The 71,476-nt window shown below is 33.6% G+C and overlaps 9 protein-coding genes and 2 long non-coding RNA genes across 11 annotated transcripts in view; 5 read left to right on the top strand and 6 right to left on the bottom strand.

Moving 5' to 3' along the window:
* Positions 1 to 12,793, bottom strand: part of LOC144547040 (F-box/FBD/LRR-repeat protein At1g13570-like) — a 13,583-nt gene extending 790 nt beyond the window's left edge. Inside the window, exons 1-2 of the mRNA XM_078295640.1 lie at positions 12,708 to 12,793; positions 1 to 356 (exon numbers count right to left, since the gene is read on the bottom strand). The exon at positions 1 to 356 is cut by the window's left edge and continues 790 nt beyond it. Of these exons, the coding sequence (XP_078151766.1) occupies positions 1 to 356; positions 12,708 to 12,783 (432 nt within the window). The 5' untranslated portion in view covers positions 12,784 to 12,793. The remainder of the gene's footprint in view (positions 357 to 12,707) is intronic.
* LOC144546570 (uncharacterized) lies at positions 8,215 to 9,262 on the bottom strand (the record flags this gene model as incomplete). Its single annotated transcript, XM_078295105.1, has 1 exon — positions 8,215 to 9,262. A coding segment is annotated over exon 1 (930 nt), but the record flags the coding sequence as incomplete, so codon positions are not given.
* LOC144546975 (vacuolar iron transporter homolog 5-like) lies at positions 11,398 to 12,138 on the top strand. The gene has a single exon (XM_078295571.1). It carries the CDS (start codon positions 11,416 to 11,418, stop codon positions 11,992 to 11,994), a length of 579 nt encoding a protein of 192 aa, XP_078151697.1. The 5' UTR covers positions 11,398 to 11,415; the 3' UTR covers positions 11,995 to 12,138.
* A 2,698-nt stretch (positions 12,794 to 15,491) lies between the features above and the next one.
* LOC144546625 (F-box/FBD/LRR-repeat protein At5g56420-like) lies at positions 15,492 to 16,282 on the top strand. Its single transcript, XM_078295167.1, has 2 exons — positions 15,492 to 16,193; positions 16,277 to 16,282. The coding sequence occupies exons 1-2, from the start codon at positions 15,492 to 15,494 to the stop codon at positions 16,280 to 16,282; spliced, it is 708 nt and encodes a 235-aa protein (XP_078151293.1).
* Positions 16,283 to 29,020: 12,738 nt separating this feature from the next.
* LOC144546624 (F-box/FBD/LRR-repeat protein At1g13570-like) lies at positions 29,021 to 30,777 on the top strand. The gene is made up of 3 exons (XM_078295166.1): positions 29,021 to 29,393; positions 29,480 to 29,865; positions 30,649 to 30,777. Exons 1-3 carry the CDS (start codon positions 29,021 to 29,023, stop codon positions 30,775 to 30,777), a joined length of 888 nt encoding a protein of 295 aa, XP_078151292.1.
* Positions 30,778 to 35,278: 4,501 nt separating this feature from the next.
* LOC144546702 (ATP-dependent caseinolytic (Clp) protease/crotonase family protein) lies at positions 35,279 to 41,892 on the bottom strand. Its single transcript, XM_078295236.1, has 15 exons — positions 41,773 to 41,892; positions 41,481 to 41,564; positions 41,313 to 41,381; positions 41,165 to 41,225; positions 40,988 to 41,061; positions 40,340 to 40,423; positions 39,247 to 39,331; positions 38,429 to 38,514; positions 38,147 to 38,268; positions 37,586 to 37,646; positions 37,239 to 37,337; positions 37,064 to 37,165; positions 36,252 to 36,290; positions 35,939 to 36,045; positions 35,279 to 35,450 (listed from the first exon to the last, which is right to left on the bottom strand). Exons 1-15 carry the CDS (start codon positions 41,800 to 41,802, stop codon positions 35,408 to 35,410), a joined length of 1,146 nt encoding a protein of 381 aa, XP_078151362.1. The 5' UTR covers positions 41,803 to 41,892; the 3' UTR covers positions 35,279 to 35,407.
* Positions 41,893 to 44,530: 2,638 nt separating this feature from the next.
* Positions 44,531 to 46,772, bottom strand: LOC144546701 (large ribosomal subunit protein eL20z-like). Its single transcript, XM_078295235.1, has 4 exons — positions 46,409 to 46,772; positions 45,810 to 45,888; positions 45,610 to 45,724; positions 44,531 to 44,806 (listed from the first exon to the last, which is right to left on the bottom strand). Exons 1-4 carry the CDS (start codon positions 46,644 to 46,646, stop codon positions 44,747 to 44,749), a joined length of 492 nt encoding a protein of 163 aa, XP_078151361.1. The 5' UTR covers positions 46,647 to 46,772; the 3' UTR covers positions 44,531 to 44,746.
* A 1,184-nt stretch (positions 46,773 to 47,956) lies between these two features.
* On the bottom strand, positions 47,957 to 50,461 carry LOC144547023 (kinase C substrate, heavy chain-like protein). Its single transcript, XM_078295627.1, has 5 exons — positions 50,301 to 50,461; positions 50,101 to 50,217; positions 49,021 to 49,116; positions 48,355 to 48,537; positions 47,957 to 48,259 (listed from the first exon to the last, which is right to left on the bottom strand). The coding sequence occupies exons 1-5, from the start codon at positions 50,404 to 50,406 to the stop codon at positions 48,147 to 48,149; spliced, it is 615 nt and encodes a 204-aa protein (XP_078151753.1). The 5' UTR covers positions 50,407 to 50,461; the 3' UTR covers positions 47,957 to 48,146.
* A 2,965-nt stretch (positions 50,462 to 53,426) lies between these two features.
* Positions 53,427 to 54,217, top strand: LOC144546943 (uncharacterized). Its single transcript, XR_013508919.1, has 2 exons — positions 53,427 to 53,635; positions 53,918 to 54,217. It is a non-coding gene; the product is annotated as an uncharacterized LOC144546943 (long non-coding RNA).
* Positions 54,218 to 61,540: 7,323 nt separating this feature from the next.
* On the bottom strand, positions 61,541 to 64,774 carry LOC144547038 (uncharacterized). The gene is made up of 7 exons (XM_078295639.1): positions 64,305 to 64,774; positions 63,326 to 63,380; positions 62,689 to 62,748; positions 62,428 to 62,569; positions 62,205 to 62,343; positions 61,941 to 62,122; positions 61,541 to 61,847 (listed from the first exon to the last, which is right to left on the bottom strand). The coding sequence occupies exons 4-7, from the start codon at positions 62,500 to 62,502 to the stop codon at positions 61,704 to 61,706; spliced, it is 540 nt and encodes a 179-aa protein (XP_078151765.1). The 5' UTR covers positions 62,503 to 62,569; positions 62,689 to 62,748; positions 63,326 to 63,380; positions 64,305 to 64,774; the 3' UTR covers positions 61,541 to 61,703.
* Positions 64,775 to 67,142: 2,368 nt separating this feature from the next.
* Positions 67,143 to 68,083, top strand: LOC144546555 (uncharacterized). Its single transcript, XR_013508830.1, has 2 exons — positions 67,143 to 67,570; positions 67,783 to 68,083. It is a non-coding gene; the product is annotated as an uncharacterized LOC144546555 (long non-coding RNA).
* Positions 68,084 to 71,476: the final 3,393 nt, after the last annotated feature.

Here is a 71,476-nt window from a genome sequence, read left to right as displayed (position 1 = left end):
CTCCACACCAGCGATGCAGATATCACGGAAAACCTGGTAGAAATCATCTTCATCTGGTTCGAGTATATCAACGGCTATGTCAAATTTCTTGACAGCAGTTTTGCGTGAATCAAGGACGGAGAATAATGCATCTATCCATTCAATTCTGTTTTCCACATAGGACCGACCGTTTATTGGATCAAAGTTGGGATCCCTGGGGTTGAAGGAGGCAGCAATGATTTTGAGGGAGGGGAGTGTGGGGAAGAGTGGGGACCACCGCTTGGAAACAGCGGTGGTGACAGCCGCATCACGGATTTGGAGTTTGGAGAGGATGGTGTGGAGGATTTCGTCAGGAAGGAGGCTGATATAGTCTTGTCCTTGCCGCTCTTCTTCTCGATCGTTTGTTAGAGTTGGTTTCATCGCTGCTTGATTTTGATCGGAAGCCATTCTCTCTCTCGCCTCTTAGATGGAGATCAGTTCCGTCTGCTGGTGTTGAATTCCCGCCGCGTGGGATAAGTAGGTTTCCCGCCAAAAGAAGAAGAGGATAAATTGGTCATAAATTGGGCCTTGGGCCATGAGCCATGGGTCTCAAATTAACAAGACACAGAGTGCCATTTTGGTTTGTTTGGTGTTATAATTTTTTCTATTGCCTTTTATTTATATAATGGATTTGTGAAAATACCTCTCCATAGCCTCTGGGCTGTTTTGTAATTAAACTGCATTTTTTTTTTATGTGAATTAAACTGCATTGCTATCACCAATTTATGTTTGAATTTATTATTAATTTTAGGAGCCTTGCTGCATTGGTCGACTTGTTCTTTTGAGTTCAATTTAATGACAAGAGTTCTTTATAGAACACTATACTTTTACAACATGTTATAAAAATCGGATGGACCGACTGGTTGACTGGAAAAAATGGTACAGTAAGTTTACGGACAGTTGAAAGTACAGTAAGTTTGACTGATTAAATAAACCAAAATATTCGAATATTATTCTTGTGTTGTTAAAAACATAATTATTATTACGGTTGATCATAAATATGATTTGCTAATTATAATAAACCGCAATATCATATGCAATTAAATTTATCTAAGAACGTGTTTATGTTGACAAAATCCACCCAATTATGTTGAGTTGCTTTATAGTGGGGTGCAATTACAAAATTAGCTCCCTTTCCTCAACTGTGCCTTGTTTGGTATCATCAATAAACCGTTCTATTTCTCTTCCTTTTAAGATAAAAACAATGATTTGGCGCCATATCTTTGGTGTGTGATTTGGGAACTTTGATATCTGTTATACAGCCATCATATATATGGGAAAGTAGTATTATTAGATGAATTTAGCACTACATTGACAAATAAGTGAATTTAATATTTTGATAATATGTTTCAATTCCAAAAAAAAAAAAAAAAATTAAAAAATATATAGACATACTTTTGACCTTCTGTATTAATTACTTCTCAAAGTTCGTGCAATTTGAACGACAATGATGATTATATCAAATTCTTTCATGTTTCATTTACATGATATCAATATGTAGATTACATTTTTTTTTCTTTTTTGTGAAATGTACGATTTCAAAACTATAAGATGTTTTTATTGATTGTCAACATTATCAAGTTAATTCACTACTGTCATCTCCAAACTTAATTTAAAATGATCATACAGCCTTGTAATTTGTAACTTTTAAACTAGATCTTAATTTTTACTTATCAAATTATTTTGTTATTTTTATTTATTATTGATCATCCAATTAAATTTATTGTATTGTTTTTTTTTTCTCGTTTCTTTTCTTTCTCTTTCGTTTTTTATACAATCAATAATTCCATCATTGTGAAAACCCCATCATAATCAATTAAAAGTTAGGAAAAATAGCAGAGATTAAAAAAATAAAAATAAAATCCGAGGACTAGTGTATGTAATTTAGCCTAAGATTTGAGTCAATGGTCAAATTTATATTACAAAATTTTGTTTACATTTAGTCCTTTTTTCCCTTTTCTTTTCTTTTTTCTTTCTTGTCTTGATGCAATCAATAATTTCGTCAACGCCGTCCTAATCAATTAAGTAAAATTAGTTGGAAAAATATCAGTGATAAAAAAAAAAATCAAGGAGCAGTATTTGAAGTGATGGTTAAATTCGTACGTAGTAGGAAAACTTTATTTACATTTAGTCATAATTATTTCTGCTCAAGCATCTATTATTAGTATTGGCCAACTTTTTTTTTTTTTTTTTCTTTAACATCCCGTTTGAAATTCCATCCATGGTTTTGATTTTATGATCGCCAGTTGATATTATACCAGATCAAGCTGTATAACAATAAAAGTGAGATACATAGAAATTTACTAAACATTACTTGACCTTGCAGAAATTGTCGTCAATTAGTTAGCACTTAACAATAATGTGTTTGATATCTTTAGATATTGGCAGTATTTGATATAACTGCAAGCTACTCTACACGTACCTTGACTAATTAGTAGTTTTCTTTCCTATTAATTTATGTCATGTTTTGATAGTGGAGTAAAGTTAATAAAAAATAATTTGTTAATTTACTCCATACTTTTTATATTTTACAGCTTATTTGATAGTATAAATTGCTTAAATTAATCTATCTTGAAGTAGCATGTTGAAAAATGAATTATTATCCATGAAATTAAAGTGGGTCCCATATGTGGAGTGTGGATAATTAGTTAATGCACCTAAAAAAATAGAGTAACTTATTTTTCAATTAATTGATTATCTGTTACTCATTATATTTTACTTCTCGATCGTTTTGACAGCTTAAATATGAAGTAAGGAGTTTACTCCATCTCTTACTTCTCGTTTGACGGCCTAATGTATTATGAATCTACCTTAAACTAACTGCACATTTGAATCTAGAATATGTACAATTATTTTCTGGTACGCATAAAAAATGTCAGAAATTAATATGTACATACCGTACTAAACATTAATAAAATTAGATGGTAATCAAGATATGTTACATAAGAAAAACTAGCTTTTGATCTGATAGCAAAGAACAACACTGTTTGTGTGTGAAGTTATAAATTTGAAATCATATAAAATTATTGCAAAACTTCTATTGAAAAGCTAAACTTCTATCTTTCTCTATTGAAAAACATCTGTTACATAACAAACTCCTCAATTTGACTTCAAATTCATACATACAACTTTTAATTTTTAACAATTAAATTATTGCAAAGTATCCAAGTTTCTAATAAGGGTATTGGGACGAAAACTAATTCTTTTAGTTAATTACCCAAAAATCAATCCGCGGTGTAATTTTTTATTTATTTGGAGAAAAACTGAAACTTTCGTTTTGCTATAAAACATAAGAGTTAGAAATCATATTAGTACAGCTAATTAGTTTCGTAAATTCAATATATTTATTTGCGGTGACACTAATTGTTTTCTAAAACGAGTAGAACTAGGGTGCTCTTAAGCTCACCAAAGTGTTTGGTGAGCTTGACTCTAAAACCCATCAAATCAATTTCAAATGACGAATCTGAACCATTGAAACCCGCCTACCTTATGTGTGATGCGTCTACATGTGAAATTTTTAAACATTTGAATTAATTTAATATAAAGTCAAGCGGTAAAAAAACGTTCAAAAAATGAATGCACTAAAATTAATTTATTAACCTTCTAATTTTGACCGATTGACTTTATACTAAACTAATTCAAATGTTTAAAAATTTCACATGTAGACGCATCACACGTAAGATAGGCGGGTTCTAACGGTTCGGATTCGTCATTTGAAATCGATTTGATGGGTTTTAGAGTCAAGCTCACCAAACACTTTGGTGAGCTTAAGAACACCCTAGTTCTACTCTTCTAAAACAATCTAGTAATTAATATAGTATAATTATTTGCGCCTCTACCCTCTGGTGACCTAATTAAAGCATAAAAGTAGCAAAATGTTGTCATCCCATTATCTGTGTAAAGACAATTAAGTAGTCATTTTTAAGAGAAAGCACATTACCAGTTTAATTAGCACTAAGTCACATAGACACACGCACTCCTTAATTTACAATAGTCAGTTGTTTCTTTTAATATCTCCACAATGAAAATCCAAATTAATCAGGAGTAACTGCCGGGGGGGGCATCAGATAAGAATAATAATGGGAAAAATCCAATTTAGTTCCTTAAATTTTTACCAAAAAAACCAGTTTGATTTTTGGAACTTTTATTTACAGTTTTACACAGTACTCCAACTAGCTAGGACGAACTTAATTTGATCATTTTGGGAAAAAAAGAGATATTTAATTATTAAAAAATCAGGCCTCATAATAGCCATCCAATTAATAACTCACCATCTAATTCACACACCTTGAAATGCACACTTATCTATTGTGTAGATGCACACCTATCTATTATAATGCTCATGCACACTTGTTTATAATCAAGAACACATTTATAAATTATCTTTTACTTGAATAATTTGTTTAAATATATCAAATTAAATATATCATAAGAATATATTTGATGTGCACTTCAATTGTGTAATACATAGTATATACATCCCTGGCAGCCACTGCCCGGGTTTTCAAAAAAAAGAAAAAAGAAAAAGTAATACATAGTATATACTATATATAACCAATTATGCATGCTGATTGCTGAATTAATTAATTGTGAGCACTTCTGAAGAGTTTTAGAAAGAGATGGAAAAATGAAATTGTTATTATATTTTTGCTCTATTACATTGGTTGTACATATATGGGCTATTGGTGAATATAGCCGTTATACAATTTCCTAATATGTTGGATTCTGGATATTGCCTAAATACAAGGATTTAATTAGCTAGGTACCTAATTTAGCTATAACAGCTGTAATTTGGATGCTAGCTTGGTTTGTTCCCTAAAATGGTCAATGATGATCTTCTGAGACCTATTCTCTCTATTTCTCAACACTCCCCCTCAAGTTAGGTTCGAATATATTTATAGAACCTAACTTGAGCAAAATTCTTTGAAAATTCCCTTTATCTAAAGCTTTAGTAAATATGTCAGCTAGCTGATCGTGACTCCTCACAAATGGAGTCTTAATTTCTCCAGCTTGAACTTTTTCTCGTATGAAGTGGCAATCCACCTCAATGTGTTTTGTTCGTTCATGAAAAACTGGATTCGAGGCAATGTGTCGTGCAGCTTGATTATCACAATACATTTGCATTGGTCCTTCACATGACATTTTCATGTCACATAGCAATTGCTTAAGCCATACTAGCTCACTTGCTGTTGATGCCATTGCTCTGTATTCTGCCTCTGCACTAGACCTTGCAGTTACATTCTGCTTCTTGCTTTTCCATGTCACGAGATTCCCGCCTACAAATGTGCAGTATCCTGTAGTTGATTTTCGATCAAAGTTTCCAGCCCAATCTGCATCAGAGTAAGCGAGAATATTATTAGTATTATTTTTCTTCATCCATAACCCTTGTCCAGGAGACCCCTTTAGATACTTAATAATTCGGTTTACTGCTTCAAAATGAGTGGTTCTTGGAGCATGCATAAATTGACTCACAGTACCAACAGCAAAAGCTATGTCTGGTCTAGTAACAGTTAAGTATATTAGCTTTCCAACTAATCTTTGGTACTGTCCTATATCCTTTAAAGGTTCACCACTTTCTAGTTCAAGTTTATTGTTAGCATCCATAGGGGTATTTGCAGGTTTTATACCAAGTTTACCTGTCTCCTTTAATAGGTCAAGGGTGTATTTTCTTTGAGAAAGAAACAAACCTTTGCTTGAGTGAGCAATTTCAATACCTAGAAAATACTTGAGTTTTCCCAAGTCTTTAATGTCAAATTTTTCTTTGAGATAATTTTTTACATTGTTGATTTCTTTCTCATTATTACCTGTGATAATTATATCATCTACATATACAAGAACAATAGTTGTTGTGTTATTTGAATGTTTAACAAACATTGAAGAATCTGCTGTGCTTTTATCAAAATGAAGAAATAAAAGAGAGTGACTGAGTTTCGCATACCATGCTCGAGGAGATTGCTTCAGTCCGTAAATTGATTTATTCAACTTACAAACAGTGTTGTGATCAATTCCATTTTTATATCCAGGTGGTAGGGTCATATACACTTCTTCTTCTAAATTACCTTGAAGAAATGCATTCTTCACATCCATTTGTGACAAATTCCATCCCGAATTTACAGCAACAGATAGTAATGTCCTAACAGTGTTCATTTTTGCAACAGGGGCAAAAGTTTATTGATAATCTATACCATAGGTTTGTGTAAAACCTTTTGCAACCAATCTGGCTTTATATCGTTCTATGGTTCCATCACTATTATATTTAATTTTATACACTCATTTACATCCTACTGGTTTTTTTCCATTTGGTAATGACATAATAGTCCAAGTATTATTTTTTTCAAGAGCTTGAAGCTCTTCTGCCATTGCTTTGGACCAGATTGGATTATTACTTGCTTCTTCAAAATTGTTTGGTTCAGTTTCTTTAGAGATGGAGGTCAAGAAAACCTTATGGTCAGCGGAAATGTTATTATATGAAACATAATCTTGAATTGGATAACTTACATTATATGTAACAAAATCACGTAACCTTGATGGTGGTTGTCTTGACCGAGTTGACCGTCTTCTAGAATTTGCATTTTCTTGATCTTCTCCCCCTAGATGCAAATTTTCTTGATTTTCATTTTCTTGACTTGCATTTTCTTGAAATTCATTTTCTTGATCTTCTCCCTCCAAATGCAAACCTTCTTGATTTTCTCCTTCCAAATGTAACCCCTCTTCATCCGAATGGTTATGTATTTTTGTACCTTCAAAAAATGTTAATTCTGGAAGAATATTTTCATTTCTAGATTGACTTGTAGAATTTTCTTCTTTTTTATAGAAGGGTTCTTTTTCAAAGAAGGACACATTTCTAGAAATGTAGAGTTTATTATTATTAGGATCATAACACTTATATCCTTTCTTTTGGGATGAATATCCAATAAACATAGTTTTTACGGAATTTTTATCTAACTTATCTTGTCTTTTGATATATACAAAACATGTACATCCAAATACACGAAGATGATCTAAATTCATTTTTCTTTTATTTAAAATTTCTAGTGGACTTTTATTATTTAAAACTGAACTAGGTAATCTATTAATAAGATATATAGCAGTGAGAATAGCATCTGACCAAAAAATCTTTGGAACATTTGATTGAAAAAGAAGAGACTTAGTAACTTCTAATATGTGACGATTTTTTCTTTCTGAAATCCCATTTTGTTCTGGTGTATTAATACATGTTGTTTGGTGTAAAATTCCTTTTTGTTTTAAAAAATCCGAAAAATTTCTATTAACATATTCCGTTCCATTATCAGACCTAAGTATTTTAATTTTTGTGTCATATTGATTTTCAACTAAATTTGTAAAATCTTGAAACATAGAAAAAACTTCATTTTTATATTTAAGGAGATAAATCCAAGTAGTACGTGAAAAATCATCTATAAATGTAACAAAATATTTAAAACCATTATAAGATTCTACAGGTGCAGGTCCCCAAACATCAGAGTGTATAAGTTCACATATTTTTGAGGTTCTACTATTGGATAATGGAAAAGGTAGTCTCGTTTGTTTTGACAATCGACAAATATCACAGTTGCTAGAATCTAAATTAGAGAAAGAAAATAACTTATTCAAAACTTTATCTGAAGGATGTCCAATCCTCCAGTGCCACAGTTTATTTTGTTCTACATTATTAGCAATAAACGCTTTATTTGGAATATTTAAAATATAAAGTCCATTTTCTATATGACCTTCACCAATCGTCATCCGAGTTGATTTGTCCTGAAATATCACAGCTTCAGATGAGAAAATGACATCACAATTTAGATCTTTAGTAATTTTGCTTACAGAAATTAGATTAGAGTTAAAGGTTGGTAAATGCAAAATATTTGGAATATTTTTTGAAAACAAATTAGTATTTCCTATATTTTCAATAGGTACTTTGGTACCATTTGCAACAATAACATTTTGAGTATTTTTGGTTGGTTGCCTATTTGTCAAAAGATTAATATTTCCGGTCATATGATCTGTTGCACCAGAATCGATAATCCAAGTATTATTTTTAAATGAATTTAAACAGAATTTTGATACAATACCTGTGAATATACCTTTCTGTCCAAGTGAGCTTTTAATCTGGGCCAGAACTTGATCCAGTTGTTGTTGAGATAAGAAGGAATTGGGCTGGCCTGCTTCAGATCCGCCAGCTACAGGACCCGAACCCACAAAGTCGGACCCGCTATCACAAGCCAGCGCCCTTCTCTCTGAATCGCGCGATCTGTCTCCCCTTCTTTCTCCTTTATCGCCGCCAGTGCGGTTTTGACCTCCTTTGTCGCCTTTCCACCATTTTGGCCGGAGATGCGGGTGGAGGAACCAGCAGTGATCTCGGTCATGACCCTCTTTCTTGCATTGCTCGCATTTAGCCTTGCCGTGTGCTCCCCGCATCTCCCCTCTAGGGTTTCGGGCCTGATTTTGATGGTTGGACAGAAACGCCTGGTTCTCAGGTATATCGCCGGCATGTGTGTCGGAGTTCATCGCGGACCTTCTCGATTCTTCTTGTTCTAACAGTGACACAATCTCCACAAGAGGGGGAAGGGAGGATCCGAGAAGAATTTGTTGACGGACCTGCTCAAAGCTTGGATCCAGGTTTGCAAGAAATTGAAAAATTAGGTCTTGCTCTTTTCTTTCTCGGATTTTGTCAGCATCTATTACCTCTGGTTGGTGGATGTCTAATTCATCCCATTGTTTTTGTATTTCTCCAAAGAACTGAGTGATTGGTTTCTGGTTTTGTTTGTTTTGGATGATATCTTGTTTGATTTGAAATATGTGGGCAAAGTTGTTTTGTTTACCAAACCTTTGTTTGATTTTTTCCCACATTTGTGCTGAGGTATCCAAGTACACAAATTGTTCACTAAGTTTGGGTTCTATGGAATTCAGAATTGAGGTCATGATATTACTGTCAATTTTCTCCCATGTCTCTGAATTTGCAGTTGGTTTCTTTTTATCACCTGTGACATACCCATATGTACCTCTGCCTTTGAGAGCTATCATGGCTGCTCTAGCCCATGGGAGGTAATTTTTGCCATTGAGAATAATACCTGTTAATTTTGTTGTGGTATTGTCTTCCATCGAGGCTGACCCGTTTTCTGCCATTGTTGCCTCTGGTTACTTCTATCAGTTTTGGGTTTTCTGAGTTGTGTTATTGGTTGTGGTTATGTACCAATTACTGGTACTGATTTCTCTGCTCTGATACCATGAAGAGTTTTAGAAAGAGATGGAAAAATGAAATTGTTATTATATTTTTGCTCTATTACATTGGTTGTACATATATGGGCTATTGGTGAATATAGCCGTTATACAATTTCCTAATATGTTGGATTCTGGATATTGCCTAAATACAAGGATTTAATTAGCTAGGTACCTAATTTAGCTATAACAGCTGTAATTTGGATGCTAGCTTGGTTTGTTCCCTAAAATGGTCAATGATGATCTTCTGAGACCTATTCTCTCTATTTCTCAACAACTTCCAACCATTAAATGGACCAAATTTTAAGAGTAAAAGCATCTGATACAATCGTTGAATTAAATAGGCAAACCATTTATATACGCTCTTTTTGTCTTCAAGCTAGATATAGAGTGAAGAGAACCTTTACTTAATTTGTTTAGTATGTGTATGATGTTACTAAATGATTTAAAAATATATATTTTTTCTTAATAAGTAATTAAAGGTACTTTCATAAGAAGTATGGTAGAGTGAGAAAAATGGTACGACAGTTACGGAATGATATTGTACGAGTGTTTTAACGTGCTGTGATTATTCATGTGCTGTGATTGTTTTTAGAAAATTTGACACGGCTCGTCATGCGAATCACATGTAATTAGAATCATTAGATCTTAAATGGTGAATCTTGAATAAACTAATCAAAATTATATATAAAATAATAATTAAATTGATCAAACGTAACAAGTGTGACCAGTCATGTTTGGACACGACATGTTTGGATATAGCGTGACCGTTAGTGTGCTGTGACCACCTCTCAATATTTTGATCACAGCACGACACAACACGTGAAAAATTGACTTGATTACTACACAACATGTGAAAATTTGATTTAATCACGGCACAACACGGTACGGAATCAAAGTCGCAGCGTCTTAATTAGTCACGGCATGACACCGCACATTTTTTCCACTCTAGGTATATACTACATAGAAGTGTAAAATATCGGTATATAGCTAATTAATTGTATCAATTTCTAATTGATAAATTACTGATCAGAAAAAAAAAAAAAAACACGTGCACGCGGAACTAGTTATGAAGAGAGATTTGGATGGTAGGACCGGTGCCGGTTTGTTTACTATTTGTAAGTTTAATCATAACATTCTTCGGTAAAAATTTTAAAGCGTAATAGAATTAATTTGTGCTAATTGCTTCAGCATTTGTATGAAGAATATTTTAAGTGTGTATGTACGGGACAATTCGATGCATCCCCAAACAAATTAAAGTAGGATTGACTAAAATGGTTAGGGACACAAAAACAAAACAATTAATATATATACTGATGAAACCCTGAAACTAGCTAGTGCTTAATTTTTTTATTTAATTTTTTACCTTTAGCGTAGTGCCTCTGCTACTTTCTACTCATCCCCCACCACCATTACACTTAGGTGTGAGTAAATTGCTCATAACTCGTGAGCCGCTCATAACTCGCTCATTAAATGCTCACTTAAACTCGCTCATTTATCAACTCGCTTAAACTCGCTCATTTAATAAATGAGCGAGCATGAGCATGCCCCAACTCGCTCATAACTCGCTCATTTAGAATTTGCCACATCTAATCCCTGCCACATTCAATCCTAAATAAATTTCTGCCACATCAGTCTTGCCTCATTAAATCCTGTGGAATATTCATAGTTTCATCATACATTCAAATTTCTCTCACATCTCTTGGACGACACATTAAAACTTGTTCTAAAATAAAAAATGGCACTAGGTAGAAATCAAGGTCTTCTTAAATTCAAACCTGATAGTATTATACCTGATGTGAGTATCACTGTTGAAGTATTGATGATACTGTTGATTTTTGTAATATGATTATATTTTTGTTGAATTTTTATTCTATTTTATTTAAATTAAAATTATGACAATTTATTAAATTTTAGTACTCATAACTCGTGAGTCGCTCATAACTCGCTCATTAAAAACTCGCTTAAACTCGCTCATTTATCAACTCGCTCATTTACTAAATGAGCGAGCATGAGCATACCCTAACTCACTCATGCTCGCTCATTAATCACCCCTAATTATACTTCCGTAACTTGTATAAAAAGGGCAAAGGCCCCTGGCGTGTGTTTCCCACACTCTCTCCTCATTCCCATATATTCTATCTTAACTTATAAACAGCACCTTTAACTTGCCATATCATGGAGCTAAGCCTAGAGAAAGATTTGGATTCGGACTCAAACATTTCCCAGCGAGCCCAGTGGCTCCGTGCTGCCATTCTAGGTGCAAACGACGGCCTCCTGACAACTTCTTCCTTGATGATGGGCGTTGGTGCCGTAAAATCCGAACCCAAGGCCATGGTTTTGTCGGGCTTCGCCGGCCTTATAGCGGGAGCCTGCGGTATGGCCATTGGAGAATTTATATCTGTGTCTAGCCAATATGATGCCGAGCTGGCCCAGTTGAAAAGGGACCAACGGACCGACAAAGCTGATCGGGCTGGACTACCTAGCCCGATCAAGGCGGCCATGGCATCTGCCCTGGCATTTACTATGGGTGCAATAGTGCCACTTCTAGCTGCAGGATTTATTGCCAATTATAAGATCAGGGTTGCGGCAGTAGTGGTGGCTGCAACTATGGCGCTACTGATTTTTGGATGTCTCGGTGCAGCACTGGGACGGGCCCCTGTGACCCGGGCTGCCGCTAGGGTAGTTATCGGAGGTTGGGCTGCCATGGGGCTAACCTTTGGTCTTATGAAGTTGTTTGGGTCTGCTGGACTCTGATTAAAGGCCTAGAAAATGTTCATGTTCTTTTTCTCTTTTTGTGTATTATTGGAATAAGGCATGGGGGCCATTGTGTAGTTCAGTTGCTCGCAGTAAATTGGTATCAAAAGTAGCAACTGGATATGAATATGATGCTAATTATCAGTATTTGAATGAAGTAATCAGCTGCATTTCTTCAATAATTAATAATTATATCTTTTTTCTCGTTAGGCTATATATAGCTATATATGATATGCTAATGTGTTTATTGACGAGAAGGTGTGATCACATTCAATTCATTTAATCTAGAAAATATATTATTTTGTAGAAATATATGAATATGGAAAAGAACATCCTGCTGAAAGTAGGGTCATATAACTCCTAAGACTCATTATATTTATAACTGCTTTGGATTCAGAAACCTACTATACTTCTAGCTTTGAACCAAAATTTAATAATTTGAAAATCAAAGATGTAGGTATCAAAAATTCAAACTAGCCTTGCTAAAAAAAGAAAAATTCAAAATAGCGCTAACTAAATTCAAATGAAACACGGATGGTATCTGCTGCTACTCATAACAGAATAGTAAGGTCGCGTTCTAAGAATCCAGACTACTGGATTTAAAACATAATGTTCAATAGCTTAATTATTTCTAATTCAAGGAATATTCAATGTTAAATATCCACAGAAAATTGATTCGCAGAGTCTATAAAAAACTTGCTATTTTTCTTGACCTTGTTGCTCTTTTTTTTGATCGCTTGCCAGAGTTGGTTTCTTCGCTGGTTGTTTTTGGTCAACTTCAGAAGTCATCTCTCTCTCTCTGTTTAGACTAATATATTGTTGGTTTCATAAAAACAGCAGCAACAATACAATTGATAATATAATAGAAAATATTAGAGATACATTAGAGATACGGAAACCAACAATATTACTAGTCTCAGTAATGACTACCACCAAGGTCACTAATAAAAGAAAATCAGAAAGCCTCTAGTCTCAGTAATTCATTAATAAGCTCCTCACATTCTCCTCTGCATAGCATAAGCAGATTTGCCATTAAAAGGAGTTCTCGAATTAAAATTTACCAGTTGTCCTAGGGATATTTTTTTAAAGAGGTAATTATGTTTTTAATTAGAGATTACAAAGGCATTTCTTTTTTACTGCCAATTTGTTCTCCATATTTTTCTTTTTCATCTAACCAAAGAATTTGTCAGATGTAAATTGGTGCTTGTGATGACTTATTGAAAAGATGCACAGAAATAGCAGTAACGAAATATGTGAAATATCCAATTGTAATACGAAAAAGTAGGAAAAAGAAAAAGAAAAAACAGGTATATGGTGTCAATAAAGCCAGTAAAGGAGATACTGGAGTCGAAGTTCTAACAGACTACAACACAGCAAGCTAAGGAAGCTGCTGATTAGGAGCCGTTACTTATTAAGCTTCAAGAGAGTTTGTTAGACTAGAATAGTGGTTAGAACTCTGATTAAGGGATTCTAAACCATAGTTAGCTGATGTAATAGGATAAGCGTTGTCTATAAATACTCAGCTGTATTGTACATTACATTTCAAGAAAATGAATAAAGATTCAATTCTTCAAATCATTCAAAGCAGAAGTTTAAAATAAGATTCTCTCTCATTCTATTTGCAATTAGCTGGAGCCACAATTTTTATTTTCTTAAATAATGTAGAACTTTTTCATATTTTGGAGAATCTCTATTGTGTTATAAAATTTATTAGATATGAGTTAAAAAGTACATTAGAAATATATAATAGGAGATGCATCAATGAAGTATAGTTAGCAGCCCCTGTGTGAATTTTTCAGCTTTACCCAATTCTCCTTTACCAGAAACAGCAAAATGGCAACCACTATATATAGGTCAGACAAAGTCAAACAATGTATATATATAGAGTTTTTTTTTGTGTTGGATTGCAGATAGGTTTTGGACATGCTTCCTTATGAAATGTGATCGAGTTTGCTATATGTGTTGAACTATAATGAACTTTGGAATATTTCCAAGATAATCTGAACTAAAATTGAAAACAATGCATTTTTGTTGATCTAAGCATAAATTTCACAACCTTTAGCATTCTCCGTATTTGAAATAAGTTTAAACCAATCACTGATTGTATAGCACCATAAGAAAAAAATAATAATTGAAATTTGCAAGCTATGTGCAACACTGGTACAAAATACTGGTACCAATGTATGGCTCAAAGTCAATCTGACTTCACTTGTATAAGAAGTTAAGATTTGTTAAATGAAACTTAAATTTTGAAATCACCCTTTTGTGTCAGATTACCGAGAATTTTTTTCCTTATCTCTGTTTGTTATTTATTTAGTATTCAGTATGCTGTTTAAAATGTGCATTTAATTAAGATTGAAAAAATAAATAAGGCGAAGTGTTTCTAACTATGTTGAATCAGATTGGACCATGTTATGTTAGACTTGGAAATGGATGTTGCAGTGTTGCAGTTCATGTAGGATTTAATTTTCAAGGCCAATCATTATCCCAAATATAGCCTTTGAAGCCATTAATTAATTGAAACCAACAATAATACAGACTAAATATAGATCAATATTCACAAAATATTTAACCAACAATTTTACCCTACAAAATTCTTTGCTAAAAACTTCCATTTTCTGTGTGATCGCCCATGCACTACATTTCTTCTCCACCCACAGGACCTCCTTCCAGCCTGCCCTTAAGCCCTACCTCCTTCCAGCAATCGTGATACTCATCCGCCCTTCGTGCATTTCAGATTTTGCTTTTCAATTTGGATCCAAGTAATTCTGATATAACTATTCTCAAAATCTCGAACTATTAAATCATCCACATCCACTTCTAAGTTTCTGCTTATTTTCTCTTTTAATATCAAGTTCATTAGCCTGGCTCCAGCATTTTGAAAACCAAATGGCATAACTTTGTAAGTTTATTTTTCTCGATTTTGTCTATTTACAATAATTCAATCAAATTGGATTTTTTGTAATTTTTTCCAATCTGTAACAGGTTTCAGTACGAAACCTATAACATTTTGCCTTGAGCAATTAATAAAACAAATAAGGATTGGATCCTTAGTTTTATTCAAAAAAAAAAAAACTTTGTTAAAATTTGTTCCAACATGTGTGATCAAACTGTTTTTTTCCTCATCCTGTGGGTCTGGGATATATCCTGCCTGAGTAATGAGAAGCGAGAAGCAGAGAAGGCATCCAGAAAACTAAGAAATTCACGACCTGATCTTGAATCTAACCAATTGGTCTATAATTGGGAGAATTTTTGTTACTACCTATTTGGCCCCCGGATCTTTTCCGCAAAGAAATAGAAATAAATAAATATGGCGCAAAGTTTCATATCTATTCATTTTAGTTTTCTGAAATTTCAATTGATATAAATAAAGGCAATATGAAAAATTAGAAGATTAAACAAACCAAAATCACAGTTGTATTTGATCCGTTCTTTCCTCAATGGCTTGAATTCACCACCAGGATCATTAAAGGACGGAATTCATCTGTGGGAGAGGGATGGCTTCTGTAGCAGATCAAAATCAACCAACAAAGAAACCAACTCTGGCAACCGATCAAGAAGAAGAGCACCAAGACCTAGACTTTATAAGTCATCTTCCTGACGAAATCCTCCATACCATCATATCCAAGCTCCAAATCCGTAATGCAGCTGTCACCACCGCTGTCTCCAAGCGGTGGGGCCCAATCTTCCCCACACTCCCCTCCCTCAACATCTTTGCCGGCTCCTTCGACCCCTTCGAACCAAGATACAACCAGTATGTGAGAAACAGAATCAAATGGGTTGATGCATTATTCTCTGTCCTCAATTCACGCAAATCTGCTGTTAAGAAATTTGACATAGCAGTTGCACTCAAACCAGATAACGATGATTTCTACGAGGTTATCCGTGATGTCTGCATCGCTGGTGTGGAGGAGCTGTCGATCAAGAACACCAGTTCCCATAGCTGCTACGAGACACCCTTGTCAGTGTTTAATTCCAACACAATTGTAAAGCTGAACATCTGCTACTGTACGCTTGAAGTGCCGTCGAAATTAACCGGCCTTCAGTCGCTCAAATCACTGGGGCTCACGAATGTTACAGTGGAAGATGACGACCTCCAAAGGATGATTTCATGGTGCAAGGCAATGGAAAATTTGTCCATTATCGATTGCTTCAAGGTCAAGAACATTGTCATTTGTGCACCGAGTTTGTCAGAGTTGGTGATCAGATTAGTTTGGCCGGTTGTAGTAGTGCTTAAAAGTGTGCCACGGCTGGTCTCTGTGTTAATTTCATTTAATTATAGTTCTGATGCGTGGATGGAATGTGATGGTTGTTTGCTAGAGAAGGGGGCTGCTGATGAGGAGAGCCATTTCAGTCTAAGCAACTCTGAGAAAACGTTTGAGGGGACCAATGAGGCTACAAATCTTGTGGATTTTCTAAACAATCTTTCCCGTGTTAAGGATCTTCGTCTGAACTTCAACGATGATTACCGGATGGTATCTTTTTAATTAACTTCAAGTAAATTATATATGTACATTTTTTAATTATCACAGACTAATTCAGAATGAAAAGTTATTCTTACCAAGGGCACTTCAGCCAAGAAATCATACAAATGCACTTGAAACTGGCAAACATGGACTACCGTTTCACACCAATCTAATTATATAAAGCCTGCCAGATAGGTCCCAGGGAACCCAACTCTGACGTATGGGTACATTATCATTATTCAGCCTGATAATGAAACACGTACATAGGGGTGTCAATGGTACCTTTTTAGCCGTTTATCCGACCCGTATCGTATTCGATAAAGCGGGTATGGGTAAGATTTTTTTTTTTGTTAGTTTATTGGGTACGGGTATGGGTAAAAAAAAAATTCCGTTAATCAAATGGGTAAGGATATGAGTAATGACTATTTCGTAACCGTTACCCTATAGGGTAACTATAAAATTTACATATATATATAATACAATTTCCAACCCACTTAAATATATATATTTGTGTTTTTGAATTTTATTCATTTATAAAAAATAATTTAGTTGGAACTGATTGCACATTCATTTTTATTTTTTTATTAAAAATACAATTACATATTGTGAAATGAATGAGTTTTTGATATTTAATTTGTAAAATATAATAAAACTAATTATTATATTAGTATTATCCGTTATCGCCCGCTACCGTTTCGTTACCCGATAATATTAACGGGTAAGGATAGGGTAGGATAAGGTAAAATTTTAATGGATATGGCTAAAGTATGGGTAAAGTCAATTTTAATGGATATGGGTATGAAAATAACTCCACCCGATCCGTACCGCACCCATTGACACCCCTACACGTACACATGCTAACAATTATATTCTAATGCAATCGGCTGATATCTCCAAAAGTAACAATGCCAAGTGCCAAATAGTTCTAATAAGTAAACTTTGGTTTTATGACTCTTTTCTAAGAGAATATCTGTAATGTTTTTATGCTAGATTTTGTCAAAAGATGGGATGGCCTTACCAACAAGTCTATCTCCAAACTGCTACTTGGTCGAGCTGAAGAAATTATGCCTTTGTTTACCCAAGAATTGCGATACTTTCAATATGGTCATATCCTGTCTTCTCAACAGCTCTCCATACTTGATGGAGATTATAATTTGTGTAAGTACAGTTTCAGAAGTATTACTATCTATGTACCAGTAATTGATTAGGTCATTTCTGAGAAAATTCACCGAGGGTTAACTTGGCATAGTATGGCATAAATAGTCATGATTTATCCAGAAATTGAATAAATAAGTAAAGAGAGAATATCAAATAATCCAGGTTGGATAATACCGGTATCAAGTGACAGACTATTGAAATCTGGTCTATGAAGGGTGAAACATGGAGTCATACATCGAAAAGAATGCAAAATCATCAACTGCTTGTTTGGCAGTCTATTATACTAAATATCCCACGATTTTTTGTGATACCGGCAACTCCTTACGAAGAAATTTTAATTGTTTTTTCTTTCATTCTGATTCTAGGTTGAAACATTTATGTACCAAAACATACCTAATGCTCTGGAGTTGAATTTTTGGGAGAAACAATTGCCAGCAGAATGTGTCAAACATCACCTGACAACTGCCACAATTTTTTTGGATTACTATTTACCGGAGAATTGTTTAGTCTTCCCAAAGTTCCTTTTACGAAATGCAGGAAATCTCAAGAATATGAACGTATACTATACGCCTATAGAAAACAAATTCCTTTTTATTGCAATGGATATTCGGGAAAAAATAGAAATGGAACTCTTTGTTATTGACACTGCATCTCCAGATGTTGAGATAACGGTCAAACCCATCATTTCAAGGCAAAAGTATGTACCAAGTTTTTAAATCTTGAATCCAGCACGTACTTATCTATTTTGGTAATATTACCACTAGAATCGCTCAAATGAAGACATCAGGACTTTTAATTGTTTATCGGACGGTTCGGAGCTTGATATTTACTAATTAGATGATGCATGTACAACAAATAATATGAAAATAATTAAAAAAAATTGTTTACATCTTTTATGGACGAATCATACTTTAATTGTCAATTTTAAATAATTTCATGATTATTTGTCCCTTTGAATTTAGTAAATATTTGTGAACCGTTCATTTTCACGTGAGCGATCGACGGTCGATCTAAAATGAAATGATTCCAAATTTATTTTGAAATGATCAAGGGAAACCATTGAACATAACCAACATAAAAGTTTTGAAGTTTTATTGTGTCCGAGCTTCGATCCAACATAAATCAGTTATAGCCCTTCGATTTTAAATATTCCGTCGTCTCGATGGACAGGTAAATAAAAATAAATTTTCGTTAGACTTTGATGCAAGAAAATAAATGTAATGCTCTTTAATTCTAACAGTTCCGATCGACAAACCGACGACATATTTCCGTTCGTCTTCATTTATTCACAAACAAGAGTTTATGTCTTATGAAACATAAACTCTAGTTTGTAAGTCAATGAAGACGAACGGAAATATGTCGTCGGTTTGTCGATCGGAACCGTTAGAATTAAAGAGCATTACATTTATTTTCTTGCATCAAAGTCTAACGAAAATTTATTTTTATTTACCTGTCCATCGAGACGACGGAATATTTAAAATCGAAGGGCTATAAATGATTTATGTTGGATCGAAGCTCGGACACAATAAAACTTCAAAACTTTTATGTTGGTTACATTCAACGTTTTCCCTTGATCATTTCAAAATAAATTTGGAATCATTTCATTTTAGATCGTCCATGGATCGCTCACGTGAAAATGAACGGTCCGCAAATATTTGCTAAATTTGAAGGGGCAAATAATGATGAAAGTCTATAAAATTAAAAATTATAAGTATAATACGGTCATAAAAACTGCATCAAATTTAAATATTTTTTTTTGAATTTTTTTTCATATTATTTTCTGTAAATACATTAACTAATTTGTAAATATGTAAATCTGATTCGTTTGATTGAAAATGTGTTGTCCTGATGTCTTCATTTAAGAGATTGTGGGCAGCGAGTCTCTATTCTCTGTGGTAGCATAATATTTTTGTTTAGATCCGAACATAGATGATGCACATGATCCTTTAATACTCGTGTGTAATTATGATCAAACGGCTCCGATCAAAACATAAATATTATATTACCTCAGTGACCATGAATTGGTGGTTAAATCTCCTAGCGCAATACGAAGCCCCTTCTCCTCTCAACTTCTCTGGACTCAGCGTTTTTTTTTCATCTGAACAAGCCTCCAATTATTTTTTCTCTTCCCGCTAATTTACGCCAAAACCCTAACTTTCTTTTTCTTCCCTCCCATTCTACACTACTCGCCCAAATTCCTTCATCCTGCTAATTACCAAAAATCTCCCCTCCTATCCTCTCTTTTGTGGTCTCTCAGACCCGCCTCTCTCTTGCCCAAATCCGATCTGAGTCGCCATGGAGTCGTCCAGCCCTCTGCTTCGTTCCAAGAGAAACCCCTTGCTACCTTGTTAGCTCAGTCGCTTTCACCTCTCTGACCTTGTGTAAGCGACTGGTGGCCGTTATAGGCGGTGGCGCCTCCTAGGACCCTGATTCTAGGTTTGAGATGGTCTTTATTGATTTTGTATTGCATATCTCAATAATTTTGACTTAGATTGGACATGTGAAATCGTTTAGACTTATTAATTGAATGCATGTGATCAATTTCAGGTTTCATTCAAAGTTTAGGGACACCTCTTGAATCAAACACTCCCGGTCACGGTTTAAGAGAGTCTTTTATCGATTCTTTGAAATTTAATTTGTTATTGTAGCTCAATCTTGTTTTAAGTATGCTGATCATACATGGGTATTCAATTTAATGTCAGGTCAAGTTTGGGCATGACTTTCTGTAACACAGCAAGTTTCAATTCAGTTTGGTGGGTTAATGTTTGCCTTCCATCATGATCGAATTTAGGTAATAAGCATTTCACATCCCTATTGTTGTTCTAAAGTCCATTATGAGCATTTTTGGAAAAGCATATTTCAACTTAACATATGAATCCACTGTACCCAATTAATTATATGCTTTCAATTCAAATTATTAGAAATTTTGTGATTTCTTAGGCAACAAAGAAGCACCTTTATTTTGTCAATTCAAATAAAATCTGACTGTACCTTTATTTTCAAGGTTTTTGTATTTGATTCCATCTTTCTTGTTTTCTAAATGTTTATATTTTTCTAAGAGACTGTATTTCTAATGATGCAGGCTTTTCTATAATCAAATGACAAGATGTAATTTTTTTTTATTTTGATGTAACGAGCAGCTACATAAAAATAATTACTTGTAGGTGTATATATGCATGAATGAAATCATGATGCACACTAGTACGAATTTACTTGTAGGTGTAAATTTTCTGCAATGGTTAAAATAGTTAATTGAATAAACTAAATATGGATTTCTAATAATCTTGATGCAATCTAGTATGAATTTATGTTCATGACTTGAAAATGTTTAATGTTCTCAGGTTGCTGGCAAGTTCAGAAACAGTGGCCAAACATGTGTATGTGCAAACAGAATTTTGGCACAAGAAGGTAATTTTACCAAGATCAATGGTAAATGGTAATAATTAAATAAGAATGATGTTATAATAGAAATGATCAATTAATATACTATGACACGTACTTTAGATTTTTAGGGAAGAAAACTAGATTGGAAACTTTTTGTAAACATCTATATATTAAAAGTCAATAACATGCTTCTTTAGTTGCTGGGTCATTGTATTTTAATTTGACTTGGTAAGCAAATTAAAATCTAATTTGACTTGGTACGCAACATAGGTTTAGGGTATAGGGTAATGCCAATTGAAGTGTAAGTGCTGGGTCACTGTATTTTAAGTAATTGCCATAAGTGCTGGGTTATATAAGTAATGCCAATTGAAGTAATTGCCATGTACATATAATTATCTTAGTCTTTATCCCCATGGCTGATACTGTAACAAAATTACTTTTAGTTGAGATGTCTTTGTTTGTACTTGTCTTTGTCTTAAGATTAGCAACATTGGCTAATCCATATGAGCCAATTAAATAAATCTTTCCTTCTAAGTTTTAGAATCAGTGAGGATATTCTTAGTTATTTATTAAAGCAAACTTTTAGTTCGGACCCTTGAAAATGATTATTTTGCAATTGATGCTTTTCTAACTCAATATTTTCCAATTGATGCTTTACTGGTAGTAATTGCAATATATGTTGTGAAATTTTATGTACAGGAAGCTAGCACAGAGAGAGGAAAGGCATAGTTGCACTTCGAGGAAATCCTAAAGAGCAATATTGCAATATATGTTGTGAGTTATTTTATATGGTTATAGTTTCAACTAAGTTATGCTTAGGTAGGAGCTATGTATAATGTACCTGACCTGGTTGGTAGAAATAAACTTTGACAAGGTGACCTAATTTGCTATGATTATAGTTTATTTCTACCAACTAGTGAAGTAAATTAGGAGCATGCATCAGTTTAGTAGAAATATGTCTACAATTCAAAATTTTATATGGTTATAGTTTTCAATTTATTAATTCACACATGTGGTGCTGTTATTATTTTTTGTACTTTTAAATTTTCTATGTTCTTAAGTTCTTAACATCAATTGAAAATTCTCTTAATGCAGAGAACTTCTTGACTGACCTTCAGATTTGTTCAGTCCAGTGTTAAATCATTTATTTTGGATATATGTACAAGTTTATTATATTAATGTGATTGTAATACTTTTTGGTTTTTGCTACAATGTATGCTTGATGACATTATGTTGATTAATTCTTATTGCAATGTGTTGTTATTAATGCTTTTATAAATTGAAATGTAAATTATTAATGCCAATGGGTTGGTACCAAATCGGTACAGGTACCAAATTGGTACGAAGTGAATTATAGAATTGGGCCTGAATTTTTTTTTTTGGAACGACAATTTTTTGCATCGTAAAATCTATACAAATATGGGGACCAGACAATATCTTTGCAAATAACCTGGTGGGGCCCACCTTCTTTATCCATGCAACTAATAAGTTAATTACCCATGCAACAAACCATGTGGGGCCCACGACATTTAACCATGCAACTACTCACTCCCCTATCGTTGCAACTAATCCATGGGACCCACACACTTTATCCATGCAACAACTCACTCCCCTATCGTTGCAACTAATCCATGGGACCCACACACTTCATCCATGCAACTAATCAATGCTATTTCGTTGCAATTACTTCCTGCATCTGATTTGTTGCATGGGTACTTATTGCATGGAAACACTGTTGCAACAAGTATTCAAGAAGTTATTGCATGGTAAGCCCATGCAACAAGTCGGAAATTGAGTAGTTGCAACGGGGGTTGTTGCAACGGTATTTTTTGGGGCTTGTTGCATGGGTAACCCATGCAACTGACATTTTTAGAGATTGTTGCATGGGTAAGCCGATGCTACAAGTCAAATTTTATCCATGCAACAAACCGAGATTCTAGTAGTGAATGTTTTGTTTTGTAATTTCTACGGTGCTTGAGATATGTAGCATACTTGTAATTTTAATATTCCTTTTGGTATAAGAACTATTTTGATGTGTAGGCTACCAAAAGAGATGTGTAGCATACTTATGTGCATCATATGACACTCCTTTTGATATAAGAAACGTAGGCTAACAAATTGTTATTTCCTATTTCATATTTTTTGTGAATCTTCCCAATTAGTATTCAAAAGAAAACATTTACATCTGAAAAATTCTTAGGTTGGATGAGAAGTTAAATAATGGAGAACAGATTTGCAGTAAAAAGGATATGCCTTTGTGACCTCTAATTAACAACACAGTACTATCTCTTTTAAAAAGAAAATCCAAGAACTGGTAAATTTTAATTTGAGAACTCCTTTTATTGGCAAATCTGCTTATGCTATGCAGAAGAGAATGTGAGGAGCGCGCTTATTGATGAATCACTGAGATTAATTTCTTATATATGATGCCGAGCCTAATTTCTTTAAGATGTAACGGGGATATAACTTTATTTTTCTATTAAAGTTGTTACGTTTGATCAATATAAAATAGTGTGGTAATTTAGCTCAGAACAAATTATTGTTGTGTTGGATTGGAATCAACCAATTTTTTTATTAATAGGAAAATAAAAAAAATTTAACAACAGTGAAATTCGAAATATAAGAATAATGTTATAGTTTATAATGTCTAGGGCACTGTTATTGGACGTTATAAACCATAACGTCCATTTAATCCGATTGAATAATCACTAATTAACCCAAAAAATAATGTAGCATGACGTTATGGTATATAACTTCCAGCTACATTTTTTTTTTTTTTTACTTCGGTTCTAATACACAATATGCCCTTCTTTTTTTTTTTGTATATTATCCCAGAAAAAGTCAGGAAACCTGTTTCAGATTTACTATCTGGAGAACAATAAGAATAATATTGAGATTGACGAGAAATATGAATCTGAAGTGAATATTAAATCTGAGTTATAAAATGTTGACAAAAATAATACACATTACCAAAGAAATAACAATAATAAAAACTCCAATCCATACAAGATAAAAGAATTATTATCATGTAAATAGTACAGCTCTCAATATTATTCAATAAAGAATAAGAAAAGTGTTTTATTAGAAAACCTCAACTCATCCGGACAACCCAAAGCCCCACATGCAATACTGAACAAATCATTGCTAACAACCTACAGTATTAGTATTGGCCTTAGATTTGCAGAACAATGCATATTGTGCATTAGAACCGGAAAAAAAAAATGTAGCGAAAAATATTATAGCTGGACGTTATTTTATGAACCATAACGTCTATTTTTTTTTCTTTTTTTTTAACGATCATTAGCAATCTAATCAAGTGGACGTTATGGTTTATAGCATCTATTTGCAGTGCCCTGGACGTTATAAATTATAATATTATTCCTATATATTTCAAAATTTTACAAAAACGTACTCCATTATTAATATATTTCTTTTTTGTTTTTCCTATTAATAAGAAAATCGGTTGGAATCAAAGCTTGAGTTCTTGAGATTAGCACTTTAGACTTAGTCAGATATAGTATATTTTTTTGAAGTGTTTTGATGATTAATATTACTAAAGTAGGTAGGTTTTAAGTAACGATTTTCTTTCTTAGCTCTGTTTGTTTTTTGTTATAGTATTCAATATGATATTTGGAAAAAGTATAATTCAAATTTAACTTACAGCCCACAAAATTTCTCAAATTTAAACAGACAACTGAGGCCTAAATCGTGTTGGCCCACTTCACAGTGAAGAATTCTATTATGGGCCGAGATATTGATAGCAAAAGATTACAACTGTGAATGCACATGAGAGAAATACGACAACACCCGATGTAAAACAATTATAATGTAATTAATGGAACTTTACGATGAATACACTATACACATGATAACAATATATTTGTGGAGGTTGCATTGATTGTAAGTCCCAATATTAAATTTCACCGAAGTTGAAAACTAATGCTGTACATAATATTTTTGCAATATCAAGTTTGGATTAAACCTCGACATTGTTGAATTGTTAAATTTTTCGAGTCACCGAATGAATGATCAAATATTTTTTATATTACATGAAATCTAATATGAAGTCTATCTAATCTAAATCATATCGATATAATACTAAAGTTTTTTTTTGTTAGTTTTGGCAAGCTTTATTTCTACTATAGTTGTCAAAACAAAATTGTTTTTAAATAGTTTTCTTTTTGGAAAAATAAGTGTTACACTCCATATTCATATTCGGCATTTTGAATTCATAATATAAAATTAATTATAGTTAACATACAAATTCTAAATGTTTGTAATTAATATATAAGATGTCACTGCTTCGCGTTCCTTAAATCACAGTATATTGTTCCGAATTTTCAATTTTGTATTGTTAACAATAAAAAATAATAATACAAATTATCGGTATCTGAAAATTTCAGAAGATAAACAAGATGTCATAAATTAGGAAATAAATCTGCTGTGATTCTTTGGAATAGCAGGGACCTGTTTTTCAAATCAAACCATCTATTTGTTTTAAGATTCGTGCTTAAAACCAGTTGTTTTTGAGATCTGTATATTTCGAAAAATGAATTGTTTGATTTGAAAAGGCAGGATCTCTGATTCCAAAGAATCGCAGCAGATTTATTTCCCATAAATTATGGCATGATCTAGTCCGGACATAAACTATGAAGTTTGACACAAAATAAAAATAAAAAAAGGCGAAGAAATGTCTTTTGTTTTTTGATAAAAAAAAAAAAAATGTCTTTTCCCTCTTGAAATATGCACTTTTGCATCATTTTAGATTTGAGCTGTCAGCTTTGTATTGGTTCCGTCAATGTAGACCAGTGTTATAAAAATCAGACTGGCTCAGATAGTTGGACCAAAAATAACTGGATTCGGACAACTTTTCGGTTTGGTTCAATTATTAGACCGTTAGTGTTAGTGGACTGGTCAAAATTTGGTTCATTGATCGGTTTTCAATAACAAGTTGATGCTCAGAAAGTGTTTGATAATATGCTCAAGACAAAATTTGAACTAAAAAACAATCTCTAGTTTTTGCATGAAGCAGTTTCGTATTAATGAACAATACGAGAGTGATAACATGAATTTCATGGAACACATGTGCCAAAATAAAGGAAATCAGGCCATGAATTAATTAGGAGTTGCTATTGGATTTATAATTTGGTAATCGCAAATTTAGTTCTATATCAGAAGTACAAAGGAACCAATTATCAAAACAGTATCGTAACAATTATTTGGTAACCAATTTTTTATTTACCACCGGCTAATGACCTGTCCAGACTCTCTAGACCTTGTAAAACCCTTTACGGTAAAGAGGGTGAATTAGTTGAGAAATTATCAGAAGACAGATCAAATTGGCTCAGGTAGTGTTTCTTATTACTGGATTAAGTGTTTATTATTTGTTCTCTCTTTTCCTTTGTTTTCTAGTACACATAAATTTAGTTACATATATAGTGTATTAATCAATATATGTGTGTAAATTTTCATCAACAATATATAACAAAATGATTATTTTTATATATGATTTTAATCTAATAAATGTTTACTAAATATATATATTTGTAATTCAGATTAAATTTAGTGTTAAAATCAAAATAAATTTATTGAATTATGATTGATAATTAGAATCATAAATTAAAGCATCAGAAATTACAAGTCAGGGTATTATAAAATAAAAGTCAAAGCATTATTTTTTTATCAAGTATCCAAAAAGTTAATAAATTAAAATCAGATTAGCTATTTAAATTCAATTTAATATTTTTTTTGTCCTCTGACAGAAATTTTGAATCCGAGGCGTTGGTCGGCTTGCATTGTCTGAGTTGTGCTATTGGTAGTTGTTACTTTTGATAGGTCAAATTTATTGTTGGGTTGGGTTAACTGGAATCACGCTCGAGTTCGTGAGATCAGCCCTTTCGGCTCAGTTCGACATAGTATATTTTTTAAAGCGTTTTGATGATTAATATTATTAAAGTAGGTGAGTTTTAAATAACAATTATGTTTTCTTAGCCTGTTTGTTATTTTTTTGGGATTTATTATGCTGTTTATAATGTGCGTTTAACAATTGAAAAAAAGAACAAGGTTAGACATGGAAATGAACGTTGCAGCTTTGCAGGCCATGTACGATTGGATTGTCATGCTTATCACTATCTCTAATGTATATGTCTCCCTAATATATCTCTAATATTTTGGTGTGGGCGGTGACCTGAGGATGAATTCACACCCTAAACGGAAGAATACATGCATCAAGCTTGAAATTTCTGATGCTTTGTAATCATCTCTGTCATTATAACTGTGTAGCGATTAGTCCATGATTTATATTGACTTGCTACGCATTTATTTACAATTCATTGATCGCTGAAATTCAATTTGGAAGTGTAGGCGCGCAGGGTTCGAAAGAAAACAGTGAACATAGTTTTGTCTTGGTTGAATTTATTGGTTTGGTCGGGCCGGACACAACACAAGTGTAGACAAATTTCAAATCCTTAGGGAGTTTGGAACTGCTATTTAAACAATTTTAAGAGGATTTTCAAAATTTTGTACCCACATTATATTATTAATATTTATATTCGTACGGCTCATTCTTTTTCTATTTTGTTTATCGGATTTCTTTTTATATCGTATATCTATTTTTTTCTCATTTAGAAATATGTATTTAAGTACTAATTATATGATATTAATATATTAATAACAACTATAATATATTGTAATATTATTATAATAATTATTTAATATATTAACAATATAACATATTAATTATATAATTACATATTAATAATAATTATGAATAAGAAAATATTAATTATATAATATTAATATATTATTATATTTATAATAATTATTTAATATATTAACAATATAGGGTATTAATTATATATTAATAATTATTATTAATAATAAGATACTAATTATATAATATTAATATATTAATAATAACTATAAAATATTATTATATTATTATAATAATTATTTAATATATTAACAATATAACATATTAATTATATAGTTATATATCGTTAATAAGATACTAATTACACAATATTAATATATTAACAATATAACATAATAATTATATAATTATTTATTAATAATAATTATTAATAAAAGGATATTAATTATATAATATTATTATAATAATTATTTAATATATTAACAATATAAGATATTAATTATATAATTATATACTAATAATAATTATTAACAATAATATACTAATTATATACAAATAAAATATTATTATAATCATTCAAGTTAGGCCACGGGGTGGAATAAAAATTAAACCACCATGTGAGGTGGCTTAATTTAGGCCGGCCCAAAGATCGGCTTATGCCATCTTAGGCCGGCTCATTTAAGGCACGTTTGGTGGAATAACGAGGCCTAAACTTCTTATTCCACCATTTAGGCCACAACCAAACATGGTGAAAAAGCGTAAACCAACCAAGACCCTTAATCTTAAAAATTAGAAAAATGTTCAAACATAAATTGGTGATTGCATATGCAATTTAATTAAGCACATCCCAGAGGCTTTCGAGAGGTATTTCCCCAGCAAAACAAGGCTTGTTAGTTGTTACCTATTTCTTTGACTGTCCTCCCACAAAATAAACAAATGCAATGTGAAAAATTAGAAGATTAAACATACCAAAATCACAATTCTATTTGATCTGTTCTTTCTGCTATGGCCCAAATTTATGGATACGAATCTGCTGCTATTCTTCTAAGAATAGCAGCTTCGTGCTTTTCTTTATGTGTCTATTTCTCTCTTCAAAAGAGGAGGAGAGAGAGAGTGGAGAGAAAAGGTAGATAGATAAAGAGAAGAGAGATAGAGAGAAGAGTATGGAAAGAATAGCAGCGGATCTCGTTCCCAAATTTATGGCCCATTTACCCTTTTGACAGAAAATCTAATCATTTATGGCGGGAATTCATCCCAAATTTATCCCCAAATTCATCCCAAAATTCACCCCAAGATTTTAAAAAGACAAACCTAATCTCGCGAGAGAGACAATTGGTAGCCTACAAACAACTCGAAAAAGAGCGAGATGGCTTCCGTAACAGATCAAAATCAATCGGCGAAGAAACCAACTCTGGCAACCGATCAAGAAGAAGAGCAACAAGACATTATCAGCTCTCTTCCTGACGAAATCCTCCATACCATTCTCTCCATGCTCAATATCAGTGATGCGGCTGTCACCACTGCTGTCTCCAAGCGGTGGTCCACACTCTTCCCTACACTCCCCTTCGTCGAAATCAATTTCTTCCCCTCCTTCAACCGCAGGGATCCTGAGCTCAAATGGGTCGATGCCTTAATCTCTTTCCTCCAGTCACGCAAAACTGTCGTTAAGAAGTTTGCCATTTGCAAAAAACTAGATGCTGGTGATTTTGACCTAGTTCTTCAACTTGTCTGTGTTGCTGGTCTGGAGGAGCTAACGATCTTGAATACCATCAGTAGCTTGTATGACACACCCTTGCCAGTGTTTAATTGCAACACAATTGTAAAGCTGACAAGGGTGTGCCATCGCAATTGACCGGCTTTCGGTCAGTCAAATCATTGTTGCTTGTACAAGTTGAAGTGGCTGATGACGACTTCCAAAGGATGATTTCGTGGTGCAATGCAATGAAAAATTTGTCCATTCTTGATTGCCTTAAGGTCAAGAACATTGTCATTTGTGCACCGAGTTTGTCAGAGTTGGTGATCTGTTTAGTATGGCCGGCTAGAGTAGTGCTTAAAAGTGTGCCACGACTGGTCTCAGTGGCAATTGCATTTAATTACGGAAGTGATGAAAGAGAAGGGAGACCCAATGAGGCTTCAAATCTTATGGCTTTGCTAAATGGGCTTGCCCATGTTAAGGATCTTCGTCTTGACTTCTCCAATAATTACCGCATGGTATCTAATATGTTTTGAGTTCAAATCAATTATTTATATATCATTTTAATTATGACAACAGACTATAGCCGATTGAAATCAATTATTCAGGAATTGACTTGGCTAAAACAAAAGTTTGTCTAAAAAAAGTTGGAGAATATCTCCAAAAGTGACAATGCCAACTAGTTCCAAAAGTTTGTCTAAAATAACTTTTGGTTTTATGACCCTATTCTAAGAGAATATCTGTAACGCTTTCATGCTATATTTTGTTAGAAGATGGGATGGCCTTACCAACAAGTCTATCTCCAAAGTGCTACTTAGTTGACATGAAGAAATTATGCCTTTGTTTACCCTTGAATTACGATAATTTCAATAGGCTCATATCCTATCTACTCAACAGCTCTCCGCATTTGATGGAGATTATAATTTGTGTAAGTACAGTTTCAGAAGTATTACTATTGTTATCTATGTACCACTAATTGATTAGGTCATCTCTTGGAAAATTCATTTCACTGAGGGTTAACTTGGCATAGTATGGCATAAATAGTTATGATTTAGCCAGAAGTTGAATAAATAAGTAAAGAGAGAAGATCAAATAGTCCAGGTTGGATAATATCGGTATTGGGTGACAAACTATTGAAATCTGGTTTATGAAGGGTGAAACATTGAGTCACTCATAGAAAAGAATGTAAAATCATCAACTGCTTGTTTGTCAATCTATTATACTAAATATCCCATGATTTTTCGTGACACCGGCAGCTCCTTATGAAGAAATTTTAATTGCTTCTTTCATTTTGATTCTAGGTTGACAAGTGTATGTACAGCAACAGACCTAATGCTCTGGAGTTGAATTTTTGGAAGAAACAATTGCTGGTAGAATGTGTTAAACATCACCTAACAACTGCCACATTTTATTTGGATGACTATTGTTGAATATTGTATTCTTAATATAAGGGTATTTAGGTAAAAGTGTGAATATAATAGTTATAGGGACTAAAGTGTAAAATTGAGTTGTATATTTAGACAGATTATCAATGAATGAAAATAATCTCCATTTTCAATACCGTAAACTTCAACTATCTATCGGAGGATTGTTTAGTCTTCCCAGAGTTTCTTTTACCAAATGCTGAAAATCTCAAGAATATGAATATATTCTATGCTGGATATCTCAAGAATAGTAGATGTGAAACCTACCACTGAGTTGGTCGAGAGGGGGAGAGTAAGGGATCTGAAAACAGTATGCTCGATATTACGATTGGCCTGAGTCAAACTGCAGAGACAGATCTAGACTCAAGCATGGACCAAAGCCTACCACCTCCTCTCTTGTCTTGGAAGGGACAAGAGAATAGTAGATGTGAAGTTGTCTCATGATTCTGAGTGATGCACTTAGGGCAACTGACCTCGCAATTGATGTTCCTTCTTTGCAAAACGTCCCTCGTCAGAATTTTGTTTTTGAGGACAAGAAAATAAAAAATCCTGACAGCCCTTGCATTCCACACATCTTTGAAATCTCCATCCCCCCCCCCCCCCCGCCCCCCCTCCCCTCCTAACCCACCCCTGGGGCCCCAAACCACCACACACACGCACACACACTTAATTAGGCTGCTACAACCTAATTGCTTGGAAAATAATTTTTTTATTTAGCCTTAACTTATTTTACAACCTTGCTTCTTAATTTATTATACAATTTTTTCACATTATTTTATTTTACCTTCCTTAAACAAATTTAAAGTTTGAAAAAAAAATAGTTAAATATACCAAATGTAACTACGCCTGATCAAATGTGATTAAACATTACCAATCACATTTTAACACAACGTGACTGATGTATATAGACTATTTGTGTGCCATGACCATATCCTACAATTTTGATTACTACATGAGACATGACTGGCCATGTTTTATGGGCTTACATGAAATTCCTTCCATTTATGGGTTTACATGTAGTAGCTTCCTATGATCTGATCATATTTTTAACCAGCGGTTACCCAAGATTAATGGTGTAGGTATGCCAATTCTTTTTAGTAGGGATCTCCAAAAATTTTGAGAGTAGCCATGCACATGTCCACATCCTCTCTATATCATTGTTCGAGCATGCAACTTGAGATGAAACTACATCCTCTGTATCATCCGTGAATTTCCTTCTTTGTTAAGGTCCTAACTGATATATTCGAGATTTTGCGTGTGAAAACGTAACATTGCTTTTTTTTTAGAATCAATAAGGGTCTAGCCCTCATTTTTCATTAACCATAATTGGTAACAGTTTTTTGAGTTTCTGCGTAGAAACCCATATTACAGAAAAGTAAGAAGTGGAAAAAAAATGCAAACAGAGGAGAAACAGAAAAAACGAAAATGAAAGCATAATAAAATAATTTCTAGAATAAAAAGAAGAAATGCTATGTCTTGGCTTGACTTCTCACTCCACATTATTTTCTGCCTGGCGACCTGTACCAGTTCTCCATTGTGTAATGACCTCTTGGATTAGCTCAATCGTGCTTTTAGTTGTTTCTCTAAAGATACGATTGCATCTTTCACGCCAAATTATGAAGTGGGAAATCAACATGAGTTGTCTTACCTTGGCCACTGTGTTTTTCTCTATGAGAAATTGGACATTGTCCTGTCCCGGTGCTTGTACCAGTACACTCTGTAGCGTCTCATCATAAACTTGTGCACTTACCGAGCATTGAGAGAATAAATGTCTAACCGTCTCATCACTTCTTCTACACATTTAACATATTCCCACAATATGAAAACCTCTAATCCTCATATTATCCGCAGTCAGCAGTCTATTATGTAGCAGCAGCCATCCAAACACCTGCATTCTTGGTGGAACCCGGATCCGTCAAATCCTGTGTATGCCCAATTCAATTGCCGGTGATTATTCCATTGTGTAATACGCTGCTCTAACTGTGAATATCCCCGTTGCTTCCATTTTCCATTTTGCTTCATCTTCCCCCAAATTGCTTTTTCCCAGGCTCTGTAACAATAAATTTTTTTGGTGTACCAATTGTACCAGCTGCCGATTGGCATCATCTGACAATACTGATCTAAACATAGATGTTATGTTTTGAATTTGTATGAATTCCTGAAGGGTTGCATCCTTTTGAGTAGTGAAGGAATACAAAATTTTGAATTTGTATTTTATGATACCAATACCCCAATCTTCTGTCCATAGTTTGATTGTATCTCCTCTGCCCACTGTTATGAGAATGAAACAGTCACAGAAAATGTGCACCACCTCGAGGTTTTTTTTGTAGAAAGCTGAGTTGCAAATTCCTTTCTGTTGTTCTCCATATAGACTCTGAAATAGCGACTTCCATAACTTTTTCTCTTTGCTTTGCCACTGCCAATACCACTTGGCCAATAATGCATGATTGAAGCTCTTTAAATTTTTTATACCCATTCCTCCTAATTTTTTTGGTCTACATACCAATTCCCAGTTTGCCAAATGCATCTTTCTTTGCGTCTGTTCCGCACCTTGCCAGAGAAAGTTTCTTCGCACCCTAGCTATTTCATTTAGAACCCAAATTGCCAAACTAAATACCGTCATGAAGTATATTGGCATGGAGGTCAACACCGAATTGATTAATACTATTCTCCCCGCACTTGACAACAATTTTGCCTTCTATCCTGCTAGTCTCTTTTTGATGCTCTCAATCAAGGCATAAAGGCTGTTTTAGGTAGTTTAGTATCAGATAGCGGTAAACCGAGATATGTGAATTTATGGCATAAATTGCTTTTTTTAGATGCCACCAACTCTTCCATGCAATAAATTCACTTAAATTGGGACAAAAATGCGACAACAGAGAAAAATCAAAGACCGCGTCTCTTAATTGGAAGCGTAACCTTATAATACATATGAAACGGTCTGAATTTAAATTCAGTCCGGTTAAAAGAAATTCGAAGTATATATTTTGATAGGACAGTTTTTAATTTATGTAGTGCATTACAATAGAGTCGGAGACAGCCTGTGTATGAATTTTGTTCTTCATGAATTAAATAGGAAAAATTGTTGGTGTGCCCATCTAAACTTATGAAATAGCCCATTTCGCCATTAAAATATCACAATATTCAATATCCCCATACAAATCTAATATTCTTTCTTCTATCCCCATCTAACTATTGAACATTTTAGTTAATTATTTTAAAATTTTAATTAGCCAATATACCCTTTAATTTTAAATGGACATATCCATTAGATCATTTCTTCTTGGAATCCATCTCCTCCCAATTCAAATCTTTTCTTATCACCACAAATAATTTAAGGGACCTTCAAATCAAATCAATTTAGCAAGCCAAGTTAACGAGATGCAGAATCCCTAGCATATATTCTAGTTTCTAAAATCTTGAAGCTTTTATTTCCATATTCTTACAAATTGCCACCTGCCTATGTTTTGTTCTGTGAATCGTTTTTTCAGTAAAATCACCATAGTTAGATAATCTAATCACCGTAACTTATCTAATCAAGTCACTTTTTCTTTGGAAAACTATACGCCTGAAATGACTCATTCCAGGTTTTCCAAATAAAGTGACTAAGGTTCAATTAAAAGTTATAATGTGTAACATATAGGAACAAAGATACAACCTTCCAAAGTTTCCTGGACCAAAACAGAAAATGGGATACATGATTGAAGAACCAGTTTTGCACCAGTCTGGTACCTACAATACAATGGATTAAATCCGATTTGGGGAGATACGTTGGGGGAACAAAGGAGGAAGAGGAAGAAGGAGACGTGAGCAAGACTATCAGAGTGCTCAGCCAGAAAATATTAAACCTAGCAGAGACCGTGAGCAGGCCATGTCATTTAAACATCGACATGGAGCTGTTAGAGGACACTGTTTCTGACTAGAGGGCCCCGTCTGATCAGAAGCGAAGAATTCAGTTAGTTAGGCCAGCTCAACCTTGTTCCTGGATGTGGCAGCAGACATGGTGAGCAGAGATGCATTAGGAGCCTTGTTCTGTTTCATTATTTCCATACTCAAATAACTATCCAATTACTTCCCGTCTTCTCTTTGATCGATCAGTTCGATCCTAATCAGCTTACAGGAGCTGTTTTTGTAGCATACAAAGAGGGGAGTGGGCAGATATAATCATTTAAATTGTCACATTAAACAGTTGACACAGTTGCAAATGATAACTGTTCACATTGTCTAAAATATAAGTCAAATAGAGGTAATAGCAGCCCAGAAAATCATATTAATCATATCTGACCCTAACTGTACCCGACAGAGGTACTGATCTGGGGCTGGAATAAACTCCATGAAATCATCTCATGTTTGTTTATGATATATAAAACAATGTAAAATGATTACTAATTATATGTGACGACTCTCATCAATTGCACATGACAGGATTAGGAATTCTAATCTCGAGAAAAGCATCTTTTCTTATTAGACCCACAGGCAAAAAAAAATACACACTTATAGTGCAGAATTGCCAGAAAAAAAGGTAATACTTTATTTGTGAGTGCCAAATTCTTTAATACACTAAAGCATATGTGATACAAATGACAAACATAATCACAGAACTCACCCCTTTCAAAAGAAAAAATAAAATTTAACCTTAGTGCTCGTTATACGCTGTGTTCTCGTACTTGCCATCCCACCTGCAATTGATCATAGATGAATCATATAGAATAGACACTCTATAGATTATTAACAATAAATATATTCTCATAGCCCTTGCGCATTTTCTTTAGGAAGTTCCTAAACTGCCTTAACAATCTTTCACAAAACACATGAGTGCAAACAGAAATACTTTCATCATATTTTATAAATAAGAGAATCGGTCTTTGGTCTTGCGACAAAGGCATTGCCTTTATGGATATTTAAAATTTGGAAGGCTCGACAGTCGACTCCCATCTTTGTCTCAAAAAAATAACTTTTAGAATTACAATAATTTCTGCTCACTGACCTTAAAAAAAAAAAGAATTACACGAATTGAGAATATAGGAGATTGTTCATGTTTTGGAAGGGGGGTAGTAGAATTTTTACCATTTTACTTCTTCCAGGATTATATTAAGATATATTCATTTGCTGGTACTATCACTTTTTAGAAATGCAGTTAGTTAGATAGCAAAGTATTCTATCAAACCTAGAAGACTCGTCAGATGGGATCTGGAGTTCCAGCTCAGCACTAAATGGCTTGAAAACCTCATAAATCTTTTCACTGCTCACTTGCTCAAGACTTGGTGGATCCCACTGCATCGTCAATTAATAAGAGAGAAAGAGAGAAAAAAATCAACAAATTGTAAAAACTGAAGAGAAAAGATTCTGATACCACAATTAATAGAACCAGTCTATTTGACGATTCATACCGGTAGTGAGTTTAGGTGCTTTGAGAACTAAAATGAAAGACATGAATTATAATTTCTTAGAAAAATTAAAACTGATATTGGAGGAGTTACCTTTGGAGAGTTATCTTTTTCAATGTGAGCTCGCATGCCCTTCAATAAAACAGATTTAGAGATTTAGCAAGACATAAAAACAGCCATTATATAATGGGAGAATTTCATGTATACCCCTTTAAAACTTCAAAATTACATATTTCCCCATCTAAACTTCATAATATACAATGGGTAAATTTGTGAGTTTTTGAAATTTAGAAGAGTAAATCTCTCCTCCTTATTAAGGAGCTTAATGTCTAGATCCACAAGAGTCCTGATTTACTGTTTTTTTTTCGGAATGATGCTCAGCCGTTGAATTTCCAGATCGTATATAGATGAATTTTCCAAATTATGAGCTTCAACACTTAAGTATGCACTGGTCGCGCCGCATATGATCCCAGTGCCCGTAGACCGCGCGCCGCACCCGTGTAACGCGCCTCTGAACCACGCACGGCACCTGCGAACCGAGCCTGTGCACCGTGCACCATTTTTTCTTTTTTTCTGCTGAAGGCGGGATTCGAACCCAGTTGGGTTCTGTTGTTGCCAAAATTCTTACCACTACACTAGAGTTCACATGTGTTATCTTATAGATAAATATAGTATTTAACTATTTTTCTCTACAAATTTGATTTAAATTATCTCTCCTCCTTATTAAGGAGCTTAATGATTTCTACTACATAATTTGCTCCCGTTGCTGTGCACGGGCACAACTACTAGTATGAAATTATGAACTTTAGAGGGGTAAATATGTAATTTTGAAGTTTTGAGGGATATACATGAAACTCCCCCTTATATAATTGCAAAAACAAAAAATGTAACAAACTTTTTCATACCTCGTAGCAATCACCTGAAATAGTTGATCTTAGAATATTCATGGTGAGTCTAAATTCCTTCTTCATACATTCGGCAAGATTTTGCTTCCTACCCTCCCGAATCTAAATGGTGACAATCAATATATAAATTCAATTCTCTACTGTTAAGATATTATAGGAGGACAAAATATATTACCGATCTCAAGGTAATTTTTAGTGATGTTGGAGATGATCGCTTCAGAGTATTGATAATTGACACCATCCATTCATTTCCTTCTTTGCTTGTTTCTTCTTCCTGTGATTAATAGAGTTCACGTCTGAGGTTACCTTTTTTTTTTTTTTTTCTATTACTTAGGTTCTTTTTCTAAGGGATTATAGAAGGACCAACTATAAAATGTAACTATATATTAAACAACAAATTAATATTGCAGAATGATGGCTTTTGCATATTTGACCAAAATAACCTTACAAGTTCCCATGGTAAGTGCAGGAAAAGAAAACTCTTACATATAATGATATTTAAATTTTAAATAAAGGACGCACCAATGACTTGATAATCTCCTCTATGGACTCCGCACAGAAGCATCTATCAATTGTTGGAAGCCTATAACAGGAGAGAGAGAAAACAGCATTAGTACTTAAAAGTTGGGTGTTATTTTTCAGATATTTTTTATTATTTTGAAAAAAAAAAAAATTCTGCTGGAAAGGGAAGTAGGTTAGATTTTCGAAAAATAGGTAACACCGGAAATTATGTAATCTTGAAGTTCGGAGGGGTAGGGTAGGCTTTTGAATTTCTTGTATACCCCTCAAAAACTTCAAAATTACGTATTCCCCCCCTCTAAAGTTCATAATATCATATTTACAAATTACATATTTTCCAGTGTTACCTATTTTTCGAAAACTTAACTGATTCCTTCCCTTTCCAGCATAAAATAATTTTTATTTCTAAAAAAAACACTACTTTTCAAGGTAAAAATAAACCATCAGCCAGGAAGAGTTGTGCAATTAAGGTACAGAACTGGTATGCTCTGCATGTAAAGGCTTCTTTAAAGACACAGTTTAGATAATTGTACTAGAATGGACAAAATTTAGAAAATTAATTACTTGTTTAAGATGCTTTTTTCATCTGGCATAGCATCCAAAGAGAACTCCTCAATTGTAGCTCGCACAGTTGAATCCTCACCAGAGCTTAAACTCAATAGCTTTTTCTCTAGTTCAGATAATTTCTGAAATTGAATCGTTCTTTTGATTAACTTGAGCACTCCATAAACATACTGGTGTAATAAGATCCCTTTTTCAATGTTATATAAACCTAATTTAATCATAAATTCAAAAGAATTGTAAATTTGATATTAAAATGAAACCTCAATGGTGCAGAGATCTTACATCAGAAGGCACAAAGTGAGTTGCAAGACCAGCTGCCACTATTTCCTTTCCTTTAAGCCTTGAACCAGTTAATGCCAGAAATTCCCCTGTTATATGCACCAAACTATGTTAATACACACATCTAATATTAGTGTTGAGTTGGATATTGTTCATTCAATCATTAATTTGCAAATAGTTCGAATCATTTAGATCCGAGACAAAGGGGTAACGAGTTTACTACTGCTTGGTGTAAGTATTTCCTTTTTGTTTCTCTAGTTTCTATAATTTGAAAATGTCCTGACTTTTTTTTTCCCATTAGTACTTAACAATATGAGTGAGGCTACGGTACTATGCAAAACGCACATTGGTCCATACAACAGATCAATATCATCATTTTCAAAGTCAAAGCAAACGACCTGAACCTTTCAACATGATCTCCATACGAAAATGTTCTTGTAGATCAATTTTTATATTTTTTAGAATTTTTTACTATTTTTTTAGAAAGGTAGGAAAATCACTTGATCTAGATTCTAGACCACTCAAAAGTAGTGATTTTCTACCTATGCTAAAAAAACAGTAAAAAAAAATCTAAAAAATGTAAAATTAAGTGTGCAAGTACCATTTCATATGGAGATCATGTTGAACGGTTCAGATAAATTGTTTGGAGCCTCACTCATACGATATAACCTTATCAAAGACTCTTTTTTTTTACCTCATCAGATACAACAGATCTATTACTGTTTGAGACCTGTAATTCTAGGTCTCAATTTTATTTCAAGAACTTTTTCTTTGTAAAAATAAAAAATAAAAAAAATGAAATTTGCTAATGAGATGCTAACCTAGATATCCAGAAAGCCTAGGAAGAATATAGGAGAAGCTACAATCAGCATGGAGCCCAACAGCTACTTCTGGCATTGCAAAAACCTAAAGAACCCAGTCACAGTCAAAAAGTTACTTTGTTAGTCAAAGTACAACCTAAGAGTACCAATTTCATCAATTTGCAAAATCTAAGAAATTTTAATGTCATACCCAATCTAAGGTATAACCCATCCATGAAACCAAAATGCAACAAAAAAGAACACCAGTGCACGTCTACTGGTGCAATTTTTAAACTTCTTATACTTTGTAACACAGCGTGCAATGCTGGATAGTTTTTTTTCAGCACACTAAATTTTCCTTATTTCAAATGGATTAAAATTTAAATCATCTCATAGTTAACTTATTAAGCTTGAAATCCAACATCCAAATCTGGTTTACTCGATATAGTTCAATTCAGGGATCAAGCATAAAAAGGCTCATCAGAGTTGGTAGTGAAAATTTCAATAGTTTAGAGAATATATATTTCCATTATGAGGACCTAACAGCTGGGTATTACTTTCCAGTGTCTCAAAAGTGACCTGTTGCGTGTTATTCATTAGGTATGCTAATCCACAGTTCAAACCAGCACCGAAATTATTTGATGCATTCTGGATTGAACCAGTCTCTCTGTTTTTTTTTTTTTTTTTTTGAGACAATTGGGGTTTTTTCTTTGATCCGCAACATTCTAGGTTTAGCTGAAGTAAATTGACTAAATTGTACCAATTTCACAAAGAATAAACTGAGCCTCCTCGTAGTTATCTAATTAAGCATGAAACCAAACATAAAATGGCTAACTAAAATTGTATAGTCTGTGAAGAAATTGGCAAAATTGTCATTATTTTAGGGAATGCAGCTTGTAAATTCCAAAAACATATCAGTTGGGTATTACTTGCAGGTACCTCAAAAATAAAAACACTGGGCTTTATTTTGCAAATATGGAAAACATATGCAGCTGCAATTGATATTTATTTTTTGTTTTTTTGGCTGAAGAACAGGAACTGAAATAGAGGCAAATAAAGGTCTTTAAGTCCGTAAATTGCTAAATAAAATTGTATAGTCTGTGAAGAAACATACTGCATTTTCAGTGACCACCGAAAATTTGGAAGGAACAACCATGGCCCCACCTCCACCCATTACAATCCCATGAACAAGAGCAACCTGCACATATTTCAAACAGTTAAGAAAATATATAAACTGAAAATCTTTTCTGGAGATATTCATTTTCCATATAAGATATCCAGGCAAAGTGATATTTTGATACCATGAGAAACAGAAAAAAAAAAAAGAAGTAAAGAAATTAAAAAAAAAATCGAAAGATTGGACCCGTTCAATATTTCCTTTTCTTAGAGGACAAATTTTATTTTTTAAATAATGTATTGTTTCCGCAGACTTTTGCCATAAGATAAAGGCATAAAGCTCAAGTAATTTGTTGAAACTTGGTAATGAAAAATGTTATAATTGTTCTGATCATAAATTCCTCCTTTGTTTTTGTTTTAATTTTGAAAAAAATGAAAGATACAGTGGAACGTCAATAATTGACTAAGAACACCATGTAGGTTTAAGTAATTTTAGCATTTGAGGGAACCAGTAAATTATCATGCCAAAAATTTTTACTACATTCTATGAATTTGGAGGAAAAAAAAAACTACATGCTGTACTAGTCCATGGGAATTGGTAATAATTAAATGTGACAGCAATTAGAAGAATATATAATTAACATACTGTAGTTTTCTTATATGTGTGGATATGATTGCACAGCCAGTACATTCTATAAACAACTTCAAGACAGGTATCATCTACAAAAATAATAAAGAAAATGATTAATATCATTATTATATAATGATATATCAAAATGATTCATTTCCACTGTTATTCTTGCTCTCCTTTTCATGTTCTTACCTGCTTTGTGCTCATAAAACATTTTCAGGTCACCACCTGCAGAGAAAGCCCGACCATTTCCCTGTATAATGACATGTATTTATTCAAGTAATTGTACTTGGGCAACTTTGAATTGTATGATGCAAATTGATTACAAATTAATGTATACCTTGTATATGACCAACTTGGCCTCATCCTCTTTCTCCCATTTCTCTAAATACTGAGCTAAAAGAGCAACCTGACAAACAAGAAAAAGAAAAAAAAAATTTCATTTGCTTGATTTTGACTAAAAATGCTTCTCTGTCCTGCAAATTAAAGCTAATATAAAGGATAGTACCACTCGAGAAGAGATGACATTCAATTGACGAGGCCTATTCAAGGTAATCAACCTCACATCACCAATTTCTTCACCTAGTACAACCTATGAATAGCAATTAGTGCCAATTAGAAACTAATCGCATTGAATCAACAGTAATAAGAAACTTATTTAATAAAACTAATAATAAGAATTCAATTAAGCTCAGCAACGCCAACGCTCTCTAGCGCAGTTGGTTTGGCTTCGAATCTTTAAGCTCGGTAATTTCCTAAAAAGTAAATAAAATAAGAAAAGAAACAAGGGTTGCCAATACCTCTTCTGGATTCAATGATTCTTGCGCCATTTTTATAATTAAGTTGTGAGAATAGACTAGTGAAGTAGCACAAATTTTCCCCGAGGAAGGATTAAAAAGAAGAAGAAAGAGTAGGTGCTTAGGTGGTAGGTGCTGGGTGCGTATCCTCTGAGATATCTCAACTCTTGCGTGACCGACGTGTCCGGTGCCTATTCGGGGGTGATGTAGGGGGTCAGTATTATGTGTGCTTTGCGATTCGTGCAGAGAGTATTTAAACGGTTGAGATTTTCCAAAAAGTCACGCAAAGTTTGAGATATCTCAGAGGATAGAATTCTAGGTGCTGAGGTGGTAGGTGCACGGAAGCGTATCCTCTGCGGAGCCAATCCCTGCGGATCTGTGCGGAGATTTTAATCTGGTCCGTTCGTTTCGGATCGGACGGATTAGATCAGATCTTGTCCGAATTGAAAAAAAGAAAGAAAATATTCTCAAAATTTGCAAGATCTGATCTGGTCCGTCCGATCCGAAACAAACGTATCAGATTAAAAGCTCCGCAGAGGATACGCTTCCGTAGGTGCACGGAGAATGTAGCCAAGGTTTTAGTTGTTACTTGTTAGGTAGGCTTTTTTTTTTTCTTTTTCTTTTTCTCTTTTCTAAACTGTTCCTGGGTTTTACAGAACAGTCAAAATATATGAATTTAAATCTGCTGAAGGATTTCAGCGACCTGAAATTCCAAATCCAACCATTTAAATTTTTTCATACACGAATCTCAAAGTAGACAGAATTTTATGCACAAATCACGAAATATATAGATGGTTGGATTGGGAATTTCAAGGTCCCTGAAATACCTATGGATTCCAGCAGATTTGCACTCAAAATATATTTCTTACAATAATTGTTAAATGAAATCTGATTTTCGAATGTACAGGTGTATATTTTTCGAGTGGTTATATTATTTTTTTTGTATTTTTTTTTATAAATTACTGACCGTATGCATTTAAACATTATTTAATATACGCGTTAATTTTTTTTGTAATAATAATTTTATGAAGGATTAAAATACTTTCTAAAGCACGGATCATTTCATACTTTGGCTCCAAGTTTTTATTTTCAGAATTTAAATGATTCATTAGTAACGCTTAAACTACATTTTAAAATTGCAACCGCATTAACATTTAAGATTTTCTTTATTATATTTTTGGAAGAGAGAAAATTCATTGCTTTCAAAATTTTGAATCATTCAATAACTATAAGATCATCCTTCATCCAAAAATTGTACAAAAATCTAAGGAAATATATAAAAATTAATTTGTTACAAAATTTTAAAACATAAATTTAAACAGTTCAGATTAATTGTTTGAGTTTAATGTGGAGATTTTAAGCCAAGGCACGTTAGATCCGTGCTTTATAAGCATTTTAATCCACCTCTAATTTTTTTAGTTTATAAGACTAGAAATATTGTGTATAGTTTTTATAAAATTCATAATAAATAGGAAAATAAAATCTTTTAGTCAAAAGTAAATCAAGGCTTTCTTGGAACTTGGCACGTGCATGTATCAGTATCCAATTCAAACACTTACACCACTACTCCACTAGCAAGTTTGTATTCTCTGGACCATTTAACGATTTAGAATGGTTTTGGACCGTCCGATCGAATCATCTTACAAGGCAGATGGCTACTCAACGATGGAAGCTTACCGCATCACTCATGCAATTTCATCCGAGCGATGCTTTTTTGGACCAACAGTAGATGCAGGGAAATGTCTTTGAGATTCGTGTCAGGTTAAAACAGGTGGCCGAAATTCCTCATTCTACACAATTCGGACGATGTTCACACCAAGCTGGTACCTCCAAGGCTCCAACATGAAATATAAAAGATTTCTCATTTGGATTTAAAATCTGAAAACTCTCTCTCATTCAGATTTTCAGTTTAGCCATTTATAATTCAAATTTTAATAGTTATGAGTCGAATTAACATTTAGGAAGTTAATTATCATATATTACAAATTTTAAAAGATAATTGTGAAATTAAAAAAGTTAAAAATTATTTGTCACAAATCAATCATATAAGGTCCTTCCTCCTCCGGCATTATCCCATATTATATAAACACACACACACACACACACATATTCTCGTTTTTTTGTTTTGTTTTGTTTTGGTGAAAAGCCCATAGGCATATCTAGACTAGTATTTAACCCTATATATTAAAAAAGTAACCAAATTTTTTGTGGTGTTCTACGGTGTTTAACAGGATTTACACACAAGAATAAATAAGAATACATAAATTTCTAAGTAATTCCTAGACTTGGTATTTAACCCTAAATAGCACGGAAGCATACGCTCCGAGTCTGAGATACCACAGAGGCACAGAGTACAGTCGAATGAGTTCCCAGTCGAGCAAATATAATTTAGGTGTCTATTTAGATCATAAGAGATCTGCTTTAAGATTCATACAAGAATAAAAAGGATGATGCAGATCTCATTCTACGGCTACAGTACCCCACTAGATCTGAATTCACATAACACTGCATTCCAATCCAACCGTACAATATAGCCTCAACAAAATTCTCTCCTTATTTTGATTGTAAGGTCAATAATACAAACTGTGGATACCCCAAATGATATAGCACGCATTTGTCCAGCTCAGTACTACCAGAATATACACGCATTCCTCAATTCTCCCAATCAAATCAGTATTTCGACTTATTACGTTGGAATAAAAATAAGTTTATTTGTAAAATTTACAAACAAAACAAATCTGATAGTCATGAAACACATGAATTCAGAGTGAATATTTTTTTAGTAAAACCAAATGCAGCAAAGTCACTAATTAATGGGTTATAGTTGAGAAATATAAAAACTATAAACAACTTTATGCTGATTATATGCATCATTAAACCGGGCAAAAGCCCAGACAGTTATCAACAGTCAAACAGCATATTTACATAAATATAAATAAGAAGCTTGTTTCCCAGCTCAGCTGAGATCCGATAGAATTCACCAATCGTCAACCCCTTTAGTTACCCCAAAGAGGATAGCAATTGCCGCAAGCATAGCCTGCCCATAATAATAAATATTAATTCTTCATACAATCACAGAAATATGGAACTTTGCAAAGCGAGGATTGATCCGTGCTATGGATTAATGTCTCTATTTTTAAAATCCAAACAGTCGATTTGAACTGCTCAACATGATCACCATATGAAAATATACTAGAAGACCAAATGTGAGGATATTAGAACATTTTTACTATATTATAAATAGCAGAATATCATTACTCAGGTGGTTTTCTACTTATCTAAAAAGTTGTAAAAATATTCTAAAAAACACAAAATTTGGTCTCCAAGTACATATTAATATGGATCATGTTGAGCGGTTTAAATCAATTGTTTGGACTTTGAAAACGAAGATATAAATCCACAGCACAGACTTCACTCATGTAACCTATGACGGGATGAAAATAATATATTTCTCATGTTGGTTTAAAAACCCAGCAAGACTAAACTGATAAAAGCAATGACTCAGTCATGGAAGCACCAAAATCATATGATACATGAATCACTTTAGCAATACAACGAGGACATATACGGCATAATATGCTAACCAACATTATTTTCATAATGCCTCATTTTAGTAGAATATACAAAAATGCTGACATGTAACACTCATTTTCGCTCCATGGGAAAGTGAGGATTGGCAATGCAGTTTTTGTAAATAAATGGAAAGTGGGTACACAAATATCACATATTTGGGTATCTGAAAATTTTCTCCTAACATAAAATATTTCATATTTCTATCTTTGGTTGGGTTAAGAAACTTTTCCCTACTGTAAAAATATTTCTATAGTTATATTTACTTACAGCTATAGTACAAACGATGAGCCCCGGCTTCTCTCGGTAGTCAACCCTTGAACAAAGCAGTATAAATGCACCAATATACCAAGGGATGGCAGCAAAAAAGAATCCAAATATGAACCTTCATGTAAAAAAAATTCTCAATTAGCATTTAATTTCTCTTAAACAAACCAAATCAAATGAACTTTTTGAGAAATTGAACTTACAAAAACCAGCCTATCCCCAAGCCACAACAAGGTAGACGGCGGAGTCTTACTGGTTGACCTTCAGCAATTGTACCATAACCTTTAAAAAAAAAAGTAAAAAATAATTATAATTAAATTAATTTAATGATCTTGGCAATTTTTCAAGGGTAGTAACTAGGAAATAAAACAGGGTTCAATGGGTGCAATTTGTACTGTTAAACCAACAATTCATCCAATAATTTACATACTGCTGATATCAGTTCAATAACTAAAACCCAGTTCTGTAATCTCCCTCAATTTTCCACAATCAACCAAGAATACTCATCTCAGTCCAATTAAGACATTCTTTTTGTTAAGAAAAGAAAAAACCCCAAATGAGGCTTGTTCACCAGATTTAGCCTCAATTGCAAATATAAAAAATAAAGGTAAAACAAAGACATAAAAGGGGCTTAAATTAGGCAACTCATATGATACCTTTGTCAGCAAATTCAGGGCACGGATCCGAATATCTACTGACAACCTAGTTGATCCCTAATCATCACTGATTCCTAATTTTTCTAGATCCAAATTGGAAATAGTTCACTAACTAAAGGCCCAGGTAATAAAAACTAAGATGATACCTGTCACAGCTTGGTAGCCATGGGGGTAATACGTAGGCACTGAGGAATACGGAGTACAGTACGGCAGAGAAGGCCCCATGCCAGGCGGCGGCGCCGGCTGGGGGAATCCGATCACTGGCTGCGGGTACCCCGTCGCACCTCCGTCGAAAGTCCCGTACTGTGGCGGGGGAGGGTACAGGCCATGGTGTTGCGAATCAGGCCCCGTCACACCTCTGCTCTTCGCCTCCTCCTCGCTCATCGTGGATCTCGTTTGACTTCTCTCCGATTTCTTCTTCTCTCGTTGATTTAGTTGCTAATTTCGTTAATTTTTTTAATTATTTTGCGTGCTTTTTCTTGGAAAGAATGGCGGTGTAGATCGTGTGACGGTGCTGCTGACGATCAGCTCCTCTGCTGAACCGTAGGATAAGGGAATCTGTATTCTCTGAAGTAACACAAATTTTGAGTTTAGATCGAACCGTCTGATATGAATCCGGGCCAATCTGATCCGAGGTGGAATGCACGGGATAGCATAGGCAGATCTAACGGTCTGGTTCTAAACTCAAAATTTGAGTTACTTCAGGTAAAATGACATCAGGATGTGGAGCAAGACGCAAGAGACCGCTCTGATTCCCTGTGGTGATAAGTGTGTAGGGTTTGATGTGACAGACACAGTAGAATGTTCTTTATTTTTGTTCTCGGCGATTACGTTCTTTATCTTTTCCATATGCTCAAATAAAAACAAATTATTGCTAAAATTTATTAAGAACGCTATTCAATTTAGTTGACTTGCAAAGTTCATGTCAAATCAATATCTTTAATCCATATCATGCTAACAAGGTTAACAAATTAAATTATCTAGTTGTCAGTTCACTTGTCCCCAATCCCCATATGTGATCGTAAATCATAATCCAACATATAGAAACTCTATATTTGTTTCGAAACTCAAAAGGAAGATCTACATGTATATGTTGGAAAATTTAAAGAACAAATGACTATTGAAAGAGCACAAACAAGTAGCTTTCAAATATTGAAACAATCAATGCAAACCTATGTTGCATGGATACGGGAATGGGTATCATATCGGATACGGCGATACGGCAATTTTAAAAAATCAAGGATACGATACGCTTATTTTATATATTATATTTTATTTATATTACTAACTCAAAAATTATATTATATAAATTAAACATAAAAAAATTATGGATATGGTAAGATAAAGTAGTCCAAATATATATTAAATATGGATGCTACCAGCCTACCAGGATTTAGCAACAAATGGAGAGTGGTCTGGTGCTAAAGGGTTTTGGTGCTTGTGCCGCACAATCAGGTTCGATTCCTACTGCTAGAAATACAATTTTGCCTCAACAATGGGTGTATGCACAGTGTATATGGTGTATGGTGTATACGGTCCATGGTCCTATTCTGCAGAAGTGTCGTTGACTCGCTGGTGCAGCCGTATCCGGACGTGTCAGAACCGTATTGCAGCGAATACGTATCGGGTGTGTACCCGATACGTATCCGACACGGGTACGGAACCCAATGTGGAGTATCCGAGTAACATAGATGCAAACTAAACTATAACATATGAACAACTCTAGACAGTAATTCTCCAATCATAGATAAACCTATACATCAATAGCCCATCATATCATAGATGATTCAATTTTGACAAGATAAAAATAGCAGCTCAATAGATTATAGTTGATGAAAAATGGAAACCTAGTCTACATATATGCGACATATATATACAAATCTGCTAGTACTTCAAGGTAAAGCGTCTTCTTCTAGTTCTAGTTCGTCGATAACATACGCAGAAGGTTACAGCACACACAACAAAAACAAGCTCCATTAGTGCAACGGCCTTTAAACCTAAAAAAGAAAATCATATATGGCACTTACAATCAGCAGGGAACACTATAAGTTAAACCATTACCAGTATAGGATATTAGAGACAACATTCTTACCCATTAATTTATGGAATAAATCGTCCATATCATGTTTATGGTTATTTTCAGAAGCACCACTTGTATCAAAATTTGCTCCTTCCTCATCATGATCATTTTTCATATCCTCAGTAAGAATAATTTTCCGGCATGTGTTTGGACAAGTGATGCCGCTCTCATACTCGTCACTTCCATCACAACAATCTATTTAGAGGAAATTATTGTCAGAAAATAATTTTATTTATATTTTATACCGCAGATTTTATTTGATAGAAGAAATTGCATAGTCGGCAACGTACCAGCAATTTAAGGTATATGATGTATGATAGAAAGGTATATTTTTCTGTTACTTTGTTGTAGGTTTATCTTCTATCCTTGTGTTTTGCTAAATTGGATTTCTCCACAGGATTCAAATTGGAGATGTAAGGATTTCCTTATATAAGTATCCTTAAAATAAAGAGCAAAGCAACCACATAAATGAACATTATGAGATAAGTTCTCACTAATCAGGATTTGGGTTTGTATCTCAGCTCTTCATTCAATAAAATAAAAACAAGAATCTGGTAGACTGACCCGTTTTATTTGAGAAAATGTTTGCCGTGGTTTTGTACCAGATAAGAGAAAATAATTATTTTTGAGCTCTCATGCAAACTAAAATAAAACGATCTTCGTAAAATAGAGATATACCACAAATGCGGTCATTCACAAGAGATGAAAATAAGAAGCGAGGCGAGTCCCCGTTATTCCTACAGTAAAATTTGCCTTCAGGACATGCAGAGGTTCCTGCAATTCAATACAAAAAAAATGTAAGTGAGCCACATAATATGAAGCCAATTTATGACAAGCATCTATTAACAACATCAGTGCTTAACACAATAAAGTTAAATTTACAAGTTGGGTGATCTTTTTTCACTCACAAAAAGGGAGTCTGTGCTCATGTAAAACCCAGTAATTTGTCTTTCTTTTTCTCCCTTTTTATAAATTTTAATATTTTAGACAGCAATAGTGGGCTAATTTTGGGCAAGAGAATAGTGTTCAACTGGCATATATCTGGTCTTGGTCCCATTCAGAGGCAGATTCACATTTGCTAATTCAGGGTCAATTGATCCCCATATTTCTAGAAAACCCTTTCAAAGTACTATAGTTTATAATGTATAAGATTAAAAATGTTAGATATCCTAAATTTTTGACCCATTCTGTTTTATAAAATTTTTAAGCTAACCCCTCATTTTTTTTAAGAAAAAAATCAGGATATCATAAATCTCTGTGTGTGTATGACGCCAATAAACTAAAATCCTGCCTTTGCACTGTTCCAAAGTTAATTTAAAGGGAAAGACGACTAAACTGATCCAATTAAGCTAACTGAACAAAAAAGTTCCACATGGGTTGTCTGAGTTAAATTTGAGTTTAGAAAAAAAAAATGTCAATTAATACATCTTCATACTTTTCCATCTGATTGACCATTTCAGATTGAACTGTTTCGTCAATATGCAAGTCATATAAAGATAAAAACCCTAGCTTTATTTAGCTTAGAATTTTAAAAAAAATCTGGAACGTAAGCATGTCCTGATAATATCTACAGATGCTGATTTGATTTGAACTTAAGCAATTTCGGACAGATAATTCTCATTTAGAAGAAAAATAAACAGTTGACATACTAACTGGACAATGCACATTACATATTAGTTCAAGGATAAAAATTAATGTCAAATAAAACTAAGGATTAAAAAAGAGAACAAAACTGTTAATACAGATCAAGAGGCAAACCAGGTTCGTCCGTGCCATCACTGCAATCGCAGAATCCATCATTCAATCGATCCCTGGAGAAGGATCCAGATCCGTCTCTGCATCTGATAACCGCCCCATCAAAGTAGTATTTCTCATCTAAAAAACAACAAATTAGATCATAAACTAGCAGCTCGAATTCGAGATTAAGTTAGACAATTGATCATAGTTAGCAGAGATACCTTGTGGCGCGACGCCCCGGAGAGCAGAGGCGGGAAAGAGCACAGTGTGGAAGGAGAAGAGGAAGCAAACGCGAGCTATGGAGAGGAGGAGACTTGGCGTCGACATTAGTGGCCTCCTCCTCAGTTCGCTTAAAAAATCTAAAAGAGAATTTAGAATTAGAACTTTCAAGTCAACGTATCAATGCAGGCCCAATTTGAACAGTACTAGGTAAGGCCCAAAAGGATTGTATGAACTAACTGGATCAGGCCTTGAAATCCTTTAACGAGTGTTAAGCCCAATTGGGCTTGAAAAACATAATGAAGAATACATTACTAACTTGTCATAACTATGTTTTGGATTTTCTTGCCAACATCTCCAATTCTTGATTTTCTTACGATATGTTTTGGATTCCAGATTCAATAACAAATATTTACTTATTTTCCTCTATACAAGGCTCGTGGCAAAGTCAATCGATTTACCTGATCATAATAGCTTCAAAGATTGGTTCTTTACTGTTTAATAATACATTTTGTTAAAATTTAAGAGCACAGAAAAAGGAATATAGTATTGACAACGAGAAGTGACCGAGCAAGATTTGTGTTTATACGGAATCAAATTAAGAAAAAAAATTGTGTGCTAAACGTGAATTATGTAGCCAACATGGATGAAAGACTTGAATTTTGATTCTGTATATCTGTACGAATTTGTTGGAGTGCTCCAAATTGGATCTGATTATTTATTTAAAATTCGGATGGTCGATATCAAAGTTAATGTACCACAGATAGATCGGAGATGCATATATGAAGTGCATATATAATAAAAGAATTTGAACGCGTGATTTGAAATCGACAGTTCGAACGTGTATATATAATAAAAGATAAACTTTTTTTTGTAAACAAATTACAATTTTTTTATGTTTTTAATAAAGAATAAAATGGGTATTTTGTAAATTTAAAATGAGTTTTAAAATAAAAGAATCAAATCGATAAATTTGTGAGTTTTGAAAGTTTAGAAAGGTATCTGTCATGAAACTTAAAAAAAAAAGGTTTAGAGGAGAAATAAGTAATTTTGAAGTTTAGAGGGACAAATACATAATTTTGCAGGTGTAGGGGTGGCAACGAGCTGGGTTCAGTTTGAACTCTTTATGAGTTGGCTCATTCAACTCACAAGCAAACTGTTAACGAACGATTCAGATGCAAGTCACAATCGAACCACAAGCTACGAGAGCTTTTTTGCCACCCCTATACAGGTGGTTTTTTATACATTTTCCTTTTGACAACAAGTACTCTATAACCAACCATTTTGACAACAAGATGATCCGTTAACAATTACTTCACTATAGGGACATAAGAAAAGAGAGAGAATGGATCAATTGATTCTCATTTTTTGTGTATTTATATATGATGAGGTTGGCTAAGCTCAAAACGTTTTTTGCCTAGCACCCGGAACAAACAACTCAGTTTTTTTTATTTTCAAAGTTCAAACAGTTGATCCAAACCGTTAGATGTTCAATCTATATTAAAATGTGCTTGGAGACTAAATTTTATATTTTTTTGAATTTTTTTACTATTTGTTAAGATGGTTTGAAAATCATTGTTTTTCAATGATGCAGAAATTTAATGAAAATAGCGATTTTCAAACCATCTTAACAAAATAGTCAAAAAATTCAAAAAAAATATAAAATTTGGTCTCCAAGCTTATTTCAATATAGATTGAAAATCTAACGATTTGGATCGATTGTTTGGATTTATAAAATCGGAAAACTGAGTTGTTTGTTCCAGATGCTAGAAAAAAAACGTTTCGAGGTTAACCAACCTCTATATATGATTTTCTTATATAATTTAAAGTCAAATAGCATGATATTGTAAAAATGGAGTTATATTCTCTGCAGAATTATTTTATGCTAAAGTGGATAGGACGAGGAGGGAGCAGATCCGAAGAGAAAGAGTTAAGAAAGAGAATACATGCAGGGGCGAATCTACTGTATCACAGGGAGGCAGCCGCCTCCTTGATTTTCTAGTTTTAGTGGTAGTCTGTTAGTACCGATCAACTTTGCCCCTCTCTGAAAATTATTTTGTCCCTCTCTGGATGTTTAATTTGTAATTCAGGTTAAATTGAGTGTTAAAATCAAAATAAATTTCTTAAATTATGATTAGTAATATTAATTATAAGTTATAGGATCATAAATTATAAGTTAGGGTATTAGAAAATATAAGTCAAAACATTGTTTTTTTTTATCAAGTACTCAATTTATTAATGGGTTTAAATCCAATAAACTATTTAAACCCGATTTGATATTTTTTGTTCCCCCTAACGAAAATCCTGAATCTGCCCCTTAATACATGCATGTTGACTTGAGAGAGTAATACAAAACAAAAAACAATGGTGGGTGAGAAAGAGTGTCTCAACTGTTATAGATTCGGATCCAATGAATAAAAATAGAGATTCACTATAAATAAACCGTGCAAAATTCTTTTCAAATTATATATATAAAATAGATTTGAATTCAACCAAACACACCATTCAATGGGGAGCTCTCATTGTGTAAACTAATAAGTGCATGACTATTTTTTTGTGGCGCTCATGACAATATATATCACAAGATGTTGCAGGTGTAGGGGTGACAATGAGCTGGGTTCAACTTGAACTCGTTACGAATTAGCTCGAGTTGTTAGCAAACGAATAAGATGCGAATCATGATCGAACCATAATAAGTGAGAGCTTTTTTGCCACCCCTATACATGTGTTTTTTTATACATTTTCCTTTTACTGACCACATACAAGTTAAATCTGTGATATGTCACACAGTTATCTGTGCATTCGAGCCATAAACTAATGCAAAATAAATAAAATAAAGGAAATTGATTCTCATTAAGAGTTTAACCGGGCCGATCAAAATTTCTCCTGCATATAGTGAAATACATGAACGGTCCAAATAGATACATACTATACCAAGGAAAATAAAAATACATGAACGGTCCAAATAGATACATACTATACCAAGGAAAATAAATAACAGGGGGCTGGATATATAGCTAGGATGCGGAAACTTCAAATGCAATGGGACAAAAATAGAGACCAACTACTTGTGGAAATTTTAGCCAAGGACTCATTGCTAATAATAATCAATAAAATATACAAAAAAATAACTCCTAAATCTCACAGATATCTCTCTATATATATTGGAACCCTTTGGGTGGTTATGTACCAGTATCACAAAGGAAACCACTACAAGCAGGATTCGACATGGCAATGAAAGCTCTTCCAATGCTTTGTATTGTCTTCCTACTTGTTAGCGCCTCTCTCGTTTTCCCTTCTGCAGAGGGCATTCGAACCCTTCAAGAAAGCAAAGCTGGTGATAATCTCTTTGTCTGATTTGTTGAATTCTTTCTTGCTTGAATCAACTTTAAATCTTTGAGCCAAAATTTCAATTTTCTCCTATAATTAAGTTCTAACTACTAAGAATAAATTTTCGATACATGCATGCCAAAAATGATGTGTTCTGTTGGAAGCTAGCTACTTACCTAGTGTTTGTGGTTGGTTTTCATTTGTTGTATATAAGATTGGAGGTTCAATATTTATAATTGACACTTAATGACGTAAATTTCTTTTTCATTTTATATTTTGCATGATACAGGTAATCCACTAAACCCAGGAAGTACGCCTGCTGTACCAAGTGGCCGACCATATACTCCAAGCTGCAATAAAAAAATATATCATAATTGCCCACCATAGAAGATTAATCCATATTTAGACAAAAGAGTTGAAGAATAATGTGAAGACATATGTATGCGTATAAGCATTAATTTAAGTGAAATTTATGTATGTAACTTGTTCGAAAGATAAAGAGGGGACCTTGTAATGTGTACACTACGTACACACACGTTATGTATGTATCTATGTGACAGCTGAATAAAATATTGTGATTTGATATAAATTGAGCTGTGAAATTAATATGATTCGTAATTCTTAATTATACTTTGAAAATAATTGTCCGTAACAAGAGATATTTTTTTCTTATGATAACATGCATGACTACTAATAATCATTGAATGTGATTTATTAACTTCCCTCCAAGTCGTGATAAGTCAATATATCCATTAATCTTCATATAATAGATCCTAGATATCTTTAATAATGAAAAAAAAAAATCACAATATCGAACATCATAAAGTTGCTCTTTTTCTCACGCAACTCCAAAGGTGAAAAAAACCTACGAAACCCTAGATCTACCTTTCGGATGTCGGTGGAGCGCAGATTCAGAAAGTTCGCGAAGAGAAATGAAAAATAATTAGAGAATAGAGTGATATGGAGCATAACTAAATATATGACACACTCATTTTGTTTTTCTAATTATTTTTCATTTTGTACAAATTGATATAATGATATCATTTTAGAATATATAACGTGCAAGCATTTATTTTAGCATGTGAAATTAAAATCAATTAATAAATTTCTAGCCAATGCTGGGGTTTCTCTAATTTTGAACTAATCGCTAGTCTACAATATTAATTTAGTGCAAGTCTGTAACTTTTCTAATTAACATGATTTCTTCGGTTGACCTCCAGTCAACTGTCCCTCATTTATGATTTACACTATATATATATATATTTTTGACCAGATTTACACTACTTTTCAACATACTTGTCGTTAACAAAGTCCCAATCCGTGAAAAAAAAAACAGAGAAAAAAAATCACTTCCTGCATCGCTGTATGCGTTAATTTCCTTTGGATGGTTATGTACCACTACCACAAATTAAAGGAAAGCAGTACAAGCGGGATTTGACATGGGAATGAAAGCTCTTCGAATGCTTTGTATTGTCTTCCTACTTGTTAGTGCCTCTCGTTTTCCCTTCTGCAGAAGGCATTCGAACCCTTGAAGAAAGCAAAGCTGGTGATAATCTCTTTTTTGTCTCTTTCTCTGTCTGATGTGTTCAAATCTTTTTTTTTTTTCAGTCTATTGTGTTCAAGTTTTCTTTCTTTTGCATTTGTATATAAGATTGACACCAATCAATTAATATTTCTTCTTCTTTTTATATTTTTCATGATACATGTATCACGTACGGTCCACTAAACCTAGGCCGCGTGCCTGCTGGACCACGTGGTGGACCATACACTCCGGTCTGTAATAAAAAAAAAATATATATATATATATATATCATAATTGCCCACCATAGAAGATTAATCCATATTTAGACAAAAGAGTTGGAGAATAATGTAAGAACATATGTATGCAACTATGCGTATAAGCATTTAAGTGAAATTTATGTATGTAACATGTGAAAGATAAAGAGGGGACCTTGTAATGTGTACTACGTACTACGTACGTACACACGTTATAATATCTATGTGCCTGCTGAATAAATTACTGTGATTTGATATAATTAAATTGAGCTGTGAAATTAATATGATTCGTAATCCTTGTACTTTGAAAATAATCGTCCTTAACAAGACTTTTTTTTTTTTTTAACATGCATGACTACTAATAATCATTGATTGGAATTTATATATTAACTTCCCTCCAATTCATGATTCGTCAATATATCCATTCATCTTCATATATTTAATAGATCCTAGATATATCTAACAATGAAGGAATCACGATATCGAACATCAGAAAGTTGTTCTTCTCCCACGCGACTCCAAAGGCAAAAAAAAAAGCAACCTACGAAACTCTAAATCTACCTCTCGAATGATGGTGGAGCAGATTCGGAAAGTTCGTGGAGAGAAATGAAAAATAAGAGAATAGAGTGATATGAAGGCGCATAACTAAATATATGACATACTCATTTTGTTTTTCTAATTATTTTTCATTTTGTACAAATTGATATAATGACATCGTTTTAGAATATATAACTACAAGCATATATATTTTGGCATGTGAAATTAAAATCAAATGATTAATTTCTAACCAATGCTGGGGTTTCTCTAATTTTGAACTAATAGCTACTCTACAGTATTCATTTATTGTAAGTCTGTTACTTTTCTAATTAACATGATTTCTTCGGTAGAAATGGTCCCTCGTTTATGTTCCACTATTTTTCAGCATACGTACTTGTCATTAACAAAGTCGGAAGAAAAAAAACCCATCACTTTCCGCATGGCTGTATTCGTTAATTTTCTTTGGTCCTTTATAAATACATTTGACTAAATCAAAATAATCCGAAAAGATGCGAGATATCGACAAAGAATTGCATTAGAATTGTATTGCTTTGATTCTTTGACTTTTTGACTAACATTGGAAACATGTGAGAAACAGACAAGGATTCATTTTTTTTATATATATATATTCAAAGTCCGTAGGCATATTCATTGATTCAATGAAAAATTATTACAGGAGTTTATATTCAACAGTTTACAATAAGAGTAATGTAATCCTCTAATTATCTTCTAAACTCCTATACAATTTTCTAAACTCCTAGACAAGGATTCATTTTGATGTTAACTATTAATAGTATGTCGTAATATTATTCATAATAAGTTCGTAAGTACTAATTATTATTATCTAGTACTGTTAGAAGATCCACATTACTTTTAGTTATTATATATTGTTTGTATATGGTTCATATTTAATATACAGTACATAATTATCTCTAATGAATTATTTTTACTTTTTTTAATAATTCATATTTAATATAAAATAGAATTTAAAATTGTTAACAGTTAACACTGACGAACCATGCATTAATAAATATCTCTTCGGTGCGATATCGTTTTTAAAAACCGACATGCATTAACTCGGACACGGACATGTATTGTCTTAGAACTTTAGAAATTTAATATTTCCTTCTAAAAGACGGATAATTTTTCAAAAATGTGAGTTTTAAACTTTTAGAAGAGGAAAATATGTAATTTCAAAGTTTTTGAGGGAAGTACATGAAATTTCCCTGAAGCTCTAATAAATTAATTGTAGAATCAGATGCTAATAATTTCCAAATGATCGGTGTAGGAGTGGAAAAAAAACTCATAGCTCGTGGTTCAGTCGTAACTTGTACCTGATTCGTTCGCTAATAGCTCGTTTGTTATTGGACTGAGCTATTAACGAGCTAGCTCACTACTAGCTCGGTTCAAAATTAACGAGTTCAAGCAGGAGTCTAACTTGCTCGCCAGCTCACGAGCTAGCTCGGCTAGGCATCAATTTGCAAATTTGTATGAATTTGTGTGCATTTACACTATCTAGCTCAATCCAAAAAATATGTAGAATTTACTTTATTCTTAAAATAAGATTCAGCTAGACCCAGTGAGCCAGCTCGTCAGCTCGCGAGCTAGCTTGAGCTGGCTTGTCATGAGTTCAAGCTGAGGTTTTAGCTCGAATGCCCTAGGTCCAGCTCGCTCGGCTGTAGCTTGATCCAGAATTAAAAAGCTGAGTCAGGGCCTAGCTCGGACCGAGCTAGCTCAATGCCACCCCTAGATCAATGAATGTTTTAAGACTTTTATGATTTACACATACCCATATACAAACTTAATATTGCAAACTTGCTTTGGCATTCGGTTAATGTTTTAAGATTTTTATGATTTACACACACAGACACATGCATGCATGCTCTTTATGGTAACGGGTACGAAATGGCCTATTATGATAACAGGTATGAAATAGCCTATTATGATCTATCGAATGATATATTTTATTTTTGAATTCTCATATTTTGTAAAAAATACAATTTAGTTGAAATTAATTGCACATTTATTTTAATTTTAATTTTTTTATTAGTAATGTCATTGCACATGTGCAAAATAAATGAGTTTTGATGTTCTATTTGTAAAATATAATAAAACTAATTATTATATTACTATTATTCGTTATTCACCATCTACTATTTCGTTACCCGATAATTTTAATAAGTAAGGATTAAATAGGGTAATATCAATTCTTAATGGGTAAGGGTAAGATTTGAAAATTCTGTACCATTCAGCTAGGGTAAGATCAATTCATTCTCCTTACGGTAGCAGCTAGGGTAAGATCAATTCATTTTTAATTATTTTATAATTAATCGTTCATTAATGTACCAGTAGTATATAATTATTGTAAAATTAGTCTTTAATTACTGTCATAATTAGCTTTTAAATTGCTATTTAGAATCACTGATTATCCTGTAATCCTTATGTAATTACTTTTTAAATGTAGTTTATCAAGGAAAAAATATTAATTGCACTGTATGTAGGCGGCAAGCTAATTCAAGATGCAGAGGGTGTGTATTATACGAAAGATGCCGAATTTGACTTCAAGGTTAATGTTAGTACCACATTTTTGGAACTTAAGATACTAGTATAAGAAAAGACTGGTGTAAACCCCAACTGGTATGAACCCCAACTAGTATACAAAAAGACTGGAAGCCAAATTTGACATCTTTCGTGTAATACACGCCCTCGGCACCCCGAATTAGTTTGTTGCTCACATATAGTGCAATTAATATTTTTTTCTTGACAAACTACGTTTAAGAAGTAATTACATAAGGATTATAGGATAATCGATTGATTCTAAATAGTAATTTCAAAGTTAATTATGACAGTAATTAAAGACTAATTGTACAATAATTATATACTACGGGTACAGTAATCAATGGCTAATTATAAAATAATTAAAAAGAAATTAAAAAAAATACCTGTAGCTATAGTCGCCCAGAAAATCGTCCGAAATCCCCTGAAAAATCGCATGCGCTCTCTCTTTCTTCTTCTCTACCTTTGAAGTGGGTTTAGAATGGGTTTAGAGTGGACAGGAGAGACAAAAAACTGTATTTATAGGGATCCATAGCGAACCGCTCCTTGGGCGAGCGGTCAGCTATGCACAGTGAACCGCCCGTGGGCCTGGTGGTCGGGGCATTTATAAAAAAATGGCCGTAGCAGGGTTCCAATACCTCATGTCTTTCATACATTATCATACTTCATATTTTATATCTTTGTTTGCAATGTCCAAATTATTGATCTAAACCATTCAACATGATATATATACTAAAAGAGATGGGCTACGGTGAGTTGCGAAGTAAAACGACTATTTTACTTCCCACTCATATTTTGCGATTTGAAAATCCAAACGACCGATCCGAACTGCTCAACATGATCTCCATATTGAAATGTGCTTGGAGAACAAATTTTACATTTTTTGGAATTTTTTTACTATTTATTAAGCAATTTTGAAAATCGCTAATCCGATGGTCTAGAAATTTTTACTGTTCACAGCAAAACAATAGTTTTCAAAATTGCTTAATAAATAGTAAAAAAATTCCAAAAAATGTAAAATTTGGTCTCGAAGCACATTTTCATATGGAGATCACATCTAATGGTTCGGATCGGTCGTTTGGACTTTCAAAATAAAAATACGACGTGAAGTAGAAACACGTTTTACTTCACAACTCACCGTAGCTCATCTCTATACTAAAATATGGCTAGGGATGAAATTTTATAATTTTTGGAAATTTTTTACTATTTTTTAAGATGGGTAGAAAATCACTAATTTTTGAACGGTTCAAAAACAGTCATTTTGTACCAATATTAAAAAATAGTAAAAATATATATATAAAAAAATTTTCATCTCCATGCATTTTTTAGTATAAATATTATTTTGAACGGTTCGGATTGACTCATATATATATATATATAGAGTTAGGCTGGGGTGCTATGGATAGCATAGTGGCCTCTATGCTATGGCTCAATATTCGAGTTTTCAAAATCCAAACGGTCGATCCGAACCGTTCATCTTATTCTCCATATTAATATCTGCTTGGAGACCAAATTTTATAATTTTATGAATTTTTTTACTATTTATTAAGCCACTTTGAAAATCGCTAATCCAACGGTTTTACTGTTTTGTGCAGCCACCGTTGGATCAACAATTTTGTAAAATACTTAATAAATAGTAAAAAAATTCAGAAAAATGTAAAATTTGGTCCCCAAGCAGATATTAATATGGAGAATAAGATGAACGGTTCGGATCGACCGTTTGGATTTTGAAAACTCGAATATTGAGCCGTAGCATAGAGGCCACTATGCTATCCATAGCACCCTAGCCTAACTCTATATATATATATATATATAGGTTGCCTCATATCAAAATGTTTGCACCACGGCTACTATGCAACCAAGTTGTTTTTCGATTTTTAAAGTCCAAAATGATCGATCCAAACCATTAGATGTGATCCATATATTAATATGTGCTTAGAGACCAAATTTTATATTTTTATTGAATTTTTTTATTATTTATTAAGTCACTTTGAAAATCACTAATTCAATGGTAGCTTAGCCAAACAGTAAAACCAGAAGGCACCGTTAGATTAGCGATTTTCAAAATGGCTTAATAAATAGTAAAAAAAATTAAAAAAAAGAGTAAAATTTGGTCTCCAAGCACATTTTAATATAGGGATCACATCTAACGGTTTGGATCGATCATTTGGACTTTAAAAATCAGAAAACGACTTGGTTGCCCGGAAGCCGTGGTGCAAACGTTTTGATATCAGCCAACCTCTATTATATATATAAGTGGACCCCTCCTCTTTGTTCTTTGTGCTTGGAGACTAAATTTTATATTTTTTGAAATATTTTTACTATTTTTTTAGATAGGTAGAAAAACATTATTTTTGGACGGATTCTAGACCATAAAAAATAGTGATTTAGAAATATTCTAAAAAAAAATGTAAAATTTGGTCTCCTAACACTACGGCAGAAAGGACTTTCTGCGATCGGTTTTCCGGTCGCAGATATTTGTATCGTCGGTCTCAGATAGATAAAACGGTCGCTGATAAAATATTCCAGTCGCAGAAAGGCCGGTCATTGTAAGCTTTGTCGCAGATACTCTTCTGCTGACGTCAACGGTCGCTGTAAGCTTTGTCGCAGATACTCTTCTGCTGACGTCAACGGTCGCTGAATGACGCCAGCCGGTCGCTGATAATTTTTTTGCGACCAAATTTTTTTCGTCGCTGTTTTTTTTGCTGACGTCAGGAAAAAGTTTCTGCGAGGGATAACAACGGTGGCTGAAACTAAAAAACGGTCTCTGAAAGTTTTTTGCTGACGTCAGATAAGAGTTTCTGCGATCAAAAAAACGTTTAGAAAACGGTCGCTGATATAATATTCCGGTCGCAGATACCTTATTTTAGGTTTTTGATATTTTTTTTGTTATTTATATTTGCACAATTTAATTAATTGGTACTACACGTACCAACATACAACATACATCATACATCATACATCATAACATAAACATAAAAATCGATACACAAACAACATAACGATCGCATACAACATACATCATAACATAAACATAAAAATCGATACAAAAACAACATAACAATCGCATAGAACATAAACATCGCGTATAACATAAGCATACAAACAAATATAAACATAAAGATCAAGAAACTGTATATCATCTCATCAAACATAAATATCCAAGTAACTCAAGCAGTAAACAGTACCATAAACAATAAACAATATCATCTAACAAGATATAAATATATAAAAAACCTAAGCAGTACCATCTGGTCAGCGACATCCAAGTAATGCCCCTCGTCATCATCTCCGTCATCATCCTCATCATCCTGAGCGGGCATCGAGGTCGGATGCGAGCCCGAACCTTCCTGTGAGGTTGTAAGAAAGTATTTTAGATAATTATGATTAAGGGTTTAGAGTTCACAATTAAAAAAACATACTGAAACGATTAAATTTTGTACCGAAGAAGCTCTGAACCGAGCCTCCACCTGAGCCTCGATGTGAGCCTCCATCCTATCAAGTACCCGAGAAGATATCCTCTCAATATCTTCTTCTGTGAGATGCGTCGATGGCGGCATAGAAGAATATGACTGTGACTGAGCACTGCTAGATCCACCAAAGCGAAACATGCCTCTCGTCTTGCCTGAAACATTAAATGTAAGACAATTAGTATTATCTGACAAAACTAAAAATAAATTTAAAATTTCAAAGAATGTTTATTTTACCTAGAGCACCGAGACCATAGTTATCGGCGTGGGCATTCTGATCATCAACGCCCGTAGTGAACCAGAGATCGCCGTCGTATCTGGACCATTTCTCTTTATCCTCTCCATACTTGTCCTTCATAGCTTTCTCATATTTTAGCTGCAAATTTTGTAAAATATAACAATAATGTTACGTACAACATGAAACATGATATTTTATACAACGATTCGAAAGTACTATTACCTGTGCATTTTTAGCCTTAGTACTAACGTATTCTCCCCGTCTTCTTGTTCGTATGGGTAGGCTGAAACAGCTCATCGCTCCATCTGGGTTCGCGCCCTTGTGTTTGCTCCTGTCTCGGTGCGCGCCCTTGGGTTCGTTCCCTCTAAAGCAAGTCATGGAAGAAATCACAATCAATTGTTGCATCATCCATGCAACAGGACTTGTATACAGCCATACAAGCGGCATCTACACTACATAAACTATGAATTTAAACATACGTACCAGATAGAGAGAGAAGACGCTTCGCTTGCCCTGCCTTGCCTTGACTTGCCTTGGTTAGATCTAAATTAAATAAAATGCACACGAGGTCAAAACTAAAATTAAAGTTATGTCTTGCTATTTACTCTCTCGCTTCAATGAAATAATGACATTAAATATAAATAGGTCCAAAGTCGTTAGTCTTTTGGGTCTTACAAAGGGCCGGTGTACAATCATATCCCACTCTTTGAATGCTATGTCTCAGTAGTGAAGAAATGTCTATGGATCTAATATATATTTATGAAAAATTGGGCAGCATTTCCCCTTAGTTCCCCGAGTACGCGTTAGAAACACATTCTATTGGACATGTTTCAATACATACTCGTAGGAACAACAGGGAAAAATGATACCAAACCTTTCTTAAGTACTAAATCCATAGACATTTCTTCACATCCTAACTGAGACAAAGCATTCAAAGAGCAGTCCCAAACCGGGAACTATTCAAAATTAATCCCTATTGGATTAATTTTGAACGGGTATAGACCTAAAAGGCATACTAAATATTCCGGTTTAGTTGGATCATAAAACAATACTATACTAATAACTATGCAATTAATAATATAATTAACAACAATTTCATTAAGAGAGAGAGAGAACTTGCCTGACTACAAGCAAATCTTCTGTTTATTCCGTACCTATCTTTTGAGCCTCTTTACCTATACCATATATATAAATTAAATATTGCATGACAAAGCAGATTGTAAATATTTAGAAATTCATGTCATCATTCATTCTATTTCTACAAATTTATATATTATATATGCCAATCATTTAATTTATTTATTAATGTCATAAAAAATGATGATTCACATCATAAACCATGACTGAATTATTACTAATATATAATGACCCCATCAATTTCATTAAAATCAGAAATTATCCATCCCAAATAGTAACAAGTATGTAGATAGAACAATTCAGTAATTACTGCACTAACAAGAAACAGCTAGGAACCCAACAATTATATATCCATCCCAAATAGTAAAAAAAAATAAAAAATAGAAAATTAGAACCAAGACATGCCAACAACAAACATGCCATTTTGTTGTAATAGATACAAACATGGGTTCTTTCACTTCTTTGCGATACCCTTTTGAAATTCATTACAAACATAAATTCTTCAAGGTAACATCCACTCGTTTACAATGTTTATGACTAGTATTCTCTCAAACTAATGCATATCAAACAAATAAATAGACTCATTATTTTTATAAATAAGATAATAAATAAATAGCAACAACAAACATTAATTTAATTTTGTGGGCCTTGATAATTCAAATATTACTGCCCCCCTGCCTATCACCGAAACTGGACATGTCGTGCACGCAAAATATGAGATATCTCACAGGATATGCACTCCAAAAAATGACGCCTTTTTATAAACTTGCCTTGATGATGCATGGGGTTATGAAACTATTTAAAAAAAAATGCTAACATAAATCAGAACTGGAGCTAACCAGTGACAAAACATGCCATTTTACCCTCAAAATCAGAACCAACGACATTCAATTTACGTTGCAACGACATTCAATCAAATTCTCAAATTAGGAGCAAAATCAGAGTAAAAGGAGCTACTATACCTTGCTACAGTAGAGGCGGCACAGGTGGAGGCGCAATCCTTCTTCTTCGCGCAGGCAGAGGCGGAGGCGACTGGCACCGGCGGAAGCGACTGGCACCTGTCTGGTGGTTGCTCCTTTTTCGCAGAGAGGAAGAGAAGGGGAATCAATGAAATGGGAGAGACGGGAGACAGAGAGGATTAGTTTATGTCATCTACTGGCGAGGGTTTAGGCTAGCGAGGGCGGGAGACAGAGAGGAGGCTGGCGAGCTAGGGTTCTGACGCGGGTAGAAGAAGTCGCCACCTTGTTTTTTTTTACCAAAAAACTTCAGCGACTGGGGAGGGCGCCGGTCGCTGATCGGTCGTAGAAAGTCACTGCGACTTTGGTCGCCGTTTTTTGGTTAATTTTTTTTTTTTCGGCAGCAAAATTAGTTTCTGCGACCGGCGTAATCCTCGGTCTCTGATACCGGTTGCAAAAATTATGTTCTGTTGTAGTGTAATACATTTCAATATGGAGATCATGTTGAGTGATTCGGATTATCTCTTTGAAGTTTGAAATATGGACCTCAAAAAAAAACATGAGGTTCAGATTCTTTGTTCGGCAAATATCTCTATTAAGGCAAATATCTCTATTAAGAAATGCTGAACTTTAACTAATTAATTTGTGAGGTGCGAAGGGTGAATTGGATAGGACCGAATTTGCTTTGTTCAGCCCGAACTGTACTTTTCATTTTATTCGGCCTTCTTATCCTTTTCTAAATCTTGACAAAATCATTGGTGAATTGAAATCAAGTAATATCCACTAAAAAAACACGTGGGTAAGAAGTGAGATGAAATCTTCAACGACAACGACATTATATGAAATCTTCGTCACAAAGAACAAAGAGGAGGGATCCACTTACAACATTTGTAAGTTACAATATTTTATAATAATTTAATTTTTAATTTAAAAGTCTAAACAGTTGATCCAAATCATTCCATATGATCTCTATATTAAAATATGCTTGGAGATAAAATTTTATATTTTTTTTGAATTTTTTTTTACTATTTAATAAATATTTATAAAACTGATACTTTTAGACAATTCTAGGTCACTGAAAAATATCGATTTTGTAAAATACTTTATAAATAGTAAAAAAAAATTCATAAAAATGTAAAATTTGATCTCCAAGCACATTGATATAGATCTCATGTTGAATGATTTGGATCGACTGTTTGAATTTTAAAAATCACAAAATTGAATTATTGTAAGATATTGTAACTTACAAATGTTGTAAGTGGATCACTTCTCTATTACAAAACTTTTAAACTCAATTGAAAGGACCTCGGAAAATAAGTTTTATAATTTAATTTGATAGTGTACAAAAACATTAAATGGATTAATTTAAAAAAAAATGAAAGAATTTGACAAATAGACTTGAGGATTCTTTATTCCGAAACTAATTATATTAAGAGATGCGAATTATTGTCAGGGTATATAATTTCATCCTATACGATTTAAAACGTGACCAGATCCAATCGACGACTTTTAGTGGATAGGTTAAAAGTAATAACTCTGAATTTTATTTTGAGATGAGATAATATATTTGTTTTACTTCAAATTCATATCTTTATTAAATTCAAATGGTAAATCATTTGTATGAAGACAGAAAATGAAATATAACAATTACAAATACCACACATATACTAATATATAACCAACCATTTTGACAACAAGACTATCCGTTAACAATTGATTCAATATATGGCGCGCGGAGGAAAAAATAGAGAATGAGATCAATTGATTATTATTATTATTATTATTATTAATTTTTATATGATGTTTAAGGCTAAAGAAGATAGGACGAAGAGGGAAACAGATCCGAAGAGAAAAAGCGATAGAAAAAGCGCATTTATGACTATAGTCCGTCGCAAAAAGAAAAGATGAACAATGAGAGTAGTCCGTCGCAAAAAGTCATTTTTTTATTCTCGTGAAAAGTGTCTCATTCTTGTTGTGGATTGACCTCCAGTCAATGGTCCCTCGTTTATGTTCCACTATTTTTCAATTGACTATTATTATAGGGCGGAGGAAAAAATAGAGAATGAGATCAATTGACTATTATTATTTTATTATTTTATATTTATAAGGCTAAAGTAGATAGGACGAAGAGGGGAACAGATCCGAAGAGAGAGTTTAGAATGAGATAATACATGTCGACTTGACAGAGCAACCAAAATAAAAAAAAAAAAAAAAGAAAGATAGCTGAGTAAGAGCATCTCAACCGTATTTGTCGAATAAAAATAGAGATATCACTATAAATGAACAGTGCATAACTCTTTTCAAATTATATATAAATAAAATAGATTTGAATTCAATCAAACACACCATTTAGTGGGGAGCTATCATTATGTAAACTAATTAGTGCATGACTATGGTTTTTTGAGGCGCTCACAACAATATCACAAGATGTTGCAGGTGTAGGGGTGGCAATGATCTTGGTTCAGCATGAACTTGTTACGAATTGGCTCGTCCAAGTCACGAGTGAACTGTAAACGAACGAATCAGGTGCGAGTCGCGATCGAACCACAAACTATGAGCTTTTGTGTCACCCCTAATCCCATACAAGTTAATTCTACGAGCTTTTGTGTCACGACAAGTTAGTTCTATAGCTACGAGCTTTTGAGTCACAATCGAACCACACAAGCTACGAGCTAATTTTGTGTCACCACAAGTAACAGATGTGTTTTTTATACATTTTCCTTTTACTAGTCAGTGTTCGCCACAGACAAGTTAAATCTGTGATATGCCACACAGTTATCTGTCCATCCCGAGCTATAAACTAATGCAAGATAAATAAAATAAAGGAAATTGATTCTCATTAAGAGTTTAATCGGGCCGATCAAAATTTCTCCTGCATATAGTGAAATACATGAACGGTCCAGATAGATACATAATATTCCAAGGAAAATAAATAACAGGGGGCTGGATATATAGCTAGGATGCGGAAACTTCAAATGCAATGGGACAAAAATAGAGACCAACTAGTGGAAATTTTAGCCAAGGACTCATTGCTAATAATAATCAATAAAATATACAAAAAAATAACTCCAAAATCTCACAGATATCTCTCTATATATATTGGAACCCTTTGGGTGGTTATGTACCAGTATCACAAAGGAAACCACTACAAGCAGGATTCGACATGGCAATGAAAGCTCTTCCAATGCTTTGTATTGTCTTCCTACTTGTTAGCGCCTCTCTCGTTTTCCCTTCTGCAGAGGGCATTCGAACCCTTGAAGAAAGCAAAGCTGGTGATAATCTCTGTCTGATTTCTTGAATTCTTTCTTGCTTGAATCAACTTTAAGTCTTTGAGCCAAAATGATGTGTTCTGTTCGAAGCTAGCTACTTACCTAGTGTTTGTGGTTGGTTTGCATTTGTTGTATATAAGATTGGAGGTTCAATATTTATAATTGACACTTAATGCCGTAAATTTCTTTTTCATTTTATATTTTGCATGATACAGGTAATCCACAAAACCCAGGAAGTACGCCTGCTGTACCACGTGGCCGACCATACACTCCAAGCTGCAATAAAAAAATATATCATAATTGCCCACCATAGAAGATTAATCCATATTTAGACAAAAGAGTTGAAGAATAATGTAAGAACATATTTATGCGTATAAGCATTAATTAATTTAAGTGAAATTTATGTATGTAACCTCGAAAGATAAAGAGGGAACCTTGTAATGTGTACACTACGTACACACACGTTAAGTATGTATCTATGTACCAGCTGAATAAATTACTGTGATTTGATATAAATTGAGCTGTGAAATTAATATGATTCGTAATCCTTAATTATACTTTGAAAATAATCGTCCGTAACAAGAGATTTTTTTTTCTTATGATAACATGCATGACTACTAATAATCATTGAATGGGATTTATTAACTTCCCTCCAAGTTGTGATAAGTCAATATATCCATTAATCTTCATATAATAGATCCTAGATATCTTTAACAATGAAAAAAAAAAATCACAATATCGAACATCATAAAGTTGCTCTTTTTCCCACGCAACTCCAAAGGTGAAAAAAACCTACGAAACCCTAGATCTACCTTTCGGATGACGGTGGAGCGCAGATTCAGAAAGTTCGCGAAGAGAAATGAAAAATAATTAGAAAATAGAGTGATATGGAGCATAACTAAATATATGACACACTCATTTTGTTTTTCTAATTATTTTTCATTTTTTACAAATTGATATAATTACATCATTTTAGAATATATAACGTGCAAGCATTTATTTTGGCATGTGAAATTAAAATCAATTAATAAATTTCTAACCAAATGCTGGGGTTTCTCTAATTTTGAACTAATAGCTAGTCTACAATATTAATTTAGTGCAAGTCTGTAACTTTTCTAATTAACATGATTTCTTCGGTTGACCTCCATTCAACTGTCCCTCATTTATGATTTACACTATTTTTTAATTTTTTTTTTTGACAAGATTTACACTACTTTTCAACATAGTTGTCACTGACAAAGTCCCAATCCGTCAAAAAAAAAAACAGAGAAAAAAAAAATCACTTCCCGCAAGGCTGTATGCGTTAATTTCCTTTGGGTGGTTATGTACCACTCCGTTTTTTTTAGTTACCACCCCCAATAAATCAGAATTAAATAAATACCACTCATTGATTTCGAATTCAGATTCCACCACATTCGCAGACCGAATCCGCACACGGATTCCGAACTCGTTCACGTACTGGGCCTGCGGACCGATCCGCTCACAGCTTGGGCTTGCGAACTGACCCGTTCGCGTATTGAATCGGCGCACCGACCCATTCGCACCCCTGGTCTGCGTTCCTACCCGTTCGACCATTTCCTTTAAATTTTTAACGGGCGGTGCGCAGCTAATAGCTTTCCTACCCGTTCGGTGGCATTCACTATATGCAGCTACTCGTATAACATTTTAATATCGAGATTATAAAACATTTAATAAAGGTGAAAAGGTAACGTCCCTCGGGCTACAGTTCCCCGAAAATCTCCGCGTATAAAAAACCCTAAACCCCGAAAATCTCCGCGTATAAAATCCTTCCCTTTTTAGCTTAGTTCCAACGCGCTCTCAAAGTACTTTTTCGGCCATGCGCTTTCAACTGTCATACCCGGAAACAACGCGCTTTCAACTGCCATAATTTCAAGTACAATATGTATGTTAACAGAATAATATGTGTATGTTCACAGGATAATATGTATATGTTCACAGGATAATATTTGTATGTTAATAGGATAATATGTGTATGTTCACAGGATAATACGTGTATGTTCACAGGATAATATTTGTATGTTCACAGGATAATATGTTTATGGTCACAGAAGGTGGTCCCGAGTTTAACTGCCGATTGTACTTCAATTGTACTTTGTTCGTTGACCACACGTTTTCAACAGCTTTCACGCGTTTTCATTTGGGACCATGCGGTTTCATCTGCAAAATATCCATTAAACTTGTTTATAGGATTGTTTTCATAGTATTACCAGATCTAATAAACTTATTTATAGAATTAGTGTAAAAAGTCCGGGAATTTTCGGGGGACTGAGGGCCGATGACTGTTAGCTGCTTCCATAATAAAGGGCTATATTACCGATAACAATAACAGTGATACTTCACAGCTCAATATATTTGATCATTAACAACTAAAACTGAATTGCCAATATTCCAAACTTTTGTTGAATGACCAGTAAATGCATATATTTCACTATATTCTATACAGAACTTATTATAGACAACATATTTGAAAGGTATTGATTTAGTTCGTTATCGATAAATCTTTTTACACTAACAACTGTACCTCTGTCCGCCACAGGAAAACGAAATCAAAAGAATAATATTCTGGTTACATCATCGCCTGTTAAAAATTTAAAGGAAATGGTCGAACGGGTAGGAACGCAGACCAAGAGTGCAAACGGGTCGGTGCGCCGATCCAGTACGCGCACGGATGCGTGTGCAAGCCCAGTATGCGAACGGGTTCGGAATTTGTGCGCAGATTCAGTCTGCAAATGTGGTGGAATCTAAATTCGAAATGAATGGATGGTATTCATTTAATTCGGATTTATTGGAGTGGTAACTAAAAAAAAAAACGATGTACCACTACCACAAATTAAAGGAAACCACTACAAGCGGGATTCGACATGGCAATGAAAGCTCTTCCAATGCTTTGTATTATCTTCCTACTTGTTAGCGTCTCTCTCGTTTTCCCTTCTGCAGAAGGCATTTGAATCCTTGAAGAAAGCAAAGCTCGTGATAATCTTTTTGTCTCTTTATCTGTCTGATGTGTTCAAATCTTTTTTTTTTTTTCAGTCTATTGTGTTGAAGTTTTATTTCTTTTGCATTTGTATATAAGATTGACACCAATCAATTAATATTTCTTCTTCATTTTATATTTTTCATGATACATGTATCACGTACGGTCCACTAAATCCAGGCCGCGTGCCTGCTGGACCACGTGGCGGACCATACACTCCGGTCTTAAATTCATATATTAACTTCCCTCCAATTCATGATTCGTCAATATATCCATTAATCTTCATATAATAGATCCTACATATATCTAACAATGAAGGAATCACGATATCGAACATCAGAAAGTTGTTCTTCTCCCACGCGACTCCAAAGGCAAAAAAAAAAAAAAACCTACGAAACTCTAAATGTACCTCTCGAATGACGGTGGAGCAGATTCGGAAAGTTTGTGAAGAGAATAGAGTGATATGGAGCATAACTAAATATATGACACACTCATGTTGTTTTTTTTTAATTATTTTTCATTTTGTACAAATTAATATAATGACATAGTTTTAGAATATATAACTACAAGCATATATTTTGGCATGTGAAATTAAAATCAATTGATTAATTTCAAACCAATGCTGGAGTTTCTCTAATTTTGAACTAATAGCCACTCTACAGTATTCATTTACTGTAAGTCTATAACTTTTATAATTAACATGATTTCTTCGGATGACCTCCAGTCAATGGTCCCTCATTTATGTTCCACTATTTTTCAGCATACGTACTTGTCATTAACAAAGTCGGAAGAAAAAAAAACCCATCACTTTCCGCATGGCTGTATGCGTTAATTTTCTTTGGTCCTTTATAAATTAATACATTTGACTAAATCAAAATAATCCAAAAAGATGCGAGATATCGACAAAGAATTGC

Source organism: Carex rostrata, chromosome 30 (genome assembly GCF_964058835.1).
Source record: "Carex rostrata chromosome 30, lpCarRost1.2, whole genome shotgun sequence".
Classification (NCBI taxonomy): domain Eukaryota; kingdom Viridiplantae; phylum Streptophyta; class Magnoliopsida; order Poales; family Cyperaceae; genus Carex; species Carex rostrata.
This window is presented reverse-complemented; position numbering and strand designations above follow the sequence as displayed.

Coding starts and splice junctions, on each gene's coding strand:
- LOC144546975 (XM_078295571.1), top strand. CDS start 11,416: ATGGAGCTAAGCCTAGAGAAAGATTTGGATTCGGACTCAAACATTTCC.
- LOC144547038 (XM_078295639.1), bottom strand. CDS start 62,502: ATGAGCTGTTTCAGCCTACCCATACGAACAAGAAGACGGGGAGAATAC. Junction 62,344..62,427: donor CTAAGGCTAAAAATGCACAG/GTAATAGTACTT, acceptor CAAAATTTGCAG/CTAAAATATGAGAAAGCTAT. Junction 61,848..61,940: donor CTCGGTTCAGAGCTTCTTCG/GTACAAAATTTA, acceptor ACAACCTCACAG/GAAGGTTCGGGCTCGCATCC.
- LOC144546625 (XM_078295167.1), top strand. CDS start 15,492: ATGGCTTCTGTAGCAGATCAAAATCAACCAACAAAGAAACCAACTCTG.
- LOC144546624 (XM_078295166.1), top strand. CDS start 29,021: ATGGCTTCCGTAACAGATCAAAATCAATCGGCGAAGAAACCAACTCTG. Junction 29,394..29,479: donor TCAACTTGTCTGTGTTGCTG/GTCTGGAGGAGC, acceptor ACAATTGTAAAG/CTGACAAGGGTGTGCCATCG. Junction 29,866..30,648: donor TCTCCAATAATTACCGCATG/GTATCTAATATG, acceptor TTTTGATTCTAG/GTTGACAAGTGTATGTACAG.
- LOC144547023 (XM_078295627.1), bottom strand. CDS start 50,406: ATGTCGACGCCAAGTCTCCTCCTCTCCATAGCTCGCGTTTGCTTCCTC. Junction 49,117..50,100: donor TGATGGCACGGACGAACCTG/GTTTGCCTCTTG, acceptor ATTGAATTGCAG/GAACCTCTGCATGTCCTGAA. Junction 48,260..48,354: donor TTTATTCCATAAATTAATGG/GTAAGAATGTTG, acceptor TTTCTTTTTTAG/GTTTAAAGGCCGTTGCACTA.
- LOC144546701 (XM_078295235.1), bottom strand. CDS start 46,646: ATGAGCGAGGAGGAGGCGAAGAGCAGAGGTGTGACGGGGCCTGATTCG. Junction 45,725..45,809: donor TTGGGGATAGGCTGGTTTTT/GTAAGTTCAATT, acceptor TTTTACATGAAG/GTTCATATTTGGATTCTTTT. Junction 44,807..45,609: donor TCATCGTTTGTACTATAGCT/GTAAGTAAATAT, acceptor TATTATGGGCAG/GCTATGCTTGCGGCAATTGC.
- LOC144546702 (XM_078295236.1), bottom strand. CDS start 41,802: ATGGCGCAAGAATCATTGAATCCAGAAGAG. Junction 38,515..39,246: donor TAGGCTTTCTGGATATCTAG/GTTAGCATCTCA, acceptor TGCATATAACAG/GGGAATTTCTGGCATTAACT. Junction 37,647..38,146: donor GAAAAAAGCATCTTAAACAA/GTAATTAATTTT, acceptor CTCCTGTTATAG/GCTTCCAACAATTGATAGAT.